Source organism: Protopterus annectens, chromosome 3.part1 (assembly GCF_019279795.1).
Source record: "Protopterus annectens isolate FY-2018-M chromosome 3.part1, PAN1.0, whole genome shotgun sequence".
In the NCBI taxonomy this organism is placed as follows: Eukaryota; Metazoa; Chordata; order Ceratodontiformes; family Protopteridae; genus Protopterus; species Protopterus annectens.
In genome coordinates this window covers 1,382,334,691-1,382,406,779 of record NC_056732.1, presented here as the reverse complement: position 1 = coordinate 1,382,406,779, position 72,089 = coordinate 1,382,334,691, and positions in this window count along the sequence as shown.

Genomic DNA, 72,089 nt, shown 5'->3' with positions numbered 1-72,089 from the left:
ATGATATTATCTTGTACCTGATAAAAACAGAAAAGGGCAACTCAGTGTTGTAGAACATCTTGAGACAGTTTCAAGTGATTTCCGGTTATAAAATTAATGAAGATAAAACAAAGGCTATAACTGAAACTAAGGACCCACACATAAATTGGTCTAGCAATACTCATATTTATTGGGGACATGATAAAATGAAGCATTTAGGAGTAAGGAGTAAAAAAAAGATCCTTTTATGCCAGGTAAGGATATGAGGGAAGAGACTACATCAATGATAATGAGGAAACTGAAAAACTGGAAGCTCTTTTTTATGGATATGGTTAGCAAGATACAAGCAGTTAAAGTGTATTTAGTCCCTTTAGTCTTATATACAGGTCTGGTATATTTTTATCAACCAGAGGAGAAGTGGTGGACAATAATTAATAAAGAGTTGAAGGAATTTATCTGGGAGGAGAAGGGGGCAAGAGTCAAGTGGGTAAGTCAAACTGCAATAGAACAGGGTGGTCTGGGATTACCTGATTTGAAGGGGTATTTCAGAGCTACACAGTTAAAGCTACTCTACATAGCACAAGCAGTAACCTATAATTTAATATGGAAAGGGATGATGACAAAACAGGGGGAAGCTCAAGAAACAAGGAGAGACTGGGATTTTGGATGCAGATCCTTAAAGAGAATAACATAATATATTCATAGAGTAGCAGAAAGCATTCTAAGAACTATGCCGACACTGGAATAGATAAATGAAATTCTTCTGATAGGATGACTGCAATTAGGGGTACAGAGAACAGGTAAGAAGGAGCTAGAATTTAGTGGAGAAAACTGGCAATGGAACCAAGGTATTGGGAGTGGAGCAAATGGAATGGAATGAGAAGAAGCCAATAATTAATTTGGGCTGCAGGCTAGAGACTGCCTTCCCTATCAGGGACTGACATCAGAGTATAGACAAAGAGAAAGGGTTAGGGGAATCCTAAATGATAGATCTGAACTGGTTGAGTTTTTAATTAACTCTAGAACAGAAGCTACTGTTAAAAAGGGATAATTAGTAAGACATATAAAATATTGCATGACAATTAAAGGAATGAATCAGAAGAGGTCAGTGAAGTTTGGGAAGACAGATTAGATATGCAGTTCATATAGAAACAATGGGAGGACATATGTATTGCTCCTAAATATGCAGCAAAATCAAGAAGATTTAAAAATGTTGCCTGGAAGTATTTATATCGATACTTTTAGACTCCAAGCAGACTCCAGAGATTTTTTCCTCATGTGGATGGCAAATGCTGGAGGTGTAATGGGAAGAAAGAGGTAACTGGGGACACATGTTTTGGGAGTATAATGATATGGCAGACTTAAAAATTCCCTACTGAATACGCTGCCATAAATATTGGGTGAGCAAATGGATGTAACTAACTGAATTATTTTTTTTAACTGAGATACAAGATCTGAATTGACTAGATATAGTAAGGCATTGCCAAGTTTAAGTCCGGTGACTGTCAAAGTACTAGCAAATGAAAATCAAAGTCTAAACCAACTGTACTTGAAGTATTGAATGTTGTAGCAGAATTAAAAGGAATTGGAAGGGGGATCTTTAGAAATGGGTAGGAGAAAATTACATATAATAAAAGGAAATTGTGGAAATAATACATGCAGAATAATGTTTTAAAGGAAGAGTGAGATTTAAGGAAATGCAGGAGTTGAGCAATTTATGTAATGCTGGATTGATGATAATTATACAATAAAAAACATACATAATGTTTGTAACTAGGGACATTTTAATATGGTTTCTTTACTTTTATATAAATGCATGTTGGCCAGTGTCTTGAGTGAGAATTCAACAAAGGTGTTAAAAATAGCTTTCCAGGTTACTTTAGGGGTTTCCTTGCTTTTCTTAGTTACACATTCCCCCCCCAGATACCTCATTCTAAAATGTCCCATTGGGTATAGGTATTTGTGTACTAAGTCAGAGGTTGGGGCAAAGTTTAGTGGGTTAAGTGATATTTTATTTTCATTAATTTTATATCCTGATATGTCAGCGATTCTTGCTCTATTCCAAAAAGAATGGGCAGATCTTTCATCTGCTTTATTAAATATATCACTTCAGTTCCAAATAGTGCCATCTTCTCTTGCCTCATATCCCAATGGAAACCTTGCTCAATCTACTACTTCTTTCGGCTTATCCTATCCGGTTAGAATTAGCCACAACGGATCACCTGTCCGCACATTGAATATTTCAGTGGAGTTTCTGGCCAGCGGCCACCAGCCCAGCCCAACGCCCAGCACACCACACACCTCACACACATTTAGACACCTAGGGTGAATTTAGAGTGTCCAATCCACCTGCAGCATGTCTTTGGGATGTGAGAACTCCGCACCGGAGGAGAAACCTGCACACCACAGGGAGGACTACGAACTCCGCATAAGGAAGGCCCCCCGAGGGAGGACGAACGGAGAACCTCTTGCTGTGGGGGCACAGCCCTAACACATACTTGGTCTAATTTTTTTTATGTTAAAGATTCCAGATAAAGATTAAACAACAATGGGGACAGTGAAAAAATTGCCTTTAGGATGTTTTAAGAAAGGTGAGGTAAACTGAGTTTGCCTGAAAAGAAACAAGAAAACTATTTAATAACCTGTGACCCACTGTGTAGAAAGCCATACAACAAAGGGAAGAACATTTCTTAAATACCTCTTATTAAATTTGTGAAGACTGGGTGAAGATAGATGAAGGCTGCCAGCCTAGCCAGATAGAATTTTGGAGAAAAGTCTGTCATCTGTAAATATTAATGTAAACCACAGGCTTGTTGTCTTACATGGTAAAAATCGTGTTACATGTGGAACTGGGAAAAATGTAACAACAGTGCACTCTACTGACCAAGCAAAGCATGTTGTGACCCTTTGATGTTAGGACTCGGAGCCAGTGAGTCTAGAGTGGGGCATCCTGCCTATTGTTTTAAGGCCAAAGTTAATGGCCAGAATTTGCATGCATAAATGTCCTTTATTGCTCTGGTTTCTGCCCAGTGGTGAAGAATGTAAATGTAGTTTCTGTTAGCCTGGGAACCCAGGGAAGTGTGAAGAATGATGTAATGTAACCCAGGGAAGTGTGAAGAATTATGTAATGTGAACCAGGAATGTGATTTTAAAAACAGAGAGAATGAGAGAGCATTAAGCATTTTTTGTCTTGACCATCCAACTGACCAGCACTGTCTTGCTCTATATGTAAGTTTATCTTATACTTCTGTTTTCTCTTAGAAATAGATAGAAACCAGAAAGATTAGACTAAGTGTTTCTCTGTGATGTCAGAACTGTACTACTGAATTATTTTAAGTATTTCTCTGTGATCTCTGAACTCTTGACTAGCACTGTGTAGTAAAAAATATTGTCTTGTGTTTTGACTATTTGTTATTAAATATTTTTAAACCCTTTCAACTGTGGCTGTTTTTGTAAAGATAATTTAAGCTCTTTAGAGTACTTGCATACCTTTGGTAAAATTGTACAAAGCCACTCCAATAGCTTTAGCCATGGGCTATACTACCAATTGGATAATAATATTGCACAGTAATAATTGGACACTCTTTTAAGGGCCTTTGAGTAGCTGATAAATATTAGTAGGTGGTGACAGCTGGTACTACCATATAGTCTGGGAAAATGGGGCACAGCTGGACAACCTGTGCCAGCCTTCCCCAGGAGTATCTGTGTGGTTGTCTAAACTCTTCTTAAAGTGTGTGTGTGTGTGTGTGTGTGTGTGTGTGTGTGTGTGTGTGTGTGTGTGTGTGTGTGTCAGCTACTTGGGCAGGGACACGAAGCACTGGTTGGACAGAGAGGGTGCTGGAGGTTTTAGCTTGCCCACTAGACTGAGATCTGGACTCTATAGCTGTGCCAGTGGGGAGTCTTATTGGGGACCTGGAGAGCAAGGGAGCGATCAACCCCAGACTGACTGTGATCTCTGTGTGCTCTTAATGGAAATTGCACTTTACGGTGTGCATTTGTTATCCTTTCCTCTTATATGAGATGCCCCTCACTGGTGTTAGTGGTGAGGATTGAGGCTCCTTGATTGCTGGGCCAGGGAGTGGGCATCACATTATTCATGGTCTTTACCTAGACCTAACTGAAGAATATTTCTTATGCATCACTTATTTGATTCATGGTCTTTACCTAGACTTGCAACTGCCATTGTCAGTAGCTATACATAAGGTTAAAAGTTATCGTACACATTGTTGCCTATGCATGTCATCTGGCTTACTGTAATGGCCTCCTTGTGCTGAAGTCTAATATAACCCATTAGGAGAGACCAGTTCGCATAATGGTTAAGGTGTTCGCTTCCCAAGCACAAGATTCAAGGTTCTATCCTAATCTCCAGAGAATGCCTGTTTGGAGTCTGTGGGGTTCCTCCCACTATCAAAAAACATGCTGAATGTTTCCATCTCAGACTCACTAAAGAATGGAGCTGTGGGCAGCAGCACAGACTCCACATGGGCTTCCTGTAGGGGGAAAAGTTTTATAAACCAACAGCTTTGTGCATCTACTGCGGTGTACAGTATCCTCATGACAGGACAACATGGATCACAGACTGCACACCGTGGCAGGGCTAGACACTCAACGGTGTAAAATATGGCTTTACATGATTTGGTCATATCGACTAATGTTGCTAAAAGAGCTTGGATATTTACCAGTGATAAGTGGATTGAGGACCTGAACTATGCCAGGGACTCATGCTAATGGTGGAGGAGGAGTGGGTGCCCCTGTTGGTCAGTGTATGCCCACCATAAAGCCCAGCAACCCTGGGTCAATAAACTACTGGTGTCCAGTTGCCCAGCTTGGGTTACCTGGAATAGCTCTGTTGAGCAAAACCTGGACATATATTCAATGAACCTGTCAAGCGTGAACTAAGAATTGGTATACTCAGTGTAGGTTCACTGACAGTACCCAGCTTGGAAGTGGATGACATGATGAGGCTGGACATCCTAAGTATCCAGGAGACATGATGGAAGGGCAGTGCAGCAAAGCCACTTGACTTGGGATCCAGACCCAATATACTACTCAGGAGGAGGACAGGCTAGAAATAGTGTGGGAATTGTGGTGAGGGAGAAGCTTCAGAAGACAGTGAGGGATGTCATTAGAATTAGTGACAGACTCATGGTAATCAGACTTCCGCCTAATGATAGGACAGTATTCATAATCTCAGCCTATGCCCCACAGCAGGGTTGTGATAATGAGGAAAAGAGTGCATTCAGACAGCAGTTGCAGGACTTACTAGATAATGCCGAACACCAGGAAATGGTGTTGATAATGATTGACCACATACTGGAACACACAGAACAGGATATGAGGATTGCCTGGGTCCATATGGGCAACAGGAATAAAGAAGAAGCTAGATGTCTATTTGCCAAATGGCTTGATAGTAGCCAACATATGGTACAGAAAGAGAAACAGTCTCAAGATGACATACAAGAAAGGCCAACATGCAACTCAGGTAGATGTCTCATAGTAAGAAAAAGACACAGGGGTAGAATCAGTGATTGCAAAGTCATCCACAGTAAAACAGTCGGCCCACAACATAAACCACTGATTGTCACAATCAGCTGCAAGGAGTGGTCAGAGAAGGTTCTAAGGGCAACAGAAACAAGGCTGAAAACCTGGAAGTTGAGTGGAGAGAAAGCACAACATTTCATGGAATTACTCAGGGCTCTAGCACCTCAAGAAGAAGAGGAAATATGTGGAGTTGAAGAAGAATGGCAACACCTCAAAACAGCATGTATGAGGACTACAGAACAATTATGTGGCCGAGCCAGGTATGGAAATAAGGTACATAAGGAACGCTGGTGGCAGAATGCAGAAGTCCAGGAAGTCATCAAAAGAAAGAAAGAGTGAAGGAAAACGTGGGAGTTAGAAAAGATTGAACAAGCTAGGAAAGAATACTGGTTGGTTAACAAAGAATCTAAGAAAGGAGTTGCAGTAGCAAAGAACAAGGCATCAGAGGCACCCTAACAGCTTCTGAAAAGTAAGTCAGTATATGGCACAAAGAAACTATATCAGATTGCAAGACAAAGACAGAAAGATAAAAAAGATAGTCAGACACCCTTCATAAGGGATGCCAGCAACAACCTGTTCACCAGTCCACAGGACATCAAAGGCAGATGGAAGGAGTACTTCCAGCAGCTTCTGAATGAAGAAAACCCCACAGAAGCTGTACTGCCCCAAACACAGCCTACAATGAGAGAAGAGGAAGAGCCCACCATAGAAAGAGTAAGAGCAGCACTAAGGGAATTGAAGTCAGGGAAAGCAGCAGGATCAGCTACAGTTACAGCAGATATGATAAAGATACTGGGTGAGATAGGGGAAAAATGGCTTCTGAGGGTACTCATAACAATGTAGAGAGAAAGGTGTATCCCAGATGACTGGAGAATAGGCATATTAGTGGCAGTGTTCAAGAACAAAGGGGACATTCACAACTGTCGGCAGCACAGAGGTATCAAACTCTTGTCGCACTGCAGTGAGACAGATAGTTGAGAACAAGCTTGAGACGAGGAAGGAGTCCAACTGGGCATTCAAAGACTTGAAGAAAGCATATGACAAGGTCAAAGGCAAAAGTCAAAGTAAACTTTATTGCCTTTTAGCCTACACTAGTGCAGTCTAAACGAAATTGCATGCATTAGGGTCTAATTGAGAAGTCATATATACAATAACACAGACAATGGACATATAGTCATCATTTCACATTAGACAGGTTATTCTACTACATATTACAACAATTCACCTTATCTATAATTTTCAGCAGCTGAATGATTTTTTTATTGCACAAGTTCCTATTGCACTGTATGATTCTCACATGAATAAGAGGATCTAGTTAATATAATACTGCACATTCATTGCCATCTATGCATTATTTATTTTTAGAATCTGAACTGTCTCTCATTTATTTCCACCAAAAGAATTGTCTGTCCCATGACTTGTCAGTGTTCAGCTTCCCTGGGATTATTGCCAAAGTTCAAAAGTCTCACTGCCTGAGGGAAGAAGCTGTTTCGGAACTTGGGTGTTTTACAGCGTATGCTGCAATATCTTCTGCCAGATGACAAGCATATAAACAGTTCATAAGGATGGCGTGTAGGATCCTTGATTATTTTTGTATCTCTATTATGACATCATGCTGTGTATAACTCCTGCAGTGCTGGAAGTTTTGAAGCCTGTTATCTTCTCTGCCACTTTCACTATCCTTTGTAGGGCTTTTTGGTCTGAAACTGAGCAAGGTCACAAGAAAGCTGATTTGGAAAGTCCTGCTGTGGTTTGAAGTCCCAGAGATACATTGATAGAATTAGTGCAAGTTGTGTACAAGGACCCAAACACTTAAGTACGAACAGTGTTCGGTCTCACAGAGAGGTTCTCGGTGGGAGTGAGTGTGCACCAGGGGTCAGCTCTCTGAGCCCACTTAAGTATGAACAGTGTTCGGTCTCACAGAGAGGTTCTCGGTGGGAGTGAGTGTGCACCAGGGGTCAGCTCTCTGAGCCCACTGCTGTTCATACTGGTGATGGATTACATTAGCAAACAGGTTGGAGGGGACAGATCAACAAAGTTGCTGTATGCAAACAATGCAGCATTACAGACAGGCTCTGAGCAAGAACTTCAACAAAGCATAGGGGAATAGAATTCCAAACAGAAGGCACATGGGCTGAAACTGAATTTAGATAAGACAGATGTAATGGCAGCAAATGGTGGAGTTCAGAAGAAGCTGAAAATTGAGATAGAAGAAAAAACAGTGGAATAGGATAACAGCTTCAAGTATCTGGGAGGGGTAGTTGAGGAGAAGGGTAGTCTGAATGTGAAGGTCAAAGTTAGAATCAGAGAGGCTGCAGCCAACTGGATTAGAGTGTCAGGTGAAGTATATGACAGAAAAATGTCAAAGAAGCTGAAAAGTGAGGTGTACAAAACAGTGATTCGTCCAGTACTACTGTATGGTACAGAAACCTGGGCAGTAAAGACAGAGCAGTTGAGGAAGCTAAAGGTGATGGAGATGAAGTGCCTGAGATAGGTGGTAGGATGTATAGTATGTGACAGATGAAGAAATAAGGATGTAAGAGCGGAAGCCAAAGGAGCTCCAGTTGCAGTAAAGGTGAAAGAGAACAGATTACGGTGGTTAAGGCACATGTGCAGAAAAGCAGAAGACAAGCTGATGAGGAAGATTTGATACAGACAGGAAGAAGGTAAGATGAAACTAGGGCATCCAGCAAAGAGGTGGATGGATTGTGTGAGAGAAATGCTAGGTTTGTCAGGGAGAAGAACTTGTGAAGAAAATTATGCGATTAGAAACAAAATGCATTATTAACTTTGGCACCTTACACCCGGGAGGTTAAATCTTGACATTAATTTAAATGTGGTATAGATAATATACTATCTTCTTTTAGTTCTGCTATCAATGCTGTTTATTGTAACTTCATTATAAATAAGTTTGTAAATTTTTCCCCATATTAAGGAATACTATGGAATTTTGTCTTAAATAAATTATTTTTATAGACAGTATTTAATATGAATATAGGCATTTTAAGAAAAAAAAATGTATGCAATGTGGCTTTAAATATGTAACATTTATATATTTAATATGGGTGGGAATTGTCATATTAAATTAAATAATTGTTTAATTAAATGATTAATGAAAGATGTATTTAAACATGTGCTGCATGGTGTATTAAACATTCCTTGAAGGCATAAGCCATGCTACCGGATGCACCAGTAAAACTTTTGCTTCAACTATTCTGCGGTTCAGTTTGTGTTTTTTGGAAGAAGATTCGGTGTGTGTGCTTTATATAGTCTTTTCAGCAGAGGAACGTGAGGATTATGGCAGCAGATGATTCCTGTTTTTCACGTTCCAATATATGGAAGGAAAGAGAGGAAAAAAATTGCCTGTGATGATCCTTGGGCTCCAGGGGAAGTAAATGTAAATGAGGCAGACTTTGTGAAGCTGGAACGATTGCTTATTAAGGAGGTGACTTTGTTTTACGATATTAAGCTCCTGGAAAAGTATTTGGCTTTAGATATTACTCCTAGGGGTCTTAAGCCTATGAGTTTACGGAGGAAGGGGGAAACCTTTTAGATGAATGGAATGCTGCCTCTCTTGTGTGCACGAAAGCTTAGTTGAGAGTTCTTATCAAGTGCAATGCTAGGCAGCAAGAAAAAATATGTGCGGACATTTTGCTGACCCAGATGCATTTGGCATAAATTACAGCTGATGCCGCCTTAGAAATCAGATTTAAAGACATCAAGGGGAAGATGGATAAAGTGGAGGAAGCCGTAACCCTTCATAAGAAGGGCAAGTTACAGAGAGATGTCAACAACTACAAAAACAATCTGATTTTTCCATGGCAATGTAAGAAAACTAGAGGAGACCATCAGCTCGGCATTTGAGCAGTAGGGGCCAGGAACAGCGAGATTCTTCTATGTTCTCGGGTGAAACAGCATTGAGTAGTAAGAAAAGTGTGTCCTTTGAGGATTTAAATGAGGAGACAGTGGAATCCATGCCACAGAAAGGAACTACTGAAGGTTTCAGAGGTTACGGGTGAAAATGGCAGGGGAATTCAAATACGGGCAACAGAAACAACAAGAACAGAAGGAAGAGAAATTAATGAGTCGGGTGAAGCAGAGGCCTGTTATGAGGGGGAATGGATATTTTTTTCAGCTCAAGGACTTATTACAAATGCAAATGACTTGGACTGTTTAAAAATTGTAAATTTGTAAGACTTAACTCTCAACCAGGATATAATCTCTCTCTTAGATAAAGGGGTTAAATTCATTCCCACACACTTTCCTAGCTTGGCCGATTTCACTTATGTCGTAAGTTGCATTTAAAAGTATTTTTTGATAACAAAAAAAGTGGGCTAATTCAGGAATGTGTTGAAAATGTCAATGATACAATAAATGAAGAGATATATGATGAAGCAAGTATTTATGGGGATGATTCCTTATTAAATCTGTCAATTTACGATTATGAGGAATATGAAGAGGAAGAATGCATGCTGTGGGGGAGATTTGGTAAGCAGCGATGCATGTTTTGTCACTGGGTATGGGAAATTGCAAATACCACAGGTGCCATACAGCAGTTCTTTTATAACTCCCAAATGTATCTTTGAGAATGTGTTATGTAAGCAACTGGAAGTGGAATATCACAACTTTAGAAAAAAATAACAAAAGGTTTAATTTAACTAAAAAACAGTGGGATGTTCTACAACAGTTGAGACAGAATTGTGAGACTAGGGGGGGGTAATTGGGTAATATTGACTAAAAATCAGTATAATAATATGGCTATGGCCCTTTTGGATGACACATTAATATATGTTAAGGAATTCAGTGCACTACTACTGGAAATTTTGGAGAGGGGAGAAAGGCTTGGTTTCCTTTCTTCATTAGATGTTAAAAATGACACATTAAAAATCCAAAGGATGCCAAATTCAAAGTGATACCCAAAATACATAAGGACATAAATTGTTTGAGTAGAATCATGTCACACAGTAAGAATGGGAAAGAGCTCTTGGATAAAATAGGGGGTATGAAATGGTCCAATGAGTATTACTGGGCCACTGTGGGTGTTAAATCATTATATACAAACATTAAGAACAGATGGGGCTTGGAAGCTGTTAAAAACATGTTAGGGGAAGGCCCAAGTACAGATTTTCTGATATGTTTGTTGGAATTTTCCTTGACCCATAACTGTTTTGTTTTTGGTAATAAATGTTTTTTGCAAAAGCAAATGACTTGGACTGTTTAAAAATTGTAAATTTGTCAGACTTAACTCTCAACCAGGATATAATCTCTCTCTTAGATAAAGGGGTTAAATTCATTCCCACACACTTTCCTAGCTTGGCCGATTTCACTTATGTCGTAAGTTGCATTTAAAGTATTTCTTGATAACAAAAAAAGTGGGCTAATTCAGGAATGTGTTGAAAATGTCAATGATACAATAAATGAAGAGATATATGATGAAGCAAGTATTTATGGGGATGATTCCTTATTAAATCTGTCAATTTACGATTATGAGGAATATGAAGAGGAAGAATGCATGCTGTGGGGGAGATTTGGTTGGCAGCGATGCATGTTTTGTCACTGGGTATGGGAAATTGCAAATACCACAGGTGCCATACAGCAGTTCTTTTATAACTCCCAAATGTATCTTTGAGAATGTGTTATGTAAGCAACTGGAAGTGGAATATCACAACTTTAGAAAAAAATAATAAAAGGTTTAATTTAACTAAAAAACAGTGGGATGTTCTACAACAGTTGAGACAGAATTGTGAGACTGGGGGGGGGGGGGTAAAGTACAGTTTTGTACCTACCATAAATGTAGATGTTCGAAGATCTACATTGCTGCAGTCCTTACACTTGGGTAATCCGCTGTCCTCGGTCGGCCCGAATATCAAAGTATTAGGCTGACGTCGGTCAAGGCGCTTAAGTCTGACATCAGGACGTCAGGGTACAAATGCGCATGACCGACGTCATATCCTCAGTCTTTTCTTGCCCCAGATGTCAGAAAGCCCTAAAAGAAAGGTCAAAACCAAAAGACAACAAAAAACAGCCAACCACCCTAGCACTAAACCTATGTACAATATATACAATATCCACAGAATGCATAACCCAAAGCCACACAACTGCCTCTAACTATAGAGGGGAAGGAGGGAGGGAAAATTGGACTGCAGCAATGTAGATCTTCGAACATCTACATTTATGGTAGGTACAAAACTGTACTATGTTCTTCATCTCACATTGCTGCAGTCCTTACACTTGGGTAGAATCCCAAAGCAGAGGTAAGGGAGGATGGCAAAGCTATAAAGCAGGAGGGGCTGTCAAAATGCCCTGCAAAATTGCAGTGGCAAAACCAGCCCTAGATTTAGAGTAAAGAGGACGGTGGTAATGCTTAGAGAAAGTATGCACTGAACTCCAAGTAGCTGCCTCCAAAATATCTTTAGTTGCTACCCCCCTTAAAAAGGCTGTAGAAGTGGCAGTAGCCCTAGTGGAATGAGGCCTAATCCCAGCTGGAATCTCCTTACCATGATGGGAATAACAGAAAGCAATACAAAACCCAATCCACTTAGAAATAGTTTGTTTTGACACAGGTTTGCCCTGAGAACCCAAAGCAAAAGAAACAAATAATTGCTGAGACTGCCTGAACCCTTTAGTTCTGCTCAAATAATATCGCAACTGTCTGTGTATATCCAAAGTGTGCAAAATCTTTTCCCCTTTATTTTGGGGGTTTGCATAAAAAGTAGGCAAATGAATAGTTTGGTTTAAAGCCACACTAGAAACCACTTTAGGCATAAAGGAAGGGTTAGTACGCAAAGATACCCTATCCTTATGGAAAATTAAGAAAGGCTCAACTGCCATAAGGGCCTGTAATTCAGAAACCCTTCTCGCAGAGGTAATGGCCAACAAAAAAGCAGTCTTCCAGGATAAATATTTCAACTCAACAGTAGCTGCAGGTTCAAAAGGTTGTAGAGTAAGTTTCTCCAACACAAAATTGAGATCCCAAGCAGGAGTAGGAGCTCTACGTGGGGGTCTTAAATTCTTTGCCCCTCTAAGGAATTGCTTAAACAAAGGATGAGAAAACAAAGGTGGGACACAGTCATAATGTGCCGAAATCGCTGCAGCATGAACCTTAATGGAAGAGAAGGACAAACCTTTGTCCAGTAACTCAGCAAGATATTGAAGGGCCACACTTAAATTAGGTTTAGAAACATCAAATTCCTTTGCTGTACTCCAAAATAAAAATCTCTTCCATTTATCTGCGTACACTTTCCTTGTACTAGGCCTTCTGGCCTCCAAAATAACATTCAAAACTTGCTGTGGAAGCTGAGACCCTCCAGGGTTTAAAACAGAATATGCCAGGCTGTTAGGTGAAGAGAGTGGAGCTTGACATTGAGTAAATGACCGGCTTCCTGAGACAGTAGGTGTGGAATCGAAGGCAAAGGCCATGGAGGTTCCCGTACCAGACTTCTCAGTAATGGGTACCAGTGCTGTCGAGGCCAATCCAGAGCTATTAGGATCATCTTTGGCTTGTCCTGTCTGACCTTTAGGAGTACCTTTGGGAGGAGAGGCAGAGGTGGAAAGGCATACACATGAAGCTTGCTCCAATTGAAAGAAAGAGCATCCACTTTCCAAGCTGTTGGATAAAACCTTTTTGTGCAAAACTTTGGCAGCTGGTGGTTCAGTGGAGAAGCGAACAGATCTATGTCTGGAGTTCCCCATAACACTGTCAATTTCTGAAACACATGAGGATCCAATTTCCACTCGTGGGGATCCATAATTCTTCTGCTTAACACATCTGCTAAGGAGTTCTGTGCTCCCGGCAGAAACCTTGCTTGAAGATGCAGCTGTAAACTGAGAGCAGTCTCCCACAAAATCATTGCTTGCCTGCATAGAGGATAAGAATGTGTCCCCCCTTGCTTGTTGATGTACCACATGACAGTTGTGTTGTCTGTTAGAACCAACACCTGTCCTGGAAGGAGTAAATCTTTGAAAGCTGTTAATGCAAATTGGACTGCCAACATCTCCTTTAAGTTGATATGTAGATGTTGAAGTCTGGCAGGCCACGTGTCTTGTATCCATTTTCCATTTAGATGAGCTCCCCAAGCTTTGTCTGAGGCATCTGTCGTAAGAATCTGACTCGCCTCTGGCCGGGTCACAGAGAGTCCCTTGTTTAGGTGACATTCCTGAGCCCACCACAAAAATTCCTTTTGAATGCAAGGTATTATCTGAATGACAGTGTCCATATCTTGGCAGTGCTGTGTCCATACATTTTTGAGATACCATTGCAGCTTCCTCATATGCAGTCTGGCATTGGGAAGCACTAGAATACAAGATGCCATGAACCCCAAGGCTTGAAGGACTGTCTTTGCAGTCAGCCTGGACTGATGAGACAATTGACGGAAGTACAGAGAAAGATTCTTTTGTTTGTCTGGGGTCAAAAAGGCCATCTGGGATGCTGTATTCAGTCTCACACCCAGAAAGCACATGTCCTGAGAGGGTACTAGACTGGACTTTATTTCGTTCACAGAATAGCCCAGGCATCTTAGCACTGCTACCACATACTGTAAATGATGAAGAAGTTCGTCCCTTCCTTGGGCCAGAATCAGGCAATCGTCCAAATAAGGATAGATCTGTATTCCTCTTAGCCTGAAGAAAGCTATCACTGGAGCCAGAACTTTGTGAACACTCTGGGCAGTAGATAAGCCAAAGGGCAATGCAGAGAACTGATAATGAGAAGTCCCAGCCGAAACGCAGATACTTCCTGCAGCTTAGCCTGATAGGAACATGAAGGTAAGCTTCCTTGAGATCCAGAGTCACCATCCAGTGGTCTTTGCCCAGCAGAGGTAAAAGCTGTTGTAAAGTCAACATTTTGAACTTGGGAATGTCCAAATAAGTGTTGAGGATAGATAAATCCAAAATTGGTCTCCACGTGTTCCCCTTTTTTGGTACTAGGAACAGGCGAGAATAAAATCCTAGGCCCACTTCTGGCAGAGGGACCGGTTGAATGGCTCCTAATTGAAGCAACAGAGAAATTTGTTTGTGAGCTTCTAGTCTTTGCTGAGGAGGAACGTCCGGCATGCCTTTGAAAGGAGGCAAGGTATGGAAATAAAACCTGTAACCTTGGTGTATGATATCTAATACCCATCTGTCTTGGGTAACCAGACTCCAATTTTCCTTGAAGAGTGCCAACCTTCCCCCCAAAGGTGCTGCCAGGCAAGAAGGATCTGGCAGCTGAAAAGGTAGGTCATTGGGCCTGTTTACGAAAGGACTGACCCCTGCCCTCACCAGAAGATTGTGCAGGTGAACTCCCTGTTCTAGGCCTGAAGGAGCTCTGTGCTCTGCCTCTACCACGTCTAGATCTACCCCTAGACTGATCATAAGAAGGGTACGTCCACCCCTTAGTAGGCCAATTCCTACTAAATTTCGGAGGCTGAACTTGCAAAAAATCTTTAACAGCCTGCATAGACTTAGCTTTGTCTTCCATTTTCTTCAAGACTGACTCCACAGGTGCACCAAACAACACATCAGACTGCAAAGGAGCATCCAAAATCCTTGTCTTAACATGGTCAGATAAATTCTGATCCCTCAGCCAGGCGTGCCTGCGAAGAACTGACCCAGTGGCAGCCACCCTAGACGAGGCCTGTACAGCATCAAAACCACATTGTAACGAATGCTTGCCCACCTGTTCAGAAACATGCACCAAATCCTGTAATTCTTTACACTCAATACCTTCTGCCAGAGCATCTACCTTAGATTTCAACTGAGAAAGAAGATAATTCAACATGTGAAACTGGCAATTCAAAGCCCTCATAGCTAAGGTGGAGGAAGTATAGACTTTCTTTCCCCATCTATCCAAAACTCTGGCCTCTTTATCCGGAGGAACCGGATTTTTTACCACAGAGGCCTTAACACCCTTAGGTCCCTGAGTAACAGTTTCTGGGTCCGCCCTAGGACTCTTATAAAGATATTTATGAGCCTCAGGCACCCTGTAATACCTGTCAGGTTTAACAGGAGCAGGAGGCAAAGAATCAGGATTAAGAGAAGCCTCTGCAAACACATCTTCCACTACATCCAGAACAGGTGGTATAGCTAAAGGCCTATGCTGGGGCAAAAGCAAAAATTCCCTAAGCCTTTTCCTGGAATCAGAGAAGTCCTGACCTTCCCACTTAAAATGCTCCCTCATGGAATGAAGAGTCTCTGAAAAAGAAAAAATCCTCTGGAGGAGAAGCAGAAGGAGTAGAATCATCCACATCAGAATAAGAATAAGGAGAATACTCCTGCAAGTCTTCAGCCGAAGACTCTGACACATCTGAAGTCTGCTCAAAAGAACCCAACTCTGGTTCCACCCTAGGCCTCTTGTCAGGAGGGGGCAAAGAACCCCTAATCAAGGTAATTAAATCTTCTGCCATTTTAAGCATGTGCTTCTTAGGCACAGATCCTGAAGAACTAGGAGTGACCCCAACAGAAGCTAATCCTGGCCTGCCTCTGGGAGAAGCCTTGGAAACAGAAGGAGAGGGCCTAACCACCCTAGGAAGGGAGGGGAGTACAGAAACCTGAGAAGCCCCTTCAGCCTGACCTGCCTCCTGAGAAGCCACATCCTGCAATATCAAAGGCTCCCCCTGGGACTCCAGAGAAGCCTCCGCGGAACCACCGTTCCACTGACTCTAAAGAACCGGCGTCCGCACGGACGACTCTTCAAGTCTGGGTTTAGCTGCTTTGTCTTTGCGCTTCTTGAAGAAGCAGGCCGGAGCATCCGACGGCATATTATAATTGCACTGCTTCCCGAAGACCAACCTGGCACAATCTAACCTGCGCTTAATAGTGCGTTTATTGAACCTAGCACAAAAGCGACACCCAACAACGTCGTGCTCAGGCCCCAAACAAGGAATACACAAAGTATGATAATCTCTATGCGGTATCTGCTTCCCACAAGAAATACAGTTATTCACTTTTTCTGACATCCGGTAAACCACTGAGGCAAGAAAAACTAAAATATTCCCCAACGGGTACTTAGCCAACTTTGACTCGGTCTGAAACTCGAATTGAAAAATTTCAGAACGAACGGCACTTGCAACGCTGCTTCTGCATCGGACCATGCGGCAAAAAAGACTGAGGATATGACGTCGGTCATGCGCATTTGTACCCTGACGTCCTGATGTCAGACTTAAGCGCCTTGACCGACGTCAGCCTAATACTTTGATATTCGGGCCGACCGAGGACAGCGGATTACCCAAGTGTAAGGACTGCAGCAATGTGAGATGAAGAACATTTGGGTAATATTGACTAAAAATCAGTATAATAATATGGCTATGGCCCTTTTGGATGACACATTAATATATGTTAAGGAATTCAGTGCACTACTACTGGAAATTTTGGAGAGGGGAGAAAGGCTTGGTTTCCTTTCTTCATTAGATGTTAAAAATGACACATTAAAAATCCAAAGGATGCCAAATTCAAAGTGATACCCAAAATACATAAGGACATAAATTGTTTGAGTAGAATCATGTCACACATTAAGAATGGGAAAGAGCTCTTGGATAAAATAGGGGGTATGAAATGGTCCAATGAGTATTACTGGGCCACTGTGGGTGTTAAATCATTATATACAAACATTAAGAACAGATGGGGCTTGGAAGCTGTTAAAAACATGTTAGGGGAAGGCCCACGTACAGATTTTCTGATATGTTTGTTGGAATTTTCCTTGACCCATAACTGTTTTGTTTTTGGTAATAAATGTTTTTTGCAAAAGGAAGGGACTGCAATGGGGGCTTCATATGCCCCTGTTTATGCAATTCTGTTTATGAATTATTTTGAAAATTCATGCATTTATGGTTCTGAGTTTTATAAACAAAAAGTAATTATGTTTAACAGGTATATAGATGATTTGATTTTTATTTGTAAAGGGGAAATAGAAGAATTTCAGGACTTCATGTTGCATTTGCAGGGTAATCACTTTGGTTTCGAATTTACATTTTACATCAGTAGGGAAATAGTGCAATATTTGAATTTGGAATTCTGTGTGGGGGAAGATTTAACTGTGGAATTCAGGCCTTTTGTCAAGGCAACTTCGGTTAACAATTTCCTCAAGGCCAACAGCATGCATACTCCCCATTTATTATCATCTTTAACTTATGGGGAATATCTTCGGATAGCGAATAATACTTCAAATAAATCAAGGTTGAATGTAGAGTTCGAGAGGGTCAGGAGTAAACTTCATAGCAGAGGTTATGAGGAAGTTATTTTGAAGGTGGCTGAGAATAAGGTACAAAAAATGTTGGGGTTGGCTCACATTGAAGTGGGAAGGGGTCCACTGAGTAGAAAAAGTGAAGTTCAGGAATTTGGAAAAGAGGAAGATAAAATATGTTTTGTGGATAATTGTTTGCCTTTTTCAGAGACTCTGAGCAAGTTAGTGAACAGATTCTGGCCCATCATTACCAATGATGTAAATCTCAGGCAACTTTCTCCTACAGTAGATTTATGAATTTGAAGGAGCTGTTAGGTACAAGTAAGTTAGAAAGGGAATATGGAAGAAAGGGCAGCTTCGCTTCTGGTAAATGCAAAGCGTGTAACAAGATTAGAAACATAGATGAGGTTAACATCAATGGGAGGTTATCCAAGGCCCGGGATCAATATAACTGTGAGTCCTGGGGGGTGATTTATATTATAGGATGTGGATGTCTTCCAGTTCAGTGGTATATAGGGAAAAACAAAAGGGAAGTGAAAAAAACAAATTATGGAATACTTAGGAGACATTAGGAGAGGTAGATTGGAAAGTCCTGTAGCAGAACATTTCATGAAATACCATGGTGGTTCAGATTCCACTTTTTCTTATAGTATATTAACCAAGCCCAAGGTTTGTCAGGGAGAAGAATTTGTGAAGAAATTGATGCGATTAGGAACAAAATGCATTATTAACTTTGGCACCTTACACCTGGGGGGGGAGGTTAAATCTTGACATTAATTTAAATGTGGCATATATAATATACTATCTTCTTTTAGTTCTGTTATTAGTACTATGTTTATTTTAACAGCATTATAAATAAGTTTATAATTTTCCCCAAATTAAGGAATACTATGGTATTTTGTCTTAAATAAATTATTTTTATAGACAGTATTTAATATGAATATAGGCATTTTAAGAAAAAAATGTATGCAATATAGCTTTAAATATTTAAACATTTATATATTTAATATGGGTAGGAATTGTCATATTAAATTAAATAATTGTTTAATTAAATGATTAATGAAAGATGTATTTAAACATGTGCCGCATGGCATATTAAACATTCCTTGAAGGTATAAGCCGTGGTACTGGATGCACCAGTAAAGCTTTTGTTTCAACTATTCTGTGGTTCAATTTGTGTTTTTTGGAAGAAGACCTGTGACAGTCGGCATTGAATAGACAGAGATGGCGACAGTTGACACAGCACTCCAACTCCATGTAGGAAATGGGATAAAAGGGGGGGTCGATGATGATGATGAGTGTCTTGATGCATGATAAAGGATAGTGAAGTCCTTCCAAAGGAATTATGGAACACCTAGGCTTTTTGAGGAATAAGCAAATGAAACCCGTAAAATCTGTCACAGGACATTTATGACTGTGAAGATCTCAGACTGAAAGGTGTCACCGTTGCCCATGAACTGCCTATATTTCAGAACTTGATACAGCTGATGAGATGGTCTCATCCCAATCCTCTTTTTCCACTTACAGTGGGTTCAATATACCCATGGGCTAGGAAAGGCTTCAAGTTCCTTCCAAACAAATGTACAAGTTCTCAAAGTAAAACATCAAGAAGGGAACAAACTCAAGACCACAAGAATGAAGATAATAGGGCCCTGCTGTATAGAAGCCTCATTTTGGACCAAGAGGTTTCCAAAGTAGAACACCGAGGTCTGAAGTACAAGACTGTAAGAACAAAGGTAGTGGAACTCTTCACTATAAGAACCCTGTAAGGGCCTTATCTATTACATCCATAGGCTATAAGGGCTTTATCATCTACATCTATACAATGCAAACCCACACTTTCCTGCAGGCACATACCTCACCATCACTGATTTCATGCGGTTTGGAAGTACTGTAGTCTCAAGTCTATTTTCTTTAAGTGGGAACGTTTTGTTAAGAATGATAGTCTAAGTCATATGCTACTAAGCAAAGTTTTGTTTTATAAGGTTTCTCATGGATATCAGCTAACTCTAACATAAACAGATTACTAGAACTGGGTTGGGCATCTGCATCAAGGTGTGTGGGGAGATTAAATATCTTTGTTATTATTCTTCCAATGTGTGGCTGAGAACCAGATAATAACCATATCACTTTTTATTATTAAAATTTTATTTTTAAAAATGGTGTAATTTAGCTCATAATGTGTAGCTGTCTGGTCAGACCCCATTCCCATTTTCCGCTCACAAGGGGCTCCCAGTATCTGTAGTCTAAGACAGGTGAGTGTGTATACTGTTATGACCATCCTATCATAGTGATGCTTTATTCTGAGCACATTTATATGAGCTGTTAGTCATACTGTTATGATACTAGTATTAGGCATTATCTTATGTGTAGTTACATTGTTTTAATAGTACAGCAATATGTTACTATCACAGGATGGTCATAACAGTAAATACACTTACTTGTGTTATCCCACAGATACTAGGAACTGATTGTGAGTGGAAAAGGGCACTGGAATGTGACCAGGCAATCAGCTATATAGTATGGGCTAAATTACATAATGTTTATGCATACACTTTAGTAATAAAAACTGGTATGATCATTAACTATGAGTCCTGTGTATTGTTGTTCTGGTAAGTACATGTGCAGTACCATTAAATGTCAGAATTTTAACTGCTTCGTTTATTCTGCTGGGTTAACCTTAATTATATAGTAGGAGGCCTACTCATTATAGTACTGAACTGTATTTTGTCAGCTGTCTCATGAGGCAGGTTTGCCTGTGCACTTCAACAATATAATCATCACTGCCATCATCATCTCATTTTCTTTATCCCCATAGACATTATTCATAATGTGAGGTTTACAATCACAATTGTGTACGAGATAGCAAGTTACTGCTGTCAAGGCTTTCCCTTTAATTTTCGGACTCTTCTTTAACATTCATTTGCTTTCTCTGTGTTGTCAATATACTCTCATTTGCTTCTAATTCAACATATTGCTCTGGTAACTTACTGTTTATTAAAATTATTGCAAATTAATAGTGCAGAATACTCATCATATTACTATAGAATCTGGCTTCCTCTTGCCCACTTTCTACTTATTTAAGTTAAACTCATAGTTAACTTACTGCTACAGATAGTCAGGATGGTAAGTAAATAACACAGACAAAATTGTAGATCTAGCTAACTCAAATGAGAGCTTTACTCACAGTGAACTTTCTAGAAGGAATTGCAGCTCATGGTATGCATACACACATGCATATATACACAAAATGTATATGTAGGTTGTCTGGCTTCATTGTAGCATGTTAATAATCAACTCTGTATTGTATGTGAGGAAGCCCTGAGTATGATGCAAGCAACCTGCCTTCAACTGGAGGCTAGGAAGCCTAGAGTAGATGGCCAAGGGAATGGGAGTGAGTGGTCGCTGCCAGCTAGCACATCGTTGGGGTAGGGGGATGGCTTGGTTCATCACATACAGTAACATTTCTCAGGATTACTAGATGTTACCTAGTGGAAACTACCAGCTGAGCTTGCTCAGTCATTGTGTATTGCACTAGTAGCCAATGATAATCTGATGTATAAAGGCACACTTCTCCTCAGGGGACTTAAATAGTGGGCTTGGCACAGCCTTCTAATGAGGAAAGAGTAGACCACTCACAGGACCAGCATGTTAGCTCACTCTCTACCACCAGACTCTCATCCGGAAATAACCAGCTAATCAGGACTTCTATGAAGGAATGAATTGGCTATATGTCTCTCTCCCAGCTTGCAAGTGTCTAGCTCCTATGGCCCAGGAATGAATGGGCCAGTTGGGTGTTGGTAGTGGACTCATCAGACAAGGTCTTGGGAAGAAAAAATAAAAAGCATTGCATCATGTGCTATTTAAAGATCAAGATTTCTGTATTTTGCGGATTTCTTCTTTCCCTAAGATACAATGACCTTAGGGCTAGAATATTAGAATACATAAATAACATGGCTATGGTAGCATAGCCCCCATGCTAAAGAGTACAGGGAACCCCTCCACCATAAAAATACTTTTATTGTAATTTTTAGTGAATATCGATTGTTTTAGGAAAACCAGTCTTTTCTGATCACACTTATGAGTGCTGATCACACAACATTCACATTTCTGTTATGAAGCAATAAATACACTTGTGATTCTCAGCATTTGTCAGAATATGTGACTCAAAAAGCTGTTTATAGAGAGTCAATTGAAAAATAAAGAGATTTTCTTTAAATGAAGTGCGCCTGTAAAGTTGTTCTAGTTTCTTTAATAACAGAAAGATACTTGGCTGCATCAGTAAAAGCTGGCTTGTTTAACAAGCTATTGAATGTAATACGAAAAGAGGGCTGAGAGACGCCCAGCCTGAAAAAACACTTCCCTTAGTGGAAAAGGACTAAATTTGTAGTGCAGTATCTTTGAAAGTAAGAGAATCAACCACAACGAAAGAAGACCTTGAAGAACAAGTTAGAAACTGAACCTACCAGAGGAATCCACAGGGCTATCAACAGATGCCTGAGTTAAAGGTACTTCCTCTGCATTTATTTTATAGTTTACCACAGCATTTTATTTTTACTTGGAAGAACATGCAATAATTCCATTTGCATATAATAAACTGCAATTTTTTACAAGATCTTTAATCTTCCACACTGATGGATTGTGGCAAGTATTATGGTACCATTATTAATGCCTAATAAATGATAGTCTACCTGTTTGTGCTGACATGAATGAGTATGTGGTGTGCTGGTATTTTTTTTTAGTACACCTGTTTGTAGAAACATCTATCAATATGACCAGGGGACACCATTTACTACAGACAATAGCAGCTATAGTCACAGGTACGGTTGTGGTATCTAAGAGGATGCCTCCCTACCACAAGGACAGTACCACCATCAAACGACTTGCAGAGGAGGAGGACCTCAAGTTGTAGCTTACTACCTTCAAGGGGTATGCCTACCAGAAATGATGGGACTGAGCTGAAGGTCAGTTAAATGGACAAGGATGGTGCCTTTTTAATATGAATATGATAAAGTCAAAAAGCATTACTTGCCAAAATCAATGGTATGTCTGAGACACGCTGAAATGCTTCATAGTTGGACATTTCCTCATATGGTACGGTCACAATTATGCAACTAACAGCATACTATTCTTTTATGGTTAGAGCCTGGGGTTTACCATAACAAGAATAAAATGAAATTAATGACAGCAACTGAGAAATTCAAAAGATATTTTCCTACTGCTTTAAGAAAATGGGTTTTCAGTGTAACCTTAAAGACTTTGAAAGTTTTGTTGTGCTGGTAGAAAGACTATTATGCCATGAAACTAGACCTGTAGTAAGACCAGTGTCAAATGTTGGTTACAAAGTGTCAGGTCTAGACATATTCTCTTTTAAATGTGAAAAAGGTCACATAGCTATATTTTATATCAGTCTTAGGAACACTGTTAGACATGAAAACTATGGTCTCTGAAAAGCATGCTACTAGTGATGTTATACCTCTAGAATCTGATAAATTATCTGCACAAATGGTTGAGACTGTATTTCTTATTATGCTGTAACAAAGAAGCAGATGTGGTATGCATCCATGGTGATAACATTCAATATTCTACTACTTAGACTGAAGCACAAATAGGCTCCAGAAAGGTAGTTCATCACATTTCTGTCATTTCCAAGCAATGACATGACATGACAATTGGGAAAGTTTCCCATTTTGAAGAGTTGTGTAGGCAAGGAGAAGAAGGTAATTCTTTTGGCAGACCACCCTATCAGTATGGGAAGGATAACCAATAGGTAAACAAGCCTACAGATATGTCTCTGCTCAACCCATCCTAAAATGAAAAGGGGATCAAGCATTAGATACATTCACCAGAAACTATGAACCAAAGACTAAGGCATAGTCTTAGAAAGCCCTAAAGATATGACAATGTTACCAAGTATACAAAGAATGGAAGAACCTACACCAGTTAAAGTGACACGTTAGAAATGATATCTGACAGAACCAGTAGGTGGAGTGGAGTTACAAACTATAATATTGCAAAGCAGCGAGTTGAAATGTTTTAGCAGCCTGGAAATGTTGCAGAACAGGGAGTTGAAGTGACTAGCAGAAGTAAATATAAGGAAACGCTCACTAAATGATGTATTCTAAGGAAATTAAGCTAGGAAGTATGGACAATGCACCATCTGAGCTGGTTTCTAAGCTTTCCATTCGCCTAAAACCGAATGAACTGGAAAGGGAGAATTTTAAGCAGCAGATGGGTGTTGAGAATAAAAATGTAACGATTAGAAAGATTTCATCAGGGTAGATAAAGATGGGGGGGACAATATAGTCAGTATAAAGCAAGAAACCTCAAATAAAGGAAGAATCTAGACAATGGTTATGTGTAAGTAAGAAAAAAGTAAAACTGAAAATAAATCCCTTACACAGGGAGAGCAACCTACAAAAGAGAAAAAAAATGAAAGGGTGGCGTTCACTAACCCAGAGACAACAGAAAGCAACATAGAGAAGGCAAGAAAAAGGATAAAATAGTACTTACTAAAGGACAAATTCACCTTGAACAAAGCCCTAATGAGATTCCTGTTCAGCCAAAATATAGGAACTTTAAGAAAAAGAAAGAGGGTCTATGCCTCATGTTCATAAAGGAAGGGAACAAGAAAATTTAAAGTACAGACAGCAAGTGACACAAGAACACTGGTATGAACTACCATTTCTAGCAGAAGAGCTAGACACTGACACTCTAGTGCATTTGTTAACAGGGAAGGAGGCCATGCCTTCTACCTCATGACATGCTGGGCTTGAGGAAACCTTGCGTTATCCGATCTTCAGGTAGGCTGATTACATTTAAAAAAAAAAACCAGCAGAAATATGACACTGAGCAGAGTAAGGGAAAATATAACTAAGGCTATAAGGGAAGAAGCTGAACAAAATCTTTCAACTTCTAACCCATAGCTTAAGTTACAAAGTGATTTGTTATACAGAGTAAGTAAGGTAGAGAGGAAGTATTATATCAACTGCTGGTGCACAAGACTTTCAGAAACCTAACAATTAGATTAGCAAATAGCCATGTGCTGGGGATACCTAGGAATGGTGAAGATTAAAACATGGATTCTAGCAAGGTTTTACTGGTCTGAAATAATGAAATAAATTAAGAACTTTAGTGCTGAGTTCTCTAAGTGACACAAGACAACCCCTCATTCAGGTTTTAAAAATATTTTGATTCCAATACCAATTTCAGAGGTGCCATTTATACATATTGCAGTGTCATTGTTGGGCCATTGGTAAAACCACAAATGGATTTCATTGTACTTTTATATATTTATTTTGGCCTATGCAACAAAATACTCTAAAGCCATGCCTATACGTAACACTAATGCTAAATCTATAACCTGACCAGAGGATTAATCATATTGTTTTCCAGGATAAACATACCTAAAGAAATACTCCTGATTAGGGGCAACCTTTATGTCCAGAGTAATGCACCAATTGAGCCAATGACTTAGGGTAAAGCAGCCAAAACCTCAGTGTATCATTTCCAAATGGATGGGTCGATGGACTGTTCTAACTAAATGCTAAAGGCCATGCAAAAAAAAGTTATTGAGGAAGATGGGAAGAGTCAGTACTATACCCCATTCAACTTCCAAGATGGCTGCACATTGAGTAACAGAATAATTATACCTTTCCCAGTGTGAAAACAGAAACTCAGCAGAGAAAGTCAGTGGACCTGGATTTCTGGGTAAATTTCACTAAATGGTTAGTAAGTCTACTGCCTAGATGCCAGGAAAAAAGAAATACAGAGGACCTAAAAGAAAATCAGCTACAAAAGCTGAAGGGAAAAAAATCTGACTGGGAAGAGTACTGCAGTAGCTCAGCAAAAAGCAGTGCAAGCTCCAGACATGACTTCCAATAACCTAGAGGAAAGTATAAGGCAAATGCACATAGACTTGGCTAAAAGAAATGAAACACTGATGGAGTATATCAACTCAAAGAATTAAAGGCTGGAAAAAAATGGAAGAAGCTTTAAACAGATATTCAGATAAGGTGATAAAACTGCAAAACTCTAAGGTCAAAATGAAGAAAAGGCTGACTGAATATGAGACCACAAGAAGAGATATTTAAAAAAAAATTAGAATTAGAGGACAGAGCACATAGGAAAAACCTGAGATTTTCTGCTGTACCCAAGAAGCTGGAAGGAACAGACTGTATTAATTTTATGAAAGCACAAATAAGTAACTGGACTATTATTTCACAGCAGGAGTCGTAAATTGAAAGGACACATCATGTGTATGCTCCAAAACTTGCTATGAGAAAACAAGCTAGACCGTTAATAGTAAAAATGCAATCTTACCAGCAGAAGGAGTTGATTCTGACAAACCTGTGGTAGAAGGACAAAGTACAAAAAGTGGAAGACAGCAGAGTGTTTGCAGAGAAGGATTACTCATTGTACACCAGGCAGAACAGGAGTAAATGTATCCCATTATTCAGGGAATGTTGAGAGGCAGGCATAAGATTCAAACTGCTGCACTCAGCTATTTTCAAAATATTTTCCCTGGAGGAACAAAATCTTTTTTTAATGAAGTCCTTGCTAAAGAAGAAATACAAAAGATTGTCTAACAAAAATGAGCTGTGAAACAGGAGGAGATTCTAGTTCTTGTTCTTCAAAGACCACAGAGAGAGACTGTGCCAGTAAAACCTTTTCCAGTGTTTCAATGGAAAATGCTTGAGAGAGGGAAAAAGCAAAAGAGTTGACTAGAAGAATCAAGAGTACATTGGAAATGAAGTAGAGACAGGGTTTGGGAGATGGAGATGAACAGGAATAGAACAGGAGAATTTGGAAATATTGGACTTTCTTGACTTTGTTAAACTTGTAGGGGACTGTAAAGCATATGCTCTACTTCATGTAATAAATTTTTGGAGAATTAAATCAGTAATCTGGAATAATTGTAGGATTACAAAGCAATAATCATATTTGTAAAACATGACAGAACAAGAAAATATGGAAATATTGGACTTTTTTGGACTTTGTTAAACTTGTAGGGGACTCTAAAGCATATGCCTTATTTCATGTCATTAATGTTCAGAAAAATACTCTGGAGAGGTGAAGAAGAGGGAAAACTTTAACTGTAAGTAAAAGAAATGTTTTTCTTAATAGTACTGTTTCGATATGGTATGATTTTCATTGCACGTTATAAAGTATTTTTTCAGTTATTTTTAATTGTAACAGAGATACTAATGTAAATAGGTGTTCCTGTTCTTTTTTTTTCATTCTCCCTTCTTCTCTCTTTGACCTTGTTCAGTTTTAAGAAATGTAGGCACTGCAATGTAAAAAATATATATGGTTATAAGAGCATGCCAAAGAAAAATAGTGTGCTTTATCTCATTCTTGCATAGCTGAATGACTGGATTAAGGTCATTAACTTAATCTACTAACAAGTTTTAAGAGAAAGCAAGTAAATGAAAAAGAATATTGAATATTACAAGGACTTTTTTTCTAGCAAACAAAGGGCTGCTTGGCAGTTTTAAGTCTGTTTTTCTGAAAGCATTCAAGTGCTTTCCCAGCTGAGAGAGATAAAAGTTAAGACAGACCCAGACATCACTTACTAGTGTCACAGGCTATACCATGAGTCTTAGTATGGATAACCTTTCTATTAGGTTATTTCAAATCTTTGTGTGGCTGTCAGTTTGGAACTTTTATTTCTATTAGCAGGGTAAAACTTTAATGTTTGAAGATGTACATAGTTTTGTGTGTTAGTAAGTTAATAGATTTTGGAGGGTATTGGGAGTGTGTTTCTATTTGTTTTAGGGTTTTCAATAAAACAAAAAGTTCTGTAAGATGTGACATAGGCTCAAATGGATATGACAAGAAACAACTGTATAAAAGACTAACCTGCCAAACAGTACATGTATGTACCACAAAAGATGAGACTAGGCATTTAACAAAAAATGTTATACATAAAAGGTGGGAATAAATTGTTTTAAAGAATATAATGCTTTCTATGATGTCTTTAAACATTAAGGGTCTCACAGATGAATACAATAAAGAAAGTGTAGTGAAATATATTAGGTCCATAGGTTCACAGGAAAGTACTAGGCTATCTGCCTGAGGGCATCTATAACCCTAGCCAGAATGTGTTGGCTTTTGCCACCCCCTTAGATTAGTTCCCTGTGCCTCGGACCAGCAGAGCCATTAATTCCCTGTGCCTCTATCCAGCAGAGATACTGCAGTGATCCCCGGGGTACATTTTCTGTTTCCCATCCACTTGTCAAAGTTTCTCTTGAAGAGTGTTAGTGAGGGGCTCTGTCTAATATAGATTTGAATCCTGTTCCAAAGTATGGGGAGTCTTTGGGACAGGAATCTATCCCTCCAGCATGTCCTATTTATCATTGTGGTGAGGTTTAGATCCCTAGAGCGTGTGGCTCTTGGGGATTTGTTTTTTTTTTAAGTGGAGCACGTCCATCAAGTCTGAGTTGGACATGGCCTTGTATGTCAGGCAGAGATCACCTCTGAGTAAGCGGTATGCAACCGAGTACAGCTGGAGTTTCTTCAGTCGGGCTGCATAGAGCATATGTTTGAGGCCAGTAATCCTCTTGGTGAGGTACATCTGTGGTCTTTCCACTGTTGTAGGTGTCTTGTAAGGTGCATCCCAAATGGGGCATTGTACTCTATGATGGGTCTGATGAGTGATGAGTAGAGGGGCACAATAACATCTTTTGTTCTAGATGTGAACCCTTTTGTGATTAGGTGGGCTATATAGAAGGATTTTCTAACCACCTTGGCAATATGATTATCAAAGGAGAGATTACTATCTACTTGGGTCCCCAGATCCTTTATTACATTTGCTGTATTTAGGGGACTACCATGTATGTGGTATTTCATGAGTACTTTTTTTCCAAAGGGGATGACTATGCACTTTTTGGCATTTAGCTTGAGGCCATGATTTTGACACCAGGTATCCATCTCAGTGAGACCCTTCTGGAGGATGTCTGTATCAGCTGGAGAGTCAATTATGGCCCCCAGTTTGCAGTCGTCTGCGAACTTGGTCAGCTATAGTCCTCCTGTGCTTGCCTGTACCTCTGAGAAGTATATACCAAACAGGAGGGGTCCCAGTACTGAGCTCTGGGGATGCCACTTGTAACTGATTTAGAGTCAGACCTAGAGCCTGCAACTCTCACTGTGTGGGTTCTATCCATGAGCCAATTGGCAGCCCATCTCGTGACGTAGGGGTTTATGTTCAGGCTGGTGAGCTTGTCCATAATACCAGAATGGAGAATGGTGTTGAAAGCCTTTGTGAGGTCTAGGTAGGCTGTGTGGACCTCCTTTCTCTCATCTAAAGCCTTGGTAACTGTTTCAAAGAAGTCCACCAGGTTTAGGAGGCACGATCTGCCCTTAACAAAGTCAAACTGGGTAGAGTCCAATGTTTGGAGGTTCCCAATGTCTCTGTTAATGAATTCCATGATGATGCACGCCATAGCCTTGCAGCCCAGGCTAATCAGGCTTATAGGGTGATAGTTCCTGGGGTCTGTTGTGGCTCCACCTTTGTGGAGCGGGATAACTGTTTCTGTGCATCACTCTATGGGTACGTAGCCTGTAGAGAGGCTGAGTTTGAACAGTGTGTTTAGGTGACGGGTTAGTTCATTTTGGAGCTCATGTAAGACACAGCCTGGGATACCATCTGGTCCCATTATAGCTGTATTTTTGGCTTTGGATAGGGCGTTTTAACCTGTGTATCAGTGATTGCCGGGGCACTACATTCTTCTGGTATGGTTATGGGCCCTTTAGGGGGTGAGATGGGGTGAAGTTTGCACTAAACCTGTCTGCCAGAATGTTGGCAATATCAGTCAGTTCAGTGTATTTTCTGCCATTCTGTGCTAACTCAGAGCAGGTCTGAGAGTTTCCACTTAGGTTCTTGACATAGCTAAAGAACACTTTGTGGTTATCTTTGGAGTCCTTGGAAATTTTTCTTTCAAAGTTAGCCTTAGATGATTTTATGAGGGATCGTAGTTTCTTGCTGATACTGATCAGGGATGTCTTTCCTTCTTGGGATTTTACTCTTTTCTGCACGTTTCCTCTTTCTGTTGTATATCTTGTTTATGGCAGGGGTCCACCAGACTGGTTCCCTTTTCTTGGAGGAGTGAGTCTTGGTTTTGCTTGGGATAGTATGATCCATGCATTCTTGCAGGTGCTCATAGAGTGCCTTTGTAAGGGATTCAGCAGCTTGGACAGCATTGTCCTATAGCATGGGGGCTGTGAACCTTTCCACCTCGATCTTAAGTAACGTGAAGTTTGCTTTTGAAACGTTTTTCATGGTGGTTTCCTTGACTGGGGGTGGGGGCGGAATGTGGATATCCAGAATGATTAGTCTATAGTCTGATCTAACCAGCGAGGGTTTGACCAAATAGTTATGTTACAGGACATACACTTGGAAAGAAATGAACATGTGAACATGTGAATTTGGTAAAGAAAGGTTTTCAGGATGGTTATTCAGCAGAATACCTGGAGCAAAGAAAGAGAGGAGCACCTATACTAATTGCAAGTGGAGCTCCAATAGTGATAGAAGAGGATAAAAATGACAATAATGGTAGATTTGTAGTACTAAGGGGCTACTAGCAAGGGAGGAGGATTGCACTGGTATTTACATATATTCCACCAAAAACTGCTATAAAAAATTCTAGGAGAAATAATCAGCTTTCAGCAAGGAATATTACTTATAGGTGGGGACTGGAATTTGATTTGCAACAGTGAAGATTTGTCTGGGGGCCCAGAAGGGAAAATATAACAAAGTAGGGAAGATTTTTAATGAAATGTATGAAAATATTTGGCATGGAAGATGTGAATTCAGTACTAGGAGTTCGGAGTGAATTTACATACTACTGGCTAAGATAGAAAAACTGGGCTAGGCTAGACAGAATTTACATTTCATAGGAACGTGTGCATTTAACTGAAGGTCTTGATATGCACCAAGTAACTATTTCAGATGATGCACCAATAACCAAAATAAAAACATAGAGTAATGAAATGAAAATGAGACACTGGTGCTTTCCCACCAATCAGTTGAAAAGACAGGAATTTAAAGAATGGGTAGGGGAAATCATTAAGGAGCTATTACAGAAGATAGAGATTTATTCTGAAAATGTAGCTACAAAGTGGGATAAAATTACTGGGCATTTTAAACATAGGGTGGAAATAAAAGAAAGGCAGATATGGTTAAGAAGTAACAATAATTTAGAGAGACTAACAAATGTTAAAATATTGCAAAATACGGGGAAATCTAGCAAAACAAGAACAAGAAGAAGAGCAACTGCAGAATGCTAAACAGAAAATAAGGGATTACTGCAATAATATGCATGAGTTTAGAAATATTACTGTTAGACAACTGTTTTGGAAAATAACTTTGGAGCACAAAAGCTTTTTGCATGACCTAGGCAACAGAAAGTAGAAAGAGCTGTCACCGAGCTTAGGGAGCCTATAACAAAGAAGATAACAAGAGATCCTGTAGAAGTATTAGAAATATTTCAGAAATTCTATGAAAGTCTGTATAAAGCAGACATAAAGAAAGCAAGAAAAAGTACAAATGGAAATGTTTATGGAAGAATTATATATGCCAAGGTTAGAGGTAGAGAAGGCTCAGTTACTAATGGGATATAAGGAGATAAGATAAAATTGGTGATGTATAACCAGTCTACAGGAAATTCCCCAAGAATACACGGTGTTCCTGCGGAAGTTTGGAAGCTGGGAGGGAAAAACTGAAAAAGATCTGGAAGGTTTCATTTAATAGTACTTTAAGAGGAGGAGAAGTACCAACATCCTGAAAGAAAGCTGTGATAGCTGTAATACCCAAAAAGGGTAAAGATCCATCAGATCCAGCTTTATAAAGGCATATTTCAATAGTAAGCATGATTATAAAGTGTTTTTGTCTATAATGGCTAAAGGAATAACAAAAGGGATGCCAACATTTTTAGATATGGATCAATGTGGTTTTATGGAGGGGAGACAAACTTTAGACAACATTAATAAAACACTGATGATCCAAAGGGAAGAAGAATGTAAGAAAATACCACTGTTGCTGGTGGCTCTTGATGCAGAGGAAACATTTGACAGAATAAGCTGGGACTTTATGAGCAGAGCAATGGAAACATTTGTATTCCCTTATAAAGTTATAAGGTTAATTAGGAGGATACATGAGGGATCAGAGGGGAAAATTAAAGTGGGTGGGGTCCTCTCATAATTTCTGCTTGAGCAGTGGAACCAGACAGGTGTGCCCTCTCTCCCCTTTGTTATTTGCATTATATTTAGAACTACTGACAAAGAAAATAATGGACTCAGAAATTCAAGATATAATTGGTATGGTAGCCAAGAATAGCTGGCCCTATTTGCAGGTGATATTATTTTATACCTGACAAAACCAGAAAGGGACATTACAGTGCTGAGGAACATATTGAGACAGTTTCAAATCTTTTCAGGATGCAAAATTAATGAAGCTAAAACAAAGGCAATAGCGGTAAATTATGTACCCACACACAAATTGGTTCAACAATATCCAAATTTATAGTGACGGGATAAAATGAAGTATTTGTGAGTATGGATTAAAAATGATTCTGGTGTGGCAGCTAAGGATGTGTGGGAAGAGACTGAACAAAAGATAATACAAAAACTGAGAAAAATGGAAGCTCTGTTATATGCACATCGATAATAAGATACAAACAGTTAAAATGTTTTTAGTCCCTTTAGTCTTATAAATAGGTTAGGCATATTTTTATCAGTCAGAGGAGAAGTTGTGGATAGCAATGAATAAAGAGCTGAAGAATTTTATCTGGGAGGGGGAAGATGGCAAGAGTCAAGTGGTATACGCTTATTCTTCCAATAGAACAAGGCAGACTGGGATTACCTGATTTGAAGGGGATTTCAGAGCAACACAGTTAAGGCTCCTATACATAGTGTGACAGTCCCTACTCCAGGCCAGTAATCAAGGAGCCTCAATCCTCACCACTGACACTGATGAGGGATGGCCACTAACAGCAAAAGTGGATGCACACAGTATTTTCAGATGCAGCTCTCTGCACCAAGCATGATTTCCCTTAAGAGCTCATAGGGTGCACCCTCCAGACCTGAGGATGGACTCTCTGTTTATCTCCAGGCCCCAAACAAGACTCCACACTGACCACTTTGGAGCTCTGTGTCCCTGTTCCAAGTAGCTGACACACACACTTGGATATTTGATTTTCACTGACACACACCTGGGAAAGGCTGGTACAGATTTACCAGTTGTGCCCCCTCGGCACAGACTATAAGGTAATTATGCTGCCACCAGTCAGCTACTCTAAGGCTCTTACAAGGGTACCCAATTATACTGAGTAAAATTAATACTAATACAAATGGTAGACTTTGACCAATGTAGCAAGACTTTCAGATGAGGCCACACTGTCACTAAAATAAGCATAAATACTCTTAAAATATTAAAAGTATTCTCTAAAAGACCAGCCACAATGAAAAGTATAAATATATTTAATAATAAATAATAAAATAGAAAACATAAGAATACTGAATATTTAGTTACAATAAACACCAGAGTTTCATCACAGAAACTAATAAAAATAAAACACATGGATAGATTCACACAGAAACAGAAAAACAATACTTAACTAATCTCACTATGTTTTTCTGACTGATCTAATGAATTACTATTCCCTGGTTACTTACTAAAGCAAAGCAAGATGAAATATGTTGAGTTGTTTACTATAGCAAGGCAGGATGAGGTGTGAGGTTATGTGATATATCTGTGAGAGATCTTTCCTGTTAGGTTCCAAAAAACAAAGTGCTGCTGTGAGAGTTCCAGAATATCTCTCACTAATATCTAAAAAATTATTTCATTGCTGGTTAAAGAATGACATCACATCTGGTCATCTGACTCTAGTACAATACACACCCAGAGCTTTGCTAATATATGTTGCAGCATCTGAAAGCTATAAAACTGTTTAAAAACTTCCATCCTTCCAAGATAGCAATTAGTTTAGCCCTAAGGAAAATACAGTACGATTCCTAGTCGTGGATTTCCCACATAGTTTTGTCTCTGGCTACAATCAGACCTATAAGATAAAATTTTTGTGGCCTAAACCAACCCATTTAATTTTCAACCTATTTTTCAAAATTTGCTGGACTAAGATTAACATCTTCCCTTTCAGAATTCTCTGTTAAAATGCACACCTTTAATCAGTTATAATAATACTGTCTTAAATACGTGTATATCTCTTATCTGTCCAACAGGACTGTTAATGCATTTTTAACACAAGCAACTTTACAGATACATTTTAACACAAGCATCTGTACAAAGCATTGTGATAGTCAAATGACATAAATGCTTTACAAAACTCCAGCTAGCTATGCTGGCATATGTTACACATGCACTGCTCTACTCTCCCTGGCACAGATGGCACTACCTCATGTCATCATACATAACACAAGCAGAAAATTATAATTCAAACTAGAAAGTGATGATGATGAAATGGGGGAAGCTCAGGAAAAAAGGAGAGGCTGTGATTTTGGATGAAGTCCTTTAAGGAGAACAGCAATAATCATACAGAATATTATATTCATAAAACAGCAAAAAGTACTCTAAGAACTAAGACAACATGTTAATGGGGAAAGGAGATTCTGCCGATAGGGATGACTGCAATTAGGGATACAGAAAATAGAAAAAAGGAGGTTGGAATTTATTGGAGAAAACTGACAAAGAAAACAAGGTATTGGAAGCAAATACCTAAAGTGGGAAAGGCAACAGAATGGGAAGACACCAAAACTTATTTGGGCTGCAGGTTACAGACTGCCTTCTCTATCAAGGATTAATATCAGAGTACAGGCAAAGAGGAAGAAATAGGGGGGTCTTAAATGAAAGACCAGCACTGTTAGAGTTTTTAGTAGAATCTAGAAAGAAGTTGCTGTTAAGAAAGGAATAATTAGTAGACTATATAAAATATTGTATGGTTACTATAAGAATCAATCAGAGGAGGTTAGAAAGGCTTGGAAAGAGAGACTGGATAACCAAATATGCAACAAAGTCTAGAAGATTTCGGATCTTTGATTGGAAGTGTTTACATAGGTATTTTTATACCCCAAGTATACTCCAAAGAAATTGGAAGAAGGTGGATCACAAATGTTGGAGGTGTGATGGGGAAGAAAGAGGTAACTGGGAACATATTTTCTGGGAGTATAATGAGTTGGCAGACTTTAAAGATTTGCTGCAGACTGCTCTGTCAGAAATACTGGGTGAGCAGATTAGTGTGACTAAGGCAATTATTTTTTTAGCTATGATACAGAATCAGAATTGCCTAGACATAGAAAGGTCTTGCTGAGTCTAATTATAATGGCTGCCAAAAAAGGAATTACTAGAAAATGGAAATCAAAGACTAAACCAACTTTACTAGAAGTAGCAAAGATATTAACACAGATAAAACAATTGGAATTGGGATCTTTAGAAAAGTGTAGCAGCAAATTACATAGGAAAAATGGGAATTGTGGGATCATGCAGAGGAGGAATACGGTTTAAAAGAAGGCAGGATATGAATGAGCTATGTAATGTTTGACAGACATTGACCGGATATATCATAAATGATTTATAATGTTTGCAGCTATGGTTGTGTCAGCAAGGTTTGTAATGCAATAATGTTTGCAACTAAAATTGTGTCGGTATGGTTTATTTTCATTTACATAAATGGAAAATTGCCTATGGCATATGTGTTATTTGTTACAAAAAAATACTGTACCTCATTCCTGCCATTAATGAAATGCCACAAGTCTTAACTGGGTTCAGTCCTTTTGAATTATTATATGACAAGCACCTTCATGGGCAATTAGTTATTGCCAGAGAAATGTGGGAAGAAGACCTCCCCCAATTAAAACTGATTGCAAGATCAGTTAAATGTAGTGATGCCTACAGTATGAGGACACATGGAAACAGCTCAGACTATATAATAAGGAGTGTACAATGCAAGGACCAGGTAATTTACAGCTGGAAACCACGTACTGGCTTTGTTCCCAAGTTCAGAAAACAAGATTTAGAATAAATGCTTCAATTTGAAATAAAAGAAAAAAATGAGGTAAACTACAGACTAGGCAGACAGACAGACATATAAGGGAAAACCAGTTTTAGATATAAACATTCTGAAACAATGGAAAGAAGTACAAACTTTGGCAGTAGATAAGTAGCAGATTAGTGTATCTTGTAAATAAGGAAAACTGAACTTTGTGCCTGCAATTCAGATATATAGTATACAGTCCAATTCATAACAACAAAACATAAACTAATTTCTGTTATAAAACAAACAGGCATTTTCATAACTGACTGGCAGAGCAAATTTGGCTTAACAATGTACAGAGAATAGTTTGCGAAAGAAAGTTATCTTAAAAGCTTGCCGAATAGTAGAGTCACTAAGAAAGGTAGTACAAGAAGTAGTAAGAAACAATTCTTTGTCTAGGAATAATGAGAGTCCAAATGAGGGGAACAGAACCACAGTGTTAATCCCAAAACATATGATTTAAGGAAGATGAACAGTATTTCAAAATTTGACAGTTACCCTTATGCCTAGGGCTAATGAATTAATAGAAATATTTGGTAAGGCAATATTCTTAACAATGTTAGACCTGGAGAAATGTTATTGGCAAATCTCTCTATCAGCGGAGGCTAAGGAAAATACAGTCTTCTCAACACCAAAGGGACTGTTCCAGTATAGTGATCCATGTTTCCCCAACTACCTTCAAAAGATAAAATGGACAAAGCTTGAAACCCAACACTAACTAATCTGCTTTTTAGCTAGACAATATTATGTACTCTGCAGATTATGACTAGATTATATTATTATGTACTTCAAGAATTATGACTAACATCTAGCTATGGACCATTGTACTAGACTCCCTGAATAAAGCATGACTAACTGTGAATGCTTCCAAGAGAAAGTTAGGAGGCATGACAGAGGTTAAATGCTCCAGCTATGTCATAGAGAGAGAGGAACTGTTAAACCCTAAAAGAAAAGGTAGACATGGTAAAAAACTGGGCTATTCCGGAAACCAATAAAAAAGGATCCTTTTGGGGGTTAGTGTAGTATTACTGGAAGTTCATCTTCAACTTGCAATGACAGCATGCTCCTCACAAACCTGACTAAGGGGAATATGCCCCTTAAAATGGACAACAGAAGCAAACACTGCTTTTAGGCATTTGAAGAAAACAATATGCTCAAAGCTTGTACTATTATCTCATGAATTTATAAACAATTTATAGTCTACACAGATGGATTGGAGGTGGGTTTGGGTCACATAACACATAATGGAACATAGCATCCAATATGTTTCCTCTGTAAAAATAAATAAATAAATAAATAAAAAGCAGAGGCTAGATATTCCCTGTTTAAAAAAAGACATGCCTAGCCATCAAGTGGGCACTAGGTCCCAAAAGTATACTATCTGAATGGGAGATGGTTCACTTTCGTAACAGACAATAATCATTTTATAATGGCTCCAACAACAATATGGAATCACAAAAAGTTCTGAAGGTTGGCCTTAAGTTCAAAGTCTAATACAAGAGAGGTTCAACAATGTGGATGACTTGTCTTGGGCACACAGTCTGTCCAGCAGGCACGACACCACCAGATTCAAGCTGGAGAATGCAGTTGTAGCTTAGAGTGGTAGTTTTTTTTACTATTTGGAAGAGAACAAGTAATCCAAAGTGTGTAAATAGTTGTGTAACTAATGTTTATAGCAGAATTATGAAGAGTTTTTTAAATGAGCTATTGAATGTAATATAAAATAAGGGCTGAGAAAAGACCAGTCAGGGAGAGCATTTGTCCTTTGTAGAAAGTGAATGTGTGTCCAGAGTTGTGGCTATAAGAGACCAATCAACCACAACAAAGGAAGGCTTTGAAGATGAAGCCTAAAATTTCCAGCAACATACATGTGCATTAAAGGTATTTGCTGTGCATTAATTTAACCATGAGACTCTGGTTTTACTTGGAAGAACCTGCATTAATTTCATTTGTGTATAATAAACTGCAATTTTTATAAGACCGGTACCAAAATGTATTATATAGTATAATTGAGGTAGCATGTGATACATTACAGTGATCATTGCAAAATTTACCTCCATTCTACAACAAGTTGACATGGGGTTCTCACATTAAAAGTATTAACAGGTATATTCACGTCATGCATCTGATCTTCCTTTGAAACAGTTCTTATTATATTACAGCTTTTTCTTGGCCACATGACTTGAGAAGTCTTTTTCTGCATCTCTTAACTATCACAGTCTTCACTGTTTCTGTTTTTTTTTTTTTGTGACAGGACTGGCTGTGATGATTCATATTCCTCTTTTTCCTTGAAACGTTGATATGCTTATCTTATGCAAATGTCTGCACTTCCTTCTATATGACTTTCTTTTTTTCCCATGAACAGCATAGGATCTTGCTTTGGCTACTTTGCAGACTACTTCATTTTCAAGCTAGAGAATTCTTCATGGCTTCTGTATTCATACTTCATCTCTGACCTGTAAATCCCACAATTGCATGCAGCTTCTGGCATATCAGCTTTACATTCTCTTCTGATTTCTTTCCAAGTATTTCCTTTACTTTATATTGATTTTCAGGTATCAAGTAGACAGCTAAAGTAGTTAATTTGCTTTACAATATTCAACCTATTAACAAGTGAGATACTAAGGGCCAGAGTCCTTGTAATGGATTATTCCTATATTCTAAAACTGCAAGATGTCAGTTCCCATTGCTTTTGCTACTACTCTTGCTCATAAAATTGCTCACAATTTAGATGGATTTTTCTATTTGTCTTTTAGACTGCTGATCATATGGACCAAATATTATACATATGAATTCCCTGTCAAACACAAGTGTTCTGAATTCCTGGTATTTGTATTGCAGGCCACTGTCAGATAAAGTATCAGATATCCCCTTTCTGGAGAACTTACACTTGAATACACGGATTATTCTTGAATTATATGTGTCTTACTGTCTGATTATTTCAGGGAAAGTTGAATAATAATCGAAACATAAATCACAAAAAATGTCCCTACTGTGCTCTGTAAATGTCTCACCAAGTAAAGTAGCCAAAGAGGTAAAAAACAAAAAAATGAAATGATGAGACAAATGCCTTCTTTGAAATGGATCAAATTTATACCCTTTCTTTTTCACAGATTATCTGGCATAGGTTCATAGGTTCATAGGTTCATAGGTTGGTACTAGGCTATCAGCCCTAGGGCTTATACAAGCCTAACCATAACAATTCCCTGGCTATTTCTTCCCACATTATTTACTTTCCTGGACCCCTGTCTAGCAGGGTGACTGACGTGATCCCTGGGGTGAATTTCCTTTCTCCCATCCAATCGTCAAGGTTCCTCTTGAAGAGGTCCAAAGAGGCACTCTGCTTGACATGTATGGGTAATCTATTCCAGAATCTGGGGAGTCTCTGGGTCAGGAACCTATCCCTCCAGCATGTTTTGTTTATTGTGATGACAAGTTTTAGATCCCTGGAGCGTGTAGCTCTGAGAGATTGGGATTTCTTTAAGTGTAGCATGTCCAACAGCTCTGGGTTTGATATGACCTTGTATGTTAAGCAGAGATCGCCTCTGAGTAGACGATATGTGACAGAGTATAGCTGGAGTTTTTTAAGGCAGTCAGCATAGGGCATCTGCTTTAGGCCTGTGATTCTTTTAGTGAGGTATTTCTGAGGCCTTTCCAGTTGTTGCAGATGTCTTGAGAGGTACATACCAAATGGGGCGTTGTATTCTATAATGGGTCTAATGAGGGATGAGTACAGTGGGACAATGACCTCCTTTTTTCTGGATGAAAAGCACTTCGTGATGAGGTGTGCCACATAGAAGGATTTCCTGACTGTTGTGGCGATGTGGTTATTGAAGGTGAGACCACTGTCCACTTGTGTCCCTAAGTCTCATATCACACTTTCTGTGTTTAGTGTACTGCCACCTATATGGTAATTCATGGATACATGTTTTTTCCCACAGGGGATAACAATACATTTCTTGGCATTGAGCTTGAGCCCATGGCTCTGGCACCAAGCATCTGTTTCTGTAAGGCCCTTTTGTAGAGTATCCACATCATTTGGGGATTCAATAATGGCTCCCAGTTTGCAGTCATCTGCAAACTTTGTTAGCCAGAGTCCCTTAGTGTTGACCTGTACTTCAGAGAAGTAGATGCCAAACAAGAGCGGCCCCAGGACTGAACCCTGAGGTACTCCACTTGTCACTTGTCTGGAGCTGCATTTGGAGTCGGCTACTTTTACAGTGTGGGTTCTATCAGTAAGCCATTTAGCAACCCACTGGGTGACATAGGGATTAATGCCCAACTTAGTAAGTTTATCTATGATTCCAGAGTGGGGGATGGTGTCAAAGGCCTTGGCAAGGTCTAGATAGGCTGTGTGGACCACCTTACCCTTGTCCATGGCTCTGGAGACTGATTCAAAGAAGTCAATCAGGTTCAGGAGACAAGATCGGCCCTTCACAAACCCAAACTGGGTGGGGTCCAGTGTTTGAAGGTTACCAATGTCTTTGTTTATAAGTTCCATGATAATACGCTCCATGGCCTTGCAGATAAGGCTTGTCAGACTGATGGGACGGTAGTTTCCGGGATCCAAGGTGGATCCCCCTTGTGGATTGGGATAACTGTAGCTCTGCACCACTCAGTGGGCACGAAACCTGAGGTGAGGCTATGATTAAACATGACACTTAGGTGAGGTGCCAGTTCATATTGTAGTTCATGTAGTACACAGCCCGGGATGTCATCTGGTCCCATGGATGCTGTATTCTTGGCTTTAGAGAGTGCGTTTTGTACCTGTGTGGCCGTTATTACTGGAATTTGGCAATCTTCTGGTATTGAGATGGGCCATTTAGGGGTGAGAGGGGGTGAAGTTGGCACTGAATCGATCTGCCAGGATATTGGCAATATCCTTCGGATCAGTATATTTAATGCCATTCTGTTTTAGCTCAGAGCAGATCTGAGCATTGCCATTTAGATTCTTGACATAGTTATAGAATGCTTTGTGGTTGTCTTTGGAATCTTTGGCAATTTTATTTTCATAACTAGCTTTGGAGGATTTTATGAGGCATCTCAGTTTCTTACTGAGGCTAGTAAGGGAGTTTTTGCATCCTGGGATTTTCCTCTTTTCTGCAAAAGTTTCTTCCTTTTGTTGTAAAGTTTCTTTATGGCAGGGGACCTCCAGATTGGCTTCCTTTTTTGGATGAGTGCATTTTGGTTCTATTTGGGATGGCACGATTCATGCATGAGTGGATGTGCTCGTACAGTGCCTTAGTGTAGGATTCAGCAGTTGAACTTTCAGTTCCCGTCTGCATGGGTGTCATGAAGTTTGTCACTTCTGACTTGAGTAGCATGAAGTTGGCTTTGGAGAAGTTTTTATGGTGGTTCTTTACTGGGGGTGGGGTGGGATGTGGATGTTAAGGGTGATTAGCTTATGATCAGACCTGACTAACGAGGGGTGACCATAGGTATAGAGCATTGATTTCCCATGTTGGTAATGACCAGGTCTAGGATACTGGAGCCCTGGTGGGACTATGGATTAGTTGATCCAGGGCGTTGGAATTTATGAATTCCAAGAACCGTTCTTAAAGGTGTTGGGACATGAGTAGTTTTCCCAGTTAATGGCAGGGTAGTTAAAATCACCCAGTATTAGGGTGTTTGGTTCTATCTTAATATTTTCCAGTATGTTTAGAAAGGTGTAGTGAGAATCTTGGGGTATGGTGGGGGATCTGTAGCAAGCTACAATTTGGATTGCAGTCTTACCTAGTGTTAGTTGCACTTGGAGAATTTCAGACACATTGTGTTGGCCAACTAGCCTGGTGGTGTGAATATCCTTGGTGAATATTGACACTCCTCCACCTTTAGTGTTTCGGTCCTGGTTTGGTGGCCGAAAAGTGTGGTAAGAGTTGTAGCCTGGTATTGCAGGGGTGCTCTCTGGAGCCTTGAACCAGGTCTCAGTTACTGCACAGATATCGATGTTCTCCATTTTAGGAGTGCCTCGAGAGAGTGCATTTTGAGGTTTAGACTTCTAGCATTGAGTAGCATTACCTTCAGATTTTTTCTTTTAGATTCTTATTATGGCATGAATGTTATTCAACAGCCTATTTTTTCCTTGAAAGAATAATAAGGCTGCATTTCTTCATTATTTGGCATTCACATAATTCTTCTTTCATTTACTGCATCAGGTTTCAGTCCCTCTGACATTACAGTACAGCATGTGTATTTGAGACTTCTCACTTTTATTTAACATCTGTGTTTATTTAACTTCAAATTACACTGTCTTAATTTATTCAACATCTGTATCATCTCTTTTCAAGCTTCCCATGTGTATGATCTTATTCTTATAGATCAGTTATGTTTGTATCAACTTCAAAGCTTTCAATTACAAGTATAGCACCTATTTAGAATACTTCCGGTGCTGATGAAATTTAAAATGCAAGTCTTAAGAATCTGTACTTTCATAATGGCATATTACATCCACACTATTAGTACACACATGTATCTATCTTTATCTGCCAGAAACCCTGCTTTACTTCTAGTATTGAAAAGAGCTTAAAATTTGGTATTTTTAGCACTACATTTTCAACTGTAAGCAATGCATATCACTCACTTTTAACACATTTATTGAATTATCACTTAAGACAAAGGCAAACATATTTATATAAAAGAAAACAAACCATATTAACATGTTCACAGTTACAAACATTGCACATTACATATATTCTTTTATATGATTATCATCAATCCATTTTATGAAATGACCAATTCCTGCTTTCTCTTAAACCTCTCTCCTCTTCCAAAACATTATTCTGTATGTATTGTTCCTACAATTTCCATTTTCTATGTAATTTGCTCCTAACCTTTTCTAAAGATCCCACTTCCAGTTCTTTTATCTCTGTTAAAATATTCAGTACTTCAAATAAAGTTGGTTTAGACTTTAATTTTCATTTTCGAGTAATTGTTTTTTTGGCAGCCACCAGAATTAAATTTAACAAGGCTTTACTATGCCTAGGAAATTCAGATCCTGTATTCCAGGTAAAAAAAAATAATTTCCTTAGTTACACCCATTTGCTCACCCAATATTTCTAAATCAGTACTCTGCAGAGAATTTTTAAAGTCTGCCAGCTTATTACACTCCCAAAACATATGTTCCTAGTTACCCCTTTCTTCCTCATCACACCTCCAATATATGCCATCTACCTGATAAATAATCTTTGGAGTCTGCTTGGGTTATAAAAAAACCTATGCAAACTTTTCCAAGAAAAAATCTTAAATCTTCAAGATTTTGTTGCATGTTTAGGAGCCAAACATGTGTTCTCCCACTATTTTATTGTGAATTGCTTATCTAGTTTCCCTTCCTAATCTTTTCTAACCTTCTTGTTTAAATTCTGTTGTTAGTGTACAATATTTAATATCCCCTACAAATTATCCCTTTTTAACAGCAGCCTCAGTTTTAAACTCATCTAAAATTCTACCAGAGCAGGTCTTTCACTTAGGATTCCCCTATCCCTTTCTTTTTGCTTATATTCTGATATCAATCCCTGGTAGGGAAGCCAGTCTCTCACCTGCAGTCCAAATATCTTCTTGGTGTCTTCCCACTCAGTTACCTTTCCATCTCTGGTTGTTTTCTCTCAATACCTTGGTTCCTTTGCCAGTTTCCTTCAGTAGAGTCCAGCCCCCCTTGCCTATTCTCTGTATCCCTGATTGCAATCATCCCTGTCAGTAGAATCTCTTTTTACTACCCTCATGTTAGTTTAGTTTTTAAAATACTTTCTGCTACTTTATAAATATAATATTCTGTATGACTGTTGTTACTCTCCATTAGGATCTGCATCCAAAATCCCTCTCTCTCTCATTAATTCTTGAATTTCCCTACTGCTTCAATATCATCCCTCTTAACTTTGAATTACAGCTTTCTGCTTGTGTTATGCACGTGGGCACTGATTGTGTAGCTCTGAAATATCCCTTCAAATCTGGTAATCCTAAACCACCTTATTCTAAAGGAAGGATCAACCTATCCCACATGATGCTTTCCCTCTTCCTTTCCCAGATAAAATCTTTCAAATCCTTATTAATTACTGTCCACAACTTCTACACTGGTTGATAAAAATATACCTGACCTATATATAAAGTTAAAGAGACTAAAACATTTTCACTGCTTGTGTTTTGATATCTACATCCATAAACAAGAGCTTCAAGTCTCTGTTTTTGTATTATCTTTTGTTTAGCCTCTTCCAACATATCCTTAGCTGCCATAACAGAATCCTTTTTAACCCATAATCCTAAATACTTCATTGTATAGTGGTCTCCTTTGATCACTATTCAGAGATTTCAGATCTACAAAAATATAACTTTTGTCTTTCTTTGCAACAGTAGCCATACTATTCAACCATTCAGTTGGCATTAATAACTTCATAATGACACTACATCTCCTTCTTTATTTTACTCTTGAGAGCAACTACATATATACACATATACATACATACATACATTTTATATATACATATGTATATATATATATATATATATATATATATATATATATATATATATATATATATATATAATGGATATAGGAAGTGTAAACATCCCTGTTAAAATGCCATGTTTTTGTGATATAAAAATGAGACCACAATAAATAATTTCAAAACTTTTCCCACCTTTAATGTGACATATAACCTATGCAATTCAATTGAAAAACAAACAAATCTGTTAGGGGAAAAATATAAAAAATAAAAAATGTACAATAAGCTGGTTGTATAAGTGTGCACACCCTTAAATAAATACTTTGATGAATCACCTTTTTATTTAATTACAGCATTCAGTCTTTTTGGGTACACACCTGCCCTCAATTAAAGAGACTCTGATTAATCCCAAATAAAGTTCTGCTGTCGTAGTAGGATTTTCCTGACATTTACTCAGTTGCCTGCTACAGCAAAAGCATGGTTCGCAAAGAACTTACAAAGCATCAAAGGGATCTCATTGTTGAAAGGTATCAGTCAGGAGAAAGGTACAAAAAAATTTCCACAGCACTGGATATACCATGGAACACAGTGGAGACAGTCATCAAAAAGTGGAGAAAATATGGGACAACAGTAATGTTGCAAAGAACTGGACGTCCCTCCAAAATTGATGAAAAGATGAGATGAAAACTGGTTAGGGAGGCTGCCTAGAGACCTACAGCAACACTGAAGGAGCTGCAAGAATTTCTGGCAAGTACTGGTTGTGTACTACATGTGACAACAATCTCCTGTATTCTCCATATGTCTGGATGATGGGGTAGGGTTGCAAGACAGAAGCCTTTTTTTACCCAGAAAAACATCCAGACCTGGCTAAAATTTGCAAAACAATACATCAGGTCTGCCAAATGCATGTGGGAAAATGTGTTATGGTCTGATGAGACCAAGGTTGAACTTTCTGGCCACCATTCCAAAAGGTAAGTTTGACGCAAAAACAACACTTAGCATCACCAAAAGAACACCATCCCCACTGTGAAGCATGGTGGTGGCAGTATCATGCTTTGAGGTTGCTTTTCTTCAGCTGGACCTGGGGCTTTAGTCAAGGTGGAAGGAATTATGAACAGTTCCAAATACCAGTCACATTTGGCCCAAAACCTTCAGGCATCTGCTAGAAAGATGAAGAGGAATTTCACCTTTCAACATGACAATGACCCCAAGCATACATCCAAATCAACAAAAGAATGGCTTCACCAGAAGAAAATTAAATTTTTGGAATGGCCCAGCCGGAGCCCAGACCTAATCCAATAGAAAATCAGTGGGGTGATCTGAAGAGGGTTGTGCACAAGAGATGCCCTCACAATCTGACAGCTTTGGAGTGCTTTTGCAAGGAAGGGTGGGTAAATATTGCCAAGCCAAGATGTGCCATGCTGATAGACTCCTATCCATGAACACTGAATGCTGTAATTAAATCAAAAGATGCTTCAACAAAGTATTAGTTTAAGGGTGTGCACACACAACAAAGTATTAGTTTAACACTGTGCACAGTTATATAACTAGCATATTGTATATTTTTTATTTTTCCCCTGAAAGATTTGTTTGTTTTTCAATTCAATTGAATTTTTTTATCAAATTCACATCCTCAGTTCTTTCTAAATGTGTCTCCTGTAGCATAGCTATTTGCACTCTGCATTTCTTAATATAGTTAACTATACTTTATTTTTTGTATATACCTGTGAGACCATTCATGTTCAAAGATAAAATGGAAAGTGTTGCCAATATGACAAGAAGTTATTACTCCAACCTGTTGTGTATAACAGCTTTTATGTTACATGTATACACTGTTTGACAGGTTGATCTTTTATGCAGTTGTTTCTTATCATGTCCATTTGAAACCATGTCACATCTTAAAAGACTTTTGTTTTAACAAAACCCCTCAAACAAACAAAAAGCACATCCTCAGAACCTAAGTACATCTTCGAATAATGAAGATTAACCCTCCTAATAGGAACAATTGTTCCAGATTGACAGCTACACTCACAGGCATTAGTTGACTTATAATGAAGGTAATCCATGCTAAGAGGCACGGTACAGCCCGTGTTTCTCTTACACTAAGTGCTGTCTGTTTTGTCTTATCTTTATTTCTCTCCCAGATGTAGAAAACAACTTGAATGCTTTCAGAAAACATTATCTTTTAGCCACTGAAGGAAAAATATTCTGTTTTTATTGCCCTCTTATTAGATTGTCTCCATAGAAACATGACAGCCAGATACACAGTTACAAGCTTCTCAAGTTGCCCTGTGAACACTTATTTATGACATAAAAAACTTTTCATTACATTCAATATTCTTTTATTTACCGCTTTCACTTAAAACCTGTTGTAGATCAAGCCAAGGCACTTGATCCAGTCATTCCTCCATGCAAAAGTAAGAAAAAGTATATCAATTTTACATATATCAATGCTCTGTATACTTTTAAAACCAGTCTCTCACCTCAGCAACTTTAAGATTACATACTATTATCATAAATATGCTTTTGTCCAGAATTTCTTCTCTTTTTACATTGCAGTGGCCACATTTCTTAAAACTGAACAAGAAGAAAAAAAAGAAAAAAGAAGGAAAAAAAAAGATGGTACCTGTTACTTTAGTATCCCTGTAACACACAAAAGAAATTGAAAATGTTTTACTTAGCAACATGCAACATATGTCATTATTTATAAAAATACTGTTAAGAATAAAACTTGTTTTACTTACAGATACATATTTCCTTCCTCTTCCCATCTCCTTAATGTTCTTCCAAACATTAATGACATGAAGTACGGCATATGTTTTGGAGCCCCCAACAAGTTTAACAAAGTTAAAAAAGTCCAATATTTCCAGGTTTTCTTGTTAAGCCATATTTCACAAACGTGACTGATGCTTTGTAATCTCACATTTATTCATTAATTTCTGAGTTGCTGGTTTTCGACATGCTGATCTCCACCTTCCAGCTTTAGTCTCTGGTTCATTTCAACTATACTCCTGCTTCTTCTAGTAAACTCCTATGCTTTTCTCTGTCTCTCAAACATTTTACTTGGAACACTGGAAAAGGTTTCACTGGCATACTCCCTCTACGAGCTTTATTATCAGACAAATAAGAAGAAGAGTCCCCTTCTGTTTGAAAGCTCACTTTATTGTTTGACAAGCTTTTGTATTTTGTCCTTAGCATGTTCTGCATCAAAAACTTAGTTTTATCCTCCAGGAAAAAATATTCTGAAAATAGTTGGCTACAGCAGCCTGAATCTCAGATCTCCCTCTTAACATTTCCTGATTGCTGAATATATTTACTCCTCTTCTGCCTGGTTTACAATGAGTAATCCTTTTTCAAAAACACTGCACTGTCTCCAACTTTTAGTACCTTGTCCTTCTGCCACAGTTTTGTCAGAATCAATTATTTCTGTTGGTAGTTTTGTATCTTTACTATTAAAGGTCTTAACTGATTTTTCATGGCCAGGTTTGGAGCATATACACAATGTGCCCTTTCAGTTAACAATTCCTGCTCTGGAATACCAGTACAGGTGCTTATTTGTGTTTTAATAAAATTAATTACATGTCAAGCAGAGTGCTTCTTTGGCCCTCTTCAAAAGTAACCTTGACAATTGTATGGGAGAAAGGAAGTTCATCCCGGGGATCATGTCAGGGAAGTAAATAGTATGGGAAGAAATAGCCAGGGAATTGTTATGGCTAGGCTTGTATAGGCCCTAGGGCCAACAGCCTAGTATCAACCTATGAACCTATGGAACCTATAGTAAAGTGGGTTCTTTCCAGCTTCTCTGGTACAGCAGAAAATCTCAGGTTTTCCCTATGTGCTCTATCCTCTAATTCTACCATTTTTAAAACATATCTTCTTGAGCAGTCTCATATTCAGCTAGCCTTTTTTTCATTTCAGCCTCTGATTTTGGAGATTTATCAGCTCATCTGAAAATCTGTTTAAAGCCTCTTCCAGTTTTTCTAGCCTTTTATTATTTGAGGTGATACACTCTTTCAGTGTTTTTGTTTATTTTAATCAGCTCTGAGTACATTTCATTTATTTTTTTTCCTCTAGATTACTGGAACATTTTTTCCAGTCAGTGGTGTTTTTTCCTCACATTTTATGGCTGATTTTCCTTTAGGTTCTCTGAATTTCTTCTTTGCTGCCATCCAGATATTGCACTTACTAGCCAGTAACTGAAATTTACCCCAAAGATAAATTCACTGGCTTTTTTTCTGAGTTTGTTTTCATACTAGCAGATAATGTTGCTATCCCCCTCTCTACCATCTGCTTTCTTAGTCTGTTTTCTGGATGTGTCAGTCCCTGGTGTATTTTCAAACAAAGCTGATTGAATTGCCATTTCTCTATAATTAATTAATCTATCCAAATATTTCTTCACTTTAGCTCCTTTATTTCATATACCCTTCTTAAGTATTCCTATTCCGCTTTATCCACATTTCTTTTGTCCTTTTCTGTATCTTGGCTGAGTTTTGATTTCAAACTCTCCCACTACTCCACTACTGCTTTCAATTCATTTTTTCACCCTCTTCTAAAGTTAGTTAGTTTAGAAAGTAAGAGATGAATTTTCAGTGTTTACATTCCGTTCTTTCTTTAGGTGCAACAATACATAGCACAACTGCTGACTCATCAGATATTCTTATGAGTAAGATGTCTAATTATGCCATGACCCCCCCAAAACGTGCACGCTGATTGGCCAGCGTGCACATTGTAAATCGAGTTATACTAATGGAAAAAGGTCCGGTCGCCTGGACTTTTTTCCATTAGTATAACTCTACTTTTAAAACACTGTCTCACTATGTTAAATGGGTTTAACATAGCGAGACAGCTTTAAAATAAGCAACGGAGATCTCCGTTGCTTATTTTAAAGCTGTCTTGCTATGCTAAACCCATTTAACATAGCGAGACAGGTTTTAAAAAAAAAGCAATGGAGAAAGCAAGATCTCCGTTGCTATTTTTACTGTTGCATTATGTTAAATGGGTTTAACATAGCGAGACAGTTTTAAAATAAGCAACAGACATCTCCGTTGCTTATTTTAAAACTGTCTCGCTATGTTAAACCCATTTAACATAGCGAAAACAGTAAAAAAAAAGCAACGGAGATCTTGCTTTCTCCGTTGCTTTTGCCCACAGCTCTGATGTACTGCGCAGGCGCGCAGTACATCAGAACTGCCGCAGATGCCAGACATCTGCGGAAGGGCAGTAAACAGGCATTATACTATGCCATTATTTAAGAAAAGTAATAGTTTCTTTTCTTAAATAATGTCATGGTATAATAGCAATAACCCACTTCTGGGTGTGAGTAATGCTGTATTTACCCACAGTTGGCTTTGTTTGGTCCCGAGGGTGACCAAAATACGCTAACCGTGGGTAAATCCAGCATTACCCACACCCAGGCATGGGTTATTGCTATAGTAATCCACTGTAAAAGCATATTCCTTTTACTATAGATAACTTTTGGATCCTAGATTTAGTATCTGGCAGAAAAATTAGTTTACCCTAACTCTGCTACATCTTGTATGCTAAAAACTTTCATGGTACTCTTCCGGAACATTCTTTCATTGCTTAGTACATTGCTGTTGAGCCCTGTGTCTACAGCAGATCTAGACAATGTGACATTCCAATTCCCACCCACGCAAAAGATTACTTGATAAAAGGTTACTACTTTGTCCATTATCTTTCTTATCTCTGTGATCAGTTTTTGAAGGAACATAAATGTTAGCTATTGTTATTTTTTTATTTAAGCAGTATCTTCTTAATAGTGTAAATTTTGCTTCATTATCTACTAATTCTGCTTCAGTTATTAAAGGAAGCTCTTTAGCTATTAGAATACTAACCCTTCTTTTTCACTGTCCTTCATTTCTTGCATAATATCCCTCCCTAAAGCCCTTCTTTATTAACTGAATGTGATACTTCTTTTCATGATGAATCTCTTGAAGTATGACAGTATGTACTTTCCTTCTTTTTACAAAGAAAAGTACCCAATAGACCATCAGTATTCCACCCTATTAGTTTTAAACCATCTCTACTCATTCTTTTTTTAACTAGCATTTTTAGTAAAATACTATAAATCTACTAGCTATACTTCCTGCAGCTAGTAGGTTCATACATTTTTAAATCCTCCTTTTTTAAAACAAATGCTTATATTCATCAACAGAATTTTCTCTATGTAGTTTTAAACACTATACATTCACACAGATTAAAGAAACCATTAATAAACAATATACAGTATATTCAACAGCCAGCCCCCATGACAGCATTTGCTGTTTGCTTGTGCCACGTATCACAAACTCTCTCATCTCCCCAAATAACATAGTTTATCACAAGCACTTTGAATCTGAGTTTCATTGACAATAAACCCCAATCCCACCACCCAAGACAGCCACTATTACACCACTAACAATTTCCCATAATTTCCAACATAAAATGCTACAATATTATATCTACTCAGCTTGTAGCATAAAAAGATGGAACCTCTGTTTCACACGTTGGTTTCTGTAGTAATTTGCTTATCCTTTATTGTGTATGCCCACTGATCAAATATCCCCAACTTTAACACTTAAAAAAAATATGAAATGCAGTAAACCCTAGTTAACTTTAGATAAGAAAGAGCAGATATTAGCAATAGACAACCACTGTACATAAATAGCGCAATTAATTTATTTATTTGTGTTTGCTTACTGGCAACTTGGTGTAGTCTAAGAAGATCTCCATTACTATGAAAATGCATGAATATGTTTTCAATTCTCCTACATTAGTTACTTATAGAAATCATTCAGATAACTTGTACAGCTGGGGATCCTGGGTCTGCTTTTACTTTTAAACTACATCATCACATTACTTGCCTCATATTAGGGCACAAACACACTAAGCAGACTTAGCTGCAACACTTAAGAAAAAGCTCAAGTTGTACAGACCACTGTTAGCCTTAGATGATACATATTAACCAGATTTAAAAAAATAGTTACAATTTATATGTTTACAGTTCACATAAACTATGTTTCTAAATAATATTTTCATTTTTTTCCACATAAATTATATTTAAATAATTCAGAAGAATTATACAAATTGAAATCTTTTGCATACTGTTACTTGGATGGCATCATACCAACTTTTTATTTCTGTGGTATACCTCACACTGTTCAGATTGCATTACCATTTAAAAGGTTATCTTTCTTGATTGCTGTCATTAGGAATATTCAGGCATTTTATCTGCTGTCTAGACACTCCTAATTGGCCCAGTCATTCATTACTGGAGAAGCTTGATGATGCATGTGGCTTCCCAAGGCTTCAGCCAATTGTCAAGCTTCCTTTTCTGCCTGCCCTACTCCATGGACTTGGTTTACACTCCTGAGCCTTGCAAAGTGCAGAGCTTATGGAACAAAATACTGCACTTATTTCTAAACAAGAAACTTTTTTTGTTTTTAAACAGAATCGAGGATTGAAGTGCAAAATGCAAGCCTGTAAAGCTTCCAAAGTACAAGACAGCAGCTTAATTATTCCATGAGTTTTAAGGCTAAAAACACTCTATCCATGTTTCTCTTTCAATTCCCTCAACTTGCACATGAATTTGGACCATTCCAAAGATTCTCTTGCCCTACAAAATGACTTCCTACTTCTGTTCCATCCTTCTTTTACACAGCGGGAATTGACTCAGTGGAAGTCTTTCTTTTACTACCACAACAGCCTTCTTTCTCATAGATTCTTTATTCCTTCCAGCAGTTGTTGCTTCCCAATATCGCTACATTGCTTGAAAAATATGGATTTATGTCTGTCTTTGCTTTTGATGCTTCCAAATAGGTTTTTATTCTATTAAGGAAGCATATACTACAATAATCAGGGTACCACATTTTAAATTTTAACCCCTTTTCATGGCACAATCTCATAACAGGAAAAAATTGCTTATGCCTCTGATAGTCAGTGAAAAGTAATTTTCTTCATAGGCTCAGTTTGCTTCAGTCTTCAACATTTTTTTCTTTTTTTGCCATAACAGAGATAATATTACTTACTTTTCTTGAAAAGTTTCAAACTTAAAGTAGGTCTTAGTTGTTTAGAGACTGCATATTGCCCGGCATAAAAGTCCAGTATGCTTGTTCTAGCTGACCTTTAGATGAGGAATGCTTGTCTGTTTATGGAGAGTTTCTTTCATTAAAAATGCAGCTATTACCTACATTTCTCTCTAGTATTCTAGAGAAGCAGAGATTTCTCTCGTATATCTGTCTTATAACTTAATTAGTTTTTCTTGGACTTCCTGCAGTTTTGCTTTAAATTCTGTCTGCTTAGCTTTGGTTTCTGCCATTTCTTCTGTTAACAAGTGAATAATATTAGAACAGCTCAAAAGAACATTCTCTTTTTCTTTCAACATTTTTGAATGAACATAGTCCTCTTGTTTCCACTTATCTTTACCACTTCAGCATATATTTTGTCCACCATTCTATCACTTTTTGTGAATCTCATCTAATTCCGGTAATTTGCAGAAATAAGGCTTGGTTTCAGCTCCGCAATGTGATCACTTAGAAATGTATTTACACTGAGATCTTTTCCCTATAATTTATTATTTTTCTGTCACTTTTTCCTTAAAGCAGGGCTGCAGAATCAGACAATCTTTAATTGTATAGTAAACTGAGACGCTCAAATACCAGTCAGTAGATGTTTTAACATGGCTCTGGCTCAAGAGCTAAAAATATAACTAGTAATCATTTTAGTGCAATATTCAGCAAGGAAAAATACTAGTTGCAAATATTCTGGCTTTCTTAGTTTTTACAGCTTGCACATTGGACACTTGGAATTCCCACTCCTCTTTGTCCTTGACCAGGATTCAGTAAATCTTCTGCTCATTATCCTTATTACTAGAATGCACCTGAACTTACAGTCCCTTTCTGAGTTCAGTGAGCAAAAGATTTGGACATTTTGACTCAGATTAGAATTTCATGAGCTTGCAGGATGGGCCCAGTCTGTGATCCCTTCATCTGCATCCTCTTGCAAAGGAAACCTCTTCAGGAGCCTGTCCTGTATGCTACTGTCATGCCAGATGTTTCAAGTATGGGCTGGAAGACCATTTCAACTAACCAGTCTTTCAGGACCTTTGGCCTACTCAAAAAACTCTCTTTACATCAGTATTCTAGAAATGAGAGTGGGAATGTTAGGTCTGCAAGTCTTCACCTACTGGCTTCCAAGCACTGCATGGCTATTTATTTTTGACAACATGGTTATACTCTAGTCATAGGATCATAGGAAATGGAAGGCAATTTAGTCTTACAACCATTTACAACATGATAACCCCCCCCCCAACAACCTCATCTGTCATGGAGGGCCAGGCCATTCACACCAAGAATTAATTTGTGAATACCTATCCAGTCATCCAGTTCTCATTTAAAGGAAGATGATGGACCACATGTATTAATTTGCAGTGGGGGGTTATTCCAGAGGTGGGGAATGTGCCGTGTAATGAACCTTTATTTAGCTACATAAGCAAGCAGGGAATAATGCATTTCTAGCATTTGTGTAGGTAAACAATTCACATTTTGAGATTGGACCATCCTCAGAAGCCTGTTTCTGATACCAGTCTGCATCCAGGGAATGTTAAAGTCATAAATGGACAAAGTCAGCAGAAACACGTTCTCTCCTAAGAGTAGGTCCTCATTTATAACTGGCCCCTCAGTTAAATTTTTTATTTTTTCATAATTTAGTCAATGAGTACAGACTTGTATGCATCTGCCATCATCATGAAATGTAACAAGATTTCTCTCTGCTTTCTTCCAAAAGGAAGCGGTCCCTGGATATGCATTCCTAACTATAGTCCAATGGCACTCTGTATGCTTTTTTCATAACTCCTCTTATCCTGTATCTTCTGCTCTATCTAAAGCAAAGTGTGTGCCCTCACCCTATCAGGCCGTTATTGGCCTCAGCAGATTTAGTTTTGCCATATTTCTGTCCCACATGGCACCTCTCCAATGGTTTTAAGTTCAGAGGTTGTTACTAGGCTAATGACCATGAGGGCCCTTACAAGCCTAGCCATGAACCCCAAACCATTTGAGTCCTGAGTATCATGGGCATCTACATGGGGGAGGGGGCATGGTAGAGAGGTAACCAAGGATGTTTAGAGGGGGTGTTGGCTAGGATAATACTTTTCTTACTGATGGCCTCTAACAGACATGGGGGCCAGACCGATGGTAAATTTATGATCTCCCATCCAATTGTCAAGGTTTTGGTTGAATATAGTCAGGGAAGAACTCTGTTTTACATGAATGGGGAGCCTATTCCATAGTGCAAGGATCCTTTGGGACACAACTGTCTCACCACATGCTCTGTTTATGTCACAGATGAAGTTCAGATCTCTGAATCTAGTCTTTATAGTGCAGTTTGGTTTGTGCATATGCAACAGATCCACCAGGGCTGGGTCTAAGGAAGCCCTGTAAGCCAGGCAAAGATCCCCATGCAGCAGTCTGTAGGAGTCTGAATACAGAGATAGAGACTTTAGGTGATCAGTGTAGGACAGGGAATTCATGCTCTGAATTCTCCTGGTGAGAAACCTTTGTGGATGTTCCAACTGTTGCAAGTACCTCGTTAAATACGTGCCAAAATAGTTCTGATAATGACTGAATAGAGTAGTACTATAACTTTCTTGGATATGATTGCCATACCCTTACATATTAATTTGGGCAGCATAGAATGATTTTCTTATTATCTTAGATACATGTTGGTCAAAAGCCAGATTGCTGTCTACATATGTTCCCAGATCCCTTACTACTGGGTCAATTCTTAGGGATGTTTTCTCAATGGAGTAATTAACTTGGGTTGAGAGTTTTCCAAATGGCACTTGCAATTTTTGACCTTGAGTTTTAGGCTATGGCTTTGGCACCAGTCATTTGTCTGTGTTAAACACACTTGCAAGATGTTGGTGTATTGGGAGGAATCTAGAATAGTTCTTAGTTTATAGCCACCTGCAAACTTGGTGAGCCAGAGTCCTTGAACATTAGCCCTGACTTCCAAGAAGTAGATCTCAAACATGAGTAGGCCCAGGATGGAGCCCTGGATACTCTGCTGGTGAACAGTCTCTTAGTGGAGGTGGTCTCACTAATCCTGACTTCTTGGGTCCTGTCTGTGAGCCAGACAGTAATCCAGTGAGTTATGTAAGGATTTATGCCTAACTCAGAGAGCATGTCAACAATGCCTGAGTGGGGTATCTGCCCTTGTGGAGGGGAATGACTGCTGCAGTCCTCCATTCACTTGGAAAGTAGCCAGTTTCAAGGCTGTAGTTGGAGAGTGCCTCAACTGATCCTAATGGGTTATATTTTAGATGATTCAGGAGGCAACTGGGGATGTTGATGGGACGCATGCAGGCTGTGCTTTTCACTTTGGTGAGTGCTACCCTGCTGATATCTGGGGGAAGTATGTTGGAAGGGATTTCACCTGGTGGAGCTGGTGGGGAATGGGGGTGAAGTTTGAGCTCAATTTATTACCCAGTAGATTTGCCATGTCAACCTGATCAGTGAAGGTGGTACTGTTCACCACCAGTTCAGCACACTATTGTGTAAGGTTCTGGACCTAGATGAAGGAGGTCTTCTGATTGTCCTTTGCCTGCAAGGCTATCCTGACCTCATAGTTGGCCTTGTTGGACTTAATTAGACCTCCTAGTTTCTTATTTAGTTGTATAAGAGAACACTTGTCTTTAAGGGAGTTGCCCTTCCTGATTTTGCACACAAACATACAAATATTTCAGGCATGGGCAACAGTGCCCTCTCTAGCCTGCCAGTATACCAAAAGAGTTGTTCCCATAATAAGTGTCCAGGTTGTTCTTAAAAATATCTAAACTAGTGCTTGCTTAAATGTAATTTGGTAGTCTATTCCATGCATCAGCTACTCCTGCAGAAAACCAACTAGTGCACTTTCATTCCTATAGAATCTTCTACATAGGTTGTCTGATGATTCTCTACTACTTTTTGATAACCCCAAACATTCCCAGACATAGTTGTCTCTAAGTGCCCTGTATACCTGAACAAGGTCTCTACTTAAATAACTATATGAGACACTGTACAAGTTCAGATATTTCAATCTTTCATAATAACTTAAATTTTCACATCCAAGTATGCCCTTCGTATATTTCTGCTGTACTCTTTCCAGTTTACTCATGCTTGTTTTCTTATAGGGTTTTCGTATTGTTATTACATACTCAAGTTTGGGTCTAATGTAACTAACAAACAATGACTTCATCATTTCCGATTCCCTAGACTTTGTAAAATCTTTTTATACAACCAATTGGCTGATATAATTAGAAAAACTCAATGCTGGATCTACCCTATACACAGATCCTTAAATGAATCTACAGTTTAAATCACTGAGTGCTCTAGTAAATATTCACCTTTCAATTTATGCCTTCCAAATCTCACATGCTAAATTTTTGATGCATTTATCAGCATACTATTATTCTCCTGTGCCCAAATGGTCAATTTAGTCAAGTTATTTTGCAAGCATACCCTATCTGTAACACATAATCAGTTTACCCATTTTCAAGTCATCTGCATACAGCCTGTTGAATACCTCAGATAAAAAAAAAATTAGATCTAAAATATACAATACAAATGAGTATGAGTCTAAGATAGAGTCCTGTGGGACACCATGACTGTAACCTCAAATTTCATCAGTCCAATTGCTGTATGAAACTTGCCATGTTCTGTTTGTAAGACATGCAGCTATCCATCTTATCAAGAATACATCAATATCTAGTTGTTCTAATTTATTGATCAGTGTTTTGTGTATGACCCCATCAAATGTTGAAGTTAAATCTATATAAATTACATCACAGAATGATGTTTTATTCATAGTTGTTATTATATTGTTATAGAACATCATGTTACAGGTGGTAATAGATCTACTTTCAACATATAGGTGCTGATATATGGTTTCACATCCCATCGCTTGTAATTCTGACAATAATTTGTCCACTATAACCTTCTCCATTATTTTTCCACAACATGAAAGCAGTGACTCTGGGTTTGTTGCACTCCCCATTTCCTTAAAGGTAGGTTTAACAAATGCATGTCTCCAGTCTTGAGGAATTTCCTCATATTTTTACAACCTAGTAAGTAACAGATATAAGGGCACTGCAAGCTCATACCAAAGTTTTCTCAGGCCATTATTACTAATTTTGTCCCCTCCATCTGCTTTGTGTGGATCCAATTTGTGTAGTTCTTTTTCAATATAATTTAATTTGATTTCTGTACTTGAGGTTACCTGAATTTCACTAGGGCAGTTTATTACCCCCTTTGTGGAGTCAAACTGGTTTCACAAGATTTTGTAAATATGTCTATAATGTGCTGTGTCTGAGAATAAATGTTAGAATCTACACAGTTTATCTGTTGTTATGTCTTTACTCCTTCCACATCTTATGTATCTGTAAAAAGATTTCCTATCATGCTCAATGTCTTTATATCAATATTCTTCAAATTTGTCTTGATCTTGTCCCACGCTATGTTTAGTATGTCTGTCCAGTTTTTTATTTCAGCAGGTCAACTTCTTTTCCATTTCTTATATTTTTGTCAATCATCTTAATCAAGTATCTTGTTCCCGATGTTAAACAATTTTTTGATTTTTTTGCACTCAAATTCTCTTTCAAAACTTTCCACATTCCATTTGCAGTTTTTCCACTGAACACATCAACTCAGCTAGTTTTACTAGTAACTGTCATGCTTCCATATAACCTGTAATTAACCTTCTGTGCATTGGCTTAGATTTCACTTTGATAGAATCATCTAGCAACAATTTAACCTTTATAACCCCATGATCACTGCACATCAATGGTGGTAAAACTTGATATGAAGTAACAGCAACTTCTTTAGGAACACAAACAAGGTCTAGTATGTTCTGTTCCCTGGTAGGCTTTTTAACAATCTGAGGCAAATGTTATTCCTAAACATATATTACAAATAATTTCATTACTAATGTTGCTGGAGCAATGTTTTTTTCAGTCAGTTTCTGGTAAATTTAAGTTCCCAGCCACTATTATTCTTCCCTCCGGTGTTTCATGCAAGAAATGTATGAATGCTTCTAAGTCAGCAGCACTTGACTTTGATGGTCTACACACTCCAACAATTGTTATATGTTCTAGGATTGTCTTTATTTTAACAATTACACAATCTATAGCACTGATGTTGCCACAGTACATGTAATAACCACAGGTCTCATAACAATTTTTAATCCTTAACCTAACACCTCCACCCAGTTTTTGTTAGAATGTCTGCAAAAACACTTATACACTAACAGAACAGGTTTTCAGTCATTGTTCTTTAACCATGTTTTACAACAGTGGTCACCAATCTTTTTTGCACCAAGGACCAGTTTCAAGTAAGACAATTTTCCAAAGACCAGCCATTGCGCGCACATAATAAAATGCAAAATGTTTATTTATTTAGTTAACATTTGTTTACTGGGGAGGCCTGACTGGACTAGAAGTCCATTTTCAGCCGAGACCTGGGGAGAAAAGCTGCAAAATACAATAAAAATACATTTGGCAATAATTACCAAAAAAAAAAAAAAGTGTACATCTTAACAACATAACATTGATCTACTATGGTCAAGAGGTACGTAAACCTAATGGCAACATTACTGACTTTCAAATTTATAAGAGCAATATTTAAAATCTGTCCCTATTATTTGGCTCTATCCAGCATACCTCTCAACTGTACAGATTTTAGCAGAATTTTGCCTCATATTTTTTGGTCTGCTTCTGACAAATCACTGGCAGATCACTGAGGTTCGAAGTCAGAAAATAATGACAGTTGAGTTTCAGACTTCATACCCTTCCGAAAGTACACGCTAATGTAAAACCTGTATTTCTATCTACTTTCTAAGTTTGTAAAAACAGTACTTAAATGTGTCCCTATTTTTGGGCCTTTGTCTCCCCCCTCATTATTTTTGGCTTTATCCAGATTTTTCACTCTAAAGAGGTTGAGAGGTACGCTGGCCAGATTTACTGTGAGAGACTGAGTGGTACGGTCGAGAGGTATGCAAAACTTCATTGCTGCTTCTGCCGCCAGGGTCACTCTTCACTCTCTCTCTCTCTCTCTCTCTCACTCTCACACACACACACACACACACACACACACACACACACACACACACACACACACACAGTCTCTCTAATTTCATGCACTCATTCACTCACACAAACAAACAGAAACAAACACACATACACACACTTTTCTCTTTCGCTCAGTCGATCTCTCTTACTCACATACACGCATATACTCTCACACACATACTTTATTTTAATTTTCTTTTTTTATTTTACACTCGCTAAACAGCAAAAGCACTGCTTAGCAAGTGTAAAATAATGGCTCGCTCACTCTAACTTTCACTGACATCCACACATATACTCACACACAGACATAAACACAAACAAACGTGCGCGCGCGCCCACACACACACACACACACACACACACACACACACACACACACACACACACACACACACACACTCTATTTTGCTTTTATGCATGCATTCATTCACACACGCAGACAGAAACATATACATACACACTTTTTTCGGTTTCCTTGACTTTTTATTTTACACTCGCTAAATGGCAAAAGCGCTGCTTAGTGAGTGTAAAATAACAGCTCGATTGATCTCACTGCTAACTCTCTCTCATACATACACACACAGTCTCTTTTTTCACACACATAGATCCTGGTTTCATGCACGCATTCACTCACACATTCAGACAGACACATAAACACACTCATACACATATATACACACATTCACTTTTTGTTTCACTCCATGCCTGGCGGCCCAGTAGGAAATGATTCATGGCCTAGTGGTTGGGGACCACTGTTTTACAAAGAATAATAATATCAATTGTGTGGGAACATAGCAAATTTTCCAGTAAAAACTTTATTATTAATGCTCATAGCATTAACAACCATCAGAGATGTATCAAATGTTATGTGTGAACTGTTAAAATTGTCATCCTGGTAAAAATCCTGCATTGTGTTTGTCAAATATTGCAAAATATCTGCTCTAAAAATTCTCTTCCCTGATCTCGACAAGTGCTTGACTGATTTTGGCCATAAGTTTTTTTCTTTTATTATATACTGTGTTTAGGTGAGAATTCTAATACTAATACTTTTGTCTCCTCTTACACTCAGTCACCATGTCTGTCCCAGATACTGCAGGAGCTCTGCCACAAGGTCCAACTCCCTAATGTTTTTGGTGAGAATTTTGTAATTATACAATAGTATGTGGTCACTACATCTGACCCCAGTAATGCAGAAGCTCTGCCACAAGGCCCAACTCCATAACATCTTCACTCAGAATTTTGTCATTGTACACTAGCCTGTGGTCACTACATACAACCCAGATACTGCAGGAGCTCTGCCATAAGGCCCAACTCCCTAATGTTTTCACTGAGAATGTTACTGTTGTAGAATCTAAGTAAATCTACCATGAAGAACCTTGCTGTGTATTAACATTATCTATTCAGATATGTACCTCCCCTGTGTTGGAAAGTGGCTGCCTTCTCATATCACTCTCTTGACCAGTAGATTATACTGTATATGCCAGTTACTTAGTCTCCACAGCAACCAAGTTTCAGCATTCAGGAAATTAAAGAAAACCTATTGGCTTCATACTGGTTGTTTTACATTAAGAAGATTTGTGGTCTGCACTGTTGTGGCAGGACATGTAGCTTACATCCTTCTAAGCTGGGAATTGCTGATTGAAAGCTCAGTGTCTGCTATTTTAAAAGTGTATTAGTTCTGGTTTAAGCACTTGGGCTTCAGGCCAGTTATTCTACATTAAGAAGGTTTGTGGTCTGCACTCTTGTAGGAGGAGAGGCTGGATTCTGCCCTTCTGAGCTGGGAATTTCTGGTCACAGGCTTATTGTGCCTGCTTATTCAAACTGTTTCTTTCTGAAATTGGTGCGCCTTGTTACTGTAGCATAGGACCAGATTCAGGCCTGCTGAATCTAGCTTTGTTTATATAACTTGAGCCCTGATCCAGGCCATCTTTTTTGGAGAAGGTTCCCCTGCACCCAAGTAGCGGGAGTGTGCACTTAGAACGTGTGTGATTGAAGACTGCTGGAACAGGGCTCAGTTTTTAGTTTTTTTCTGGTTAATTTGGTAACTTGTTTAAATCAGATTGTTTGTTTTCTATTGTTATATATATATATATATATATATATATATATATATATATATATATATATATAAATTGCACTTTATTCATCTGCTTTTACTGTATTTGTGTTTCTTCCTACTTTATCACTAGGGGCATTGACTACAACTCTGAAATGAGATATATATAACTCCTCTTGCTCCACCCATCTCAAACCACCAACTCTAGAACTATATCCCAATCTTTTTCAACACCTTCTTAACTTCATCTCTTTCATCCTCCTCTCCTATTTTTCTCCTTTTACCTTGCCTTACCACACCTTGTACTTGCTATTTCTCCAGTATCTACCTGTTAATTACAGCCTCTGCCCATCTCCTACTTCCTTTTCTTTTTTTCGTTTCCCACAAAACCCTACTCAGTGAGTTGGCACATATCAACTTGCTCTTGAACTGACCATCTTTCACAAGCTACATTTACCTGAGACTTACTCACTACCATGTCTCCAACACTCAAAGCTCTTCAGATATATATCCTACTCTTTACCACTACTTTAGCCTCCCTATCCATACCTTATTATATCACCTTCTTTGAAAACATCACTTTACATGAACAAAACCATCATCTCCAGCAAACTTTACCATCCTCTTTTTTCAGCACCCTTAATCATAGTAACATAACCTGTTCCTCTAACTATCTACTACCAAAATACCACAGAACAACTCATGTGTCATTCTACCTAAACAAAAAGAATTTTAATAACTCACTTAAGATCCTTAAATTCCTATTTTATTCCCAGCATGACCTCCTCCTACACGGAGATGTTCATCCTAACCCTGGTCCCTCTACCAAGACTAAATTTAACCCAAATAATAATCCTTCACCTATACCTTCATCATGCTCTAATGCAGCCAACTCCCTTCTAATAGCTCACCTTAATATTAGAAGTATTAATAACAAAATACACCACCTCCATTCACTCTTGGACTTGCACTCATTTGATATTCTATGTCTTACAGAAACTTGGCTAAAATCCTCTACTCAAGACCAGGAAATTATCCCTCCTGGCTATAACATACTTAGATGTGACCGGATAAAGAAGAAAGGTGGTGGTATAGCCATCATCTATAAATCTAATCTCCAAATTAGCCTCTATAATGAACTTCCATTACTAGACCCCAAAGCTGAAATATTATCAACCAAACTTCAAATTAACAACAACAAATCTATCTATCTAATTTGTTTGTATCTTCCCCCTGGTAATAATATTCATATTCTAGAAAACTTACTTAGTTCACTTTCTAACCAACTACCCCAAGAAACCATAATACTTGGTGACTTCAACATTGACTGGATAACCTGTTCATCCCAGCACCCTACTAACCATATTAATCTCTATGGGTTCTCTCAATTAATAACCACTCCAACTAGAATCCATAAACAAAATAGGAAAGAAACAACTCTTGACTGGATCCTTATTAACAACCACCCTAGCATTTACACTCCAGGAACCCTTCCTGATAATATTAGTGATCATATGCTTACATATGTCATTAGACAAAAACTGAATATTCCAGCTACTCATAAACTCAAGACATCCCACTCAAAAAGATTCTTTAACCCTGATAATTTCCTAACTGAATTACAAGCATGCAACTGGTCTCCATTGACTCACCTTGAACTTAATGAAGCAGTGACCTACTTTAACACCAACTTTCTACAAATCCTTGACTATCATGCTCCTACTTGCTCTACTAGGATAAGATCCAAATCTGCCCCATGGCTAACTAAGCAAACGAAAGAAAAAATGATCCTTAGAAATAAGATTTGGGCTAAATGGAGAGCTACCAAATGTATATCTGATCATCTACTCTTTAAACAATTAAGAAATGCCACCAAAAAAGATACTCTTAGAGACAAAAAGGAATTTTATCTTCACCTTCAACAAACCAGTCAAAAAAACCCTCAAAAATTCTGGTCAGGTATCAATAAACTTCTTAAACCAGGACATTCAACTACTCCTACCCCTTCAGGCTTTAACCCCAACAATTCTACCCAGATCCCAGATGCCTTCAATAAGTATTTTACAAAAGCCATTCAAACCCTAGCTAATTCATTACCCACATCTACTGCTTCCTTACCAAATACCTCTATTACCTCATCTAATGCCTTTCATATTCAACCTGACGCTACATCTGTTATTTATAAGCTTCTCAAAAAACTTAAACCTTGTACCCCATCTGCTGACCAACTCCCATCTGAATACCTACAAATTGCTGCAAAAGCTATAGACTACCCCATATCCATACTTATTACCAGGACCATCTCTGAAGGAAAAATCCCCACCTTATGGAAAATCTCTCCTATAATTCCTCTACATAAAGGGGGCTCTTCTATTGAGCTCTCTAACTTTCGCCCTATTGCCTTACTCTCCCCATTAGCTAAGATAATGGAAAGATGCGTGCACAAACAAATTCTTCACTACATTCTACAAAATAAACTTCTAGCCAACGGTCAACATGGCTTCAGACCTTTCCACAGCACTACAACTGCCCTCCTCTCCTTCTCTGACTCCATAAATAATAATCGGAACAATAATCTTTTCTCCTCAGCACTATTCATAGACCTGTCAAAAGCCTTTGATATACTTCTAGACAAACTTAATCTCTATTCTCTTGGCTCTCATGCACTGCAATGGTTTAGGAGTTATCTCCAAAACACGGAACAAGCAGTGCTTTGGGAAAACAACCTATCTTCCTTACTCCCAGTAAGTATTGGGGTTCCACAAGGCTCAATCTTAGGTCCCGTCCTTTTTTCATTATTTATCAATGACCTACACTGGAATATACCACAAGCCACCTGCATTCAATATGCTGATGACTCAACATTAATCTGCACTGCTAAAAATGTTGCCTCCCTCCAGTCCCTCACCCAAACAGTTTTCCAAAATGTAGGAAAATGGTTTATGCAACACTGCCTCCTCCTTAACCCCAAAAAAACAAAACTTCTTCTCTTTACTCCTACTCACAAATCTCCCACACCATTCTTCACTATCTCCTCTAATAATGCTACCAGTACTACCCTGATATGACCACTTTCGACTATTAGGTGTAACTATTGACAACCGGCTTAATTTTGATGACCATATTAACACCACCATTAAAGCTGTTAACAAAAAAATTGGTACTCTCTACAGAATCAAACCCTTCCTTACCCCAGCAGCTAGAAAAACCATTGCCCAGACCCACCTGATCTCCACCCTTTTCTATGCCTCTGCTATATATACTAACTTATCTAAAACCAACATTACCAAACTCTCGACCTGTTACAATAGTATAGCTAGATTCATTACTACTACTCCCTCAGAACTCACCATTGTCTCAACCTCAAACAACTAGATTGGTTAGAGCTAAAGAACCAATTACTCTATCAACAATTACTCATCATTCATAAGACTCTTTACTACCCTGATGATACCCCTAGCCTTACAAAACTGATTTCACCTTATAAAAACCTAGCCACACTTCGCTCTGCCAATAAACTCCTAGTATCACTGACTAAATCGTACAATAAAGCTGGGGACTCATTATTTTCTAATTCCATTGGTAAAACCTGGAATCAACTCCCTCATGAAATAGCTAATCAAGACTCTACCTCTCTTTTCAAAAAACATATCAAAGAACATCTTAAAACTCAATGGCTGTGTCCTTGTTCTAACCCCGACTGAAATCACATCTCCTTACTCCTAACTTTCAGCCCCTCCCCTGACTGAGCTCCTAAATAACACTTTCAATTTTTGAGAGTTATATTTTAGAAATAGGCTCCACCTTATATTTGTTTTCCTCCCCCTTGCAATTTCATCTTGTGTTTTTGCCTCTGTTTTTTATTAGGCTAACTGCAGCATGATGCATTACTTTTAAATTTATTTTCCTATTTTAATTGTCTGCTTTTTGTAATTTCTTGTGTTTCTAAACAAGTCTACCTTTGTACTTTTTTATTCATATTAGTGTTTTTATGTGTTGAATTATTGTTTATTGCTTGTATTGGAGCTTTTCTCCCCGGGCCTCTACTGAAAACGGATACATGTCCAGCTAGACTAGCCCGGTCAACAAATGTAAAATAAAAAAAATAAATAAATAACAATAAGCATCTTTTTATGTGCATTTAAAGTGTTTTTTGATTGTACCTGCTTTATTTTCTGAAAAAAAAAAAAATATATATATATATATATATATATATATATATACACTTGTTTCCTACCTTTCTAAGCTAGTATAGTCCAGTTTTCAGGTTAGTGCTGAATTTAGGCCTGTTTTACAAATCTCGGTGTCTGCCAATACCTTACTTGGATAGAAGGAAGTTTCTCTATTCACCTGTCAGAGAGGGGAGCCTTGAGCAGCCTATCTGTCCCTGGAGGAGTGGTTTCAGGTCAGAAAGTAGTAGTTTATTGGCCATTTTGGGCTAATTTCTATCTCTTTCATTTCCCTGCTATAAAAACTGCATTTGCCCAGTTTTGCGCACCGGGCAGCGCCGGTTAGCTAGGGTATAACTATTCCCGGCTCCACAAAGTCTCCTCTTCAATTTTTCCCTTGGAGCTAGACAAACTTTCAACTTAAGCACTCACACCATTCATTTCTCAGCCCAGCACTTGCTCAAAACTCATAGCAAGCACTTATAAACCCTAGCACTACAGAAGGACAAGGCTCTCTATTCGACCTTACCAGCCATTCAGTAAAACAGTTTACTGTACCTATCCAGGCATGTCTAAAGGGCAGTTTCCAGTGTACTCTCCAGTCCAACTGGTGAATCTAGGCATTTTGAGGCAATGTAACAACTGCCTCATGTACACAGACAACCCTCTCCTCCTACCACCAAGCACTAAAACATGCGAGAGATGCAATTATACAGCCAAACTGGAGGCTAAGTTCTCTCAACCCAAGACTGGATCAGACAGTCAAGAGGAGAATGGAAATACTGGCATCACACCACCAGTCTCACATAGACCCATTAAACCAGCACCGGTAAAAAACACATGCAAATACACGAAAACATACTAGGAGGCTCTAAATAAAAATCTGCAAAAGCAACAAAGCCCTCCAAAGCAGACATCCAAGCAACCTCCACCCCCCCCCAACACAAACCATGAAACACATACTTCACAAAACCAGTGTGCCACACAATCATAGCCCTCAAGGCAAAATAACATACCCAACATACTAATAGTAAGTGACTCAATAATCAGGCACACTGACGTCCCACTCACTAGGCTGAATAAGGAGAAGGTTACTGTTAGCTGCCTGTCGGGTACTAGGATCTGCCACATAACACAAGCACTCAGGTCACTCCAAAACAAGTACAAATATGACTCTATCATTGTCCATGTTTGTGTGAATGATCTGAGCCATAACTCTCTGGACTACATGAAAAGAGACACGGAAGAGCTCTCTGATCACGTAGCCCAGGCCAGTATGACCCTGACATTGAGTAGTATCCTGCCCCCACCAAGAATGATAGCACGGTATAAAGAAAAAAAATTATCAATTTCAACAATTGGCTAAGTTTCTGGTGTCATTCAAAGGGGATCCAGTGTCTGTCTGCCTGGGATGACATGCTCGACAAGCCATGCTGCTTCACTAGAGATGGCTTGCACCTGTCACCCTTAGGCTTTCGAATACTGGCCAAGGCTCTTGCCACCCCCATATTGCCTTTTTTAGGCAAGGCTCAAAAGACAAACCCACCACCATAAATAGCACAAGTAACAAAAATCTGAGGGTAATACTACTCAATGCCAGAAGTCTAAACCTCAAAATGCACCCACTCGAGGCACTTCTCAGTATGGACAAAATCGATATATGTGAAGTAACAGAAACCTGGTTTAAGGGTCCGGAGAGCACCCCAGCACTACCAGGCTACAACTCGTACCATACATTTTGGCGACAGAACCCGGACCGAAATACAAAAGGTGGGGGAGTATTCATATTCATCAAGGATACCCACACCTCCAGGTTAGTGACACAGCACGATGCTTCAGAGATTATCCACGTGCAACTAACAATGGGCAAAACTGCAATTCAAATTGAAGCTTGCTAGATTGCTAGAGATCACCCACCATGTCCCAGGACCCCCATTCCGCATTTCTGGAAACACTGGGTAACATAAAGGTCCTACTAAACACCCTAATATTGGGTGATTTCAACTACCCAAACATTAACTGGGAGAAATACTCAAGTACTAACTCCCTTGCCCAAAATTTCCTAGAATTTATAAACTCAAATGCCCTGGAACAACTGGTCAACACTCCCACCAAAGGTGACAGCATATTGGACCTGGTCGTCACCAACATGGGCGACCGGTGTTCCACACCGGAGGTCATCCCCTTGATGGTTAGATCTGATGATAAACAAATCACTTCGGATATCCACATTCCGCCCCCACCCCCGGACAAGGAAACCACTGTGAAAAACTTTTCAAAAGCAAACTTCACGTTACTTAAGACAGAGGTGGAAAGTTTCAAAGCCCCCATGCTAAAGGATAACGCTGTCCAAGCTGCAAAATCCTTTACTAATGCATTCTACGGGCATCTACAAGAATGCATGGATCGTGCTATCCCAAGCAAAATCAAGACTCACTCCTCCAAGAAAAGGAAACCAGTCTGGTGGACTCCTACCATAAACAAGCTATACAATAGAAGGAGGAAGAAACTAGTACAGAAAAGAGTAAAATCCCAAGAAGGGAAGACATCCCTGATCAGTATCAGCAAGAAACTACGATCCCTCATAAAATCGTCCAAGGTGAGCTTTGAAAGAAAACTTGCCAAGGACTCCAAAGATAACCACAAGGCATTCTTTAGCTATGTCAAGAATCTAAGTGGTAATGCTCAGAACTGCTCGGAGTTAGTGCAGAATGGCACAAAATACACTGAACCAACCGATATTGCCAACATCCTGGCAGACAGGTTCAGTGCAAACTTCACCCCCCTCTCACCCACAAAAGGGCCCATAACCATAACAGAAGAATGTAGAACCCCTGAAATCACAGACACTCAGATTAAAATAGCCCTCTCCAAAGCCAAAAACACAGCATCAATGGGACCGGACAGTGTCCCAGGCTGTGTCCTACACAAGCTCAAAGACGAACTAACCCCTCACCTAAACACACTGTTCAAACTCAGCCTCTCCACAGGCTACATACCCACAGGGTGGTGCACAGCAACAGTTATTCCACTCCACAAAGGTGGAGCCACAACAGACCCCGGGAACTATCGCCCTATAAGCCTGACTAGCTTGGTCTGCAAGGCTAAGGAGTGCATCATTATGGAACAACAGAGACATTGAGAACCTCCAAACACTGGACCCTACCCAGGTCAGCTTTGTTAAGTTCAGATCATGCTTCCTAAACCTGGTGGACTTCTTTGAGACAGTTACCAAGGCTATAGATGAGGGAAAGGTGGTACACACAGCCTACCTAGACCTCGCAAAGGCCTTCGACACCATTCCCCATTCTGGTATTATAGACAAGCTCACCAGCCTGAACATAAACCCCTATGTCACAAGATGGGTTGCCAAGTGGCTCACAGACAGAACCCACATGGTGAGAGTTGTGGGAGCTAGGTCTGACTCTATACCAGTTACAAGTGGCATTCCCCAGGGCTCAGTCCTAGGACCCCTCCTGTTCGGCATATACTTCTCAGAGGTACAGACAAGCACAGGAGGACTATGGCTGACCAAGTTCACAAACGACTGCAAACTAGGGGCTATAACTGACTCACTGGCTGACACAGACATCCTCGAAAAGGGTCTCACTAAGATGGATACCTGGTGTCAAAATCATGGCCTCAAGCTAAATGCCAAAAAGCGCATAGTTATTCCCTTTGGAAATAACAATGTACCCACAAACTACCACATAGGTGGTAGTCCCTTAAATACGGAAAATGTAATAAAGGATCTGGGGACCCAAGTAGATAGTAATCTCTCCTTTGATAATCACATTGCCAAAGTGTTTAGAAAATCCTTCTATGTGGCCCACCTAATCACAAAAGGGTTTGCATCCAGATCAAAAGAGGTCATTGTGCCCCTCTATGCATCACTCATCAGACCCATCATAGAGTACAATGCCCCATTTGGGATGTACCTTACAAGACACCTGCAACAGCTGGAAAGACCACAGAAGTACCTCACCAAGAGGATCACTGGCCTTAAACAGATGCCCTATGCAGCTCGACTGAAGAAACTCCAGCTGTACTCAATTGCATACCGCCTGCTCAGAGGTGATCTCTGCCTGACATATAAGGCCATGTCCAACCCAGAATTGATGGACATGCTCCACCTAAATAAAACCTTATCCCCTCGAGCCACACGCTCTAGGGATCTAAACCTCACTACAACAAGAAATAGGATGTGCTGGAGGGATAGATTTCTGTCCCAGAGACTTCCCATGCTTTGTAACAAGATTCCAATCTACATTAGGCAGAGCTCCTCGCTAGCACTCTTCAAGAGAAACCTTGACAAATGGATGGGAAACAGAAAGTTTACCCCAGGGATCACTTTAGTGGCTCTGCTGGACAGAGGCACAGGGAACTAATCTAAGGGGTGGCAAAAGCCAACACATTCTGGCTAGGCTTATAAATGCATTTGTGGCAGATAGCCTTGTACCTACCTATGAACCTAAATTGTGCCTCTTTGTTAATTGCTTTGTACTGGCTATAAACTGATTATTCACTGTTATAATTTGACCTGAGGGTGAGAGAGTCACTGTAGTAGAATGTATTGCTAGACATCCCCTCCCTATTGTCTTCTCTTCCCCTCCGTCACCATTTTCCTTCACAGTGCAGGAATGTGTCATATGTTATAACATTTCTATTTGCTCTATGACTGTGTATAACAATGAAAATACCTTGACAGTGTGTAGTATTTGTAGCTATTTCATTTTCATTCACATCAGACATATTTTATGTATGTTGAGCATGTGCCCTTTAACAAGTATGTAATTCCAGTTGCTGGTGTTTCATAGGTTCATAGATGTTTACTAGTCTAATGACTACAAGGAACTTTTTAAGCTTAGCCATGCATCCCAAATCTCTGACAAGTTCTGATACCCTAGATAAGTGTACGCATGGGCCTGGGAAATGAACCATTTACAGGTTACCTGTGTCCATTAGAGACATAGGTGCCAAACCAGGGATGAATTTCCGGTTTCCAATCCAATTGCCCAAGTTGCACTTGAATTGGTTTTGGGAGGAACTCTGCTTCATGTGGATGGGGAGCCTGTTCCATAGATGGGGAAGTCACTGGGATACATACCTATCTGTCCAGTAGGTCCTACTTATATCACAGGCAAGGTATAAGTCTTTAGAATGGGAATTTCTGGTGCTGTTTGTTTTGTGGATATGTAGGAGCTCCATCAGAGTGGGGTCTGACAATGCCCTGTATGCCAGGTATAGATCTCCCCTCAAAAGCCTGTAGGAGACACAATACAGGGATAGGGCCTTGAGGCGGTCTGCATAGGACATTTACTAAGGCCCTGTATTCTTTTAGTGAGGAACCTCTGCGGACATTCTAATTGTTGCATATGCCTAGTTAGGCACATACCAAAAGGGGCATTGTACTCAATGATAAGTCTGATGAATGCCGAATACAGTGGAACAATGATTTCTTTGGACTTAGATGCCATACCTTTGCTTATAATTTGTGAGACATAAAATGATTTCCTCACCACTGTAGACATGTGATGGTCAAAGTTAGATTACTATCTATGTGTGTGTCCCTAAGTCCCTGACTTCTGTGTCAACTCTAAGGTGTGTGTTGACAAATGATAGTTACAAGGGATGAATGAGTTCCCAAAGGATACTATTATGCATTTCTTGGCATTAATTTTAGTCCTTGGCTCTGGCACCAGTTGTTTGTCTGTGTCAGCTACTCCTGGAGAACATTTGTGTCAGTGTGAAATTCAATGACAGCTCCTAATTTGCAATCATCTGCAAATGCAGTCAGTCAGAGACCACTGACATCGGCCTTGACTTCTGAGACATAAATGCCAAAAAGAAGTGGTCCAAGGGCTGATCCTTGAGGGACTCCACTTGTGACTGGCCTCTTTGTAGAGGTAGACTACTCAATTCTAACTTCCTGGGTCCTATCTTTGAACCAGTTGGCTATCCACTGGGTGACATATGGGTTTGTGCCTAACCTCTTGAGAGGGGTATTGTGTCAAATTCTTTGGCCAGGTCAAGGTAGGCAGTGTGAATTATTTTTCCCTCATCTATTGCTTTGCTGACCTTCTCAAAGAAGTCCACCAGGTTGAGTAGGCATGATCTGCCCTTGACGAAACCAAACTGGGTTGGGTCCAGTGTCTGGAAGTTTACTATATCTCTATTGATCATCTCCATGATAATTCCTTCCATGGGTTTACATATAAGACTAGTGAAACTTATGGGTCTGTATTTCCAGGGTCTGTTGATGGCCAACCTTTGTGTAGAGTAATGACTATTGCCTTTCTCCATTCTTGAGGCACGAAGCCTGTTTGTAGGCTACAGTTAAATAGTAATTCCAGAGGCCCTGATAGGTCATGTTTCATGCTATTTAGAAGGCATCCTGGGATTTTGTCTGGGCCCATTGATGCAGTGTTCTTGGTCTTAGAGAGAGCATTAAGTACCTGTTCCCTAGTGATAGCAGGGGGAGTTATATTTGAAGATATTTCCTGAGGGAAGGTTGAGGGGGTGGGAGAGGGGTAAAGTTGGAGCTGAATTTATCGGCCAGAAGTTTTGCTATATCTTCTGGCTGAGTATAGGTGGCTCCATTTACAATGAGC